Source organism: Equus asinus, chromosome 5 (genome assembly GCF_041296235.1).
Source record: "Equus asinus isolate D_3611 breed Donkey chromosome 5, EquAss-T2T_v2, whole genome shotgun sequence".
Lineage (NCBI taxonomy): Eukaryota > Metazoa > Chordata > Mammalia > Perissodactyla > Equidae > Equus > Equus asinus.
In genome coordinates this window covers 53,327,802-53,399,890 of record NC_091794.1, presented here as the reverse complement: position 1 = coordinate 53,399,890, position 72,089 = coordinate 53,327,802, and positions in this window count along the sequence as shown.

The window sequence follows — 72,089 nt, the reverse complement described above, 5'->3', positions numbered from 1 at the left end:
TGGCATAGTGTTTAAGTTAACGGGCTCTGCTTTGGTGGCCCAGGGTTTACGGGTTCGGATCCAGGGCACATACATACACACCGTTTGTCAAGCCACACTGTGGTGGTGTCCCTCATATAAAGTAGAGGAAGATTGGCACAGATGTTAGCTCAGGGCTAATCTTCCTCACACGCACACAAAAAGAATGCTAGTTTCTTTCTCTTTTCTAAGAATATTTTTTTAAGACAAATACAATAAAGAAATCATTTTGTTGATTTTTATTCTCATTGTCTTTATGGTTCACACTTCCCTGAGGCCACAAAAGTTCTTTGCTTTGGACAAATTTCCTTCTACTTTCTCCTGGATAAATGTAAGCAGTGATGCAAGGACTTAATTAACCAGAATAGGTGACTTAAAGAAACATTAGAGCAAGCTTTGCGATTTACATGGTCTGAATGTTGATACGAGAAAATGAACTCTTTCTTAGGCGGGACAAAAATAAAATTGACAGGTTCACTGTCATGGCTTACTAATTGAAAGTCATCATAGGACATTAAAAAAAAGAATTATCTGCTATAAACACAAATTTAGTGAAACAACTATTGGGGGAAAAAAGCCTCTACCAAAGGTTCCCTTGTCCTGGACCATGTGGTGTGATGTGCAATTCACAATTTTTCAAACTTACTCTTTTAACTACAAGGCATATATGCCACATTTTCAAATCTCTATTAATTTTAGGTTTGCATTAAAGTGCATATCACTAGGATGATGCATATCCAAATAAGGAACTATATGACACGCTTTTGAAAGCCTCTTTGTTTGGGAAAAGCCTTCCACATGCACACAAAAACACATACACATGTCCCAATTTGTAAGTTCCTTTTATGTTTTTTTTTTTTTGCTGAGGAAGAGTCACCCTGAGCTAACATCTGTGCCAATCTTCCTCTATTTTGTATGTGGGTTGTCCCCACAACATGGCTGCTGACAAGTGCTGTAGGTCTGCACCCGGGAACCGAACCCAGGCTGTAGGGAACCGAACGCGGGCTACCAAAGCAGAGTGCGCCAGATTTAACTACTAGGCCCCGGGGCTGGCCCTGAGAATTCGTTTTTAAAGCAATCACTTCAAGAAACTATCAGTCACAAGGTTATATCCAGGGTAGAAAAGCTGTCGTGAGTTCTGAGAGAGAGATTCTGTTAGCAATGTGCTTCTATTTTTAAAATAATAGACCACATAAATATATTTTAACAAATACTTTAAGTAGTATTATTTATGGATGAATGAAATATATCAAAGTATAGTTTTAAAACATTCAAAGTATGTTCTACTTATCTATTGCTGTGTAGAAAGTTATCACAAACAGATTAAAACAACACGCATTTATTGTCTCACTGTTTCTGTGGGTCAGAAGCCTAGGCACGGCATGGCTGGGTCCTCTGCCAGTTTGCTGTCCAGGAGTTGGCCTTGCAGGCTGTCAGCCTGAGTGCTACCATTTCTTGCTGGCTATCAGCTAATGGGTTCTCTCAGTCCTCTGCCATGTGACTGTCTTCCTAGGTATCTCAAAAGAAGTCAGCAGGCTTCTTCAAAGACAGGAATGGAGAGTCTGTCCACCAAAAATATGTTTCCTTCTTTTTACTTTAAACATGAAGAATATGGGGTTTGTGCCCCTAGCACATGACATAACTCCCAAGAATTACCTAAATCACTGGATCCATTTGGGAGATACCCAGAAGTTCCTGAGTGAGAATGTACAACAGTGATTCTGAAGGAGCGTGGAGATATCGGACACGGTGGTGGTCGTTGTAGTGGAGCATAATTATTATTATCATTATCTATTTTAAGTTTAAAAACACAGTAACTATATCTCTGATATTGTGGCAGACACTGCTGCTTTTTTTCTCCAAAGACATTTCTAATCACGCCTCTCATGACTTTCCTCTTTATTACCTCCGAGAGCCATGTACTGACTTTCACAATTTCCCTTGCAGCTAGTTGTGGCCAAATTACTCAGTTTTAGCACACAATAAATACACAGATAAGTTCTGGGATGGAGATGCTTTGGAGAAAGCTTCTGCTTTTTTGATTAAAACAAAGCCATGCCTGATATATCCCTTCTCTCTTTTTCAGCTTAAAGGCAAAAACCACCTTGTAACATTACTGAATATCTAAGCTAATCAGAGAAATATCAGTAATGATGCTGCTAAGGAGCTAAAAGAATGGCAATAACTTTATATATGTGCTTCCGGGTTTTCTGTTTCTTGCAGCTAAATGAAATCTTAACAAAATAGAGGAATTTATGATGCAAACCACAGAAAAAACATTAAGCAAAGATAACTTTGAAACAATCATGAATTAAAATAATTGGTAAAGACTTACCTTTAAATTATTAAAGGTCAGTATTTTTATATAATTTCTCGGTGGATGTCTTCTGTTAAGAATTTTCCAGAGCTTCCTAAACGTTACTGTGTATTTCAGTAACCTGGGGATCTTGGTAAACTGCACATTCCGATTCTGTAGTCCTGGCCCGGGGACTGATATTCTGCAGTTCTCACATGCTTCCAGGTAATGTCACTGCTAGAAGTCCCAGAATATACTGTGAGTAGCAGGTTCTATGGCCTTCATTTTTCCTGCTATCTGATTTCTATTCTTAACAAGAAAAAAGTACTATCCATCTCGTGGAGGACGAGGGCTTGGTCTGTTTAATTCATTGCTGTATCCTCACTGTGCACTATGTTTTCTTGCAAGTAATGAAAGCTGAACAAATGCTCCTTTAAGGGATAAATGCAGTTGTTCAATACAAAAATGAACTGTTGCCTTAGTGGATACAAAAGCTTGATGATAATGGGTTCAAGAAACAGTGGAAACCGAATAAGTAGAAAGTCTGTATGTGGAAAGCTTTTTGCAGATATTTAGGAGCAATATATGGAGTGATATTAGAGTCAAGGAAGGTTTTTATTAAGTTGAGAATTTATAGTATGTTTGGACTCTGATGGGAATGATCCCATATGGAATAAAACTGATGTTACAGGAGTAAAAGGGAAACTTGCTAACGCGTGTCAATGTCATGTTGGGGAGAATGCATAGGTTGCAGTAAACAGGCAGAAAAGTTTTCTTAGCAGCAGCCATGGTTCATCCATAGAAACTAGAGAGGAAAGGAGATATCTGCATACAGTTACAAATAATTTGTAGTGAGGGGAAAATGTTTAAATTGTCTCAGTTTCTTCAATTTTGTCTGTGATATAAAATACATGATCAGTAGTTTAGAAGAAAGAGAGGGACTGAGAAGATTTTTAATAAGAAGACTATGTAAAGAGTTAAAAGTTGAGATTAACAGGCAGAAAAGGATCTATGGGAAAAAATGCAATATACGATTTCTCTCACTATATTAAGATTATTGTCATTATTTAAATTTGCCTATGTCTTCTTCATCTTGTATAAAATCATTCTTTCCCCAAACCATTCTGTTTCATGTTATAACATTTATTTATTTTGTAATTTTTAATTTCATATTATATTAGTTTGGTAGGGCTGCCATGACAAATATCACAGACTTGGTGGTTTAAACAACAGAAACTTATTTTCTTACCATTCTGGAGGCTAGAAGTCTGAGATTATGGTTTGGTTTCTTCTGTGGCCTCTCTCCGTGACCTGCAGATGGCTGCCTTCTTCCTGTGTCTGCACATGGTCTTTGCTCTGTGTACACGTCTGTGTCCTAATCTTCTCTTAGAAAGGATACCAGGCATATGGGACTAGGACCCACGCTAATAACCTCATTTTAAGTCACTCTTACAAGATTCTATCTCAAACTTCAGTCACATTCTGAGGTATCAGGGGTTACAGCCTATATGAATTTTGGGGTGATACAATTGAACCTATAACACATATCCAAGGATTATAAGCCACTGTTTGGTGTTGTGTAAATTACAAAGATACAAATATACTAAAGAATCAGTGCATGAATAGTCTCTTTTCTCAAAAAGAGATCAATAGAACATATATAATCCTAGTGTAATATTATACTTCTTCAATAAATCTATAATTTATTCTTCTGGTGTTGTAAGAGAGTACAAATGAACATTGCCATTGTGAACGAATAAATAAATGTCTGTGCCCCAAAAATAAACGGTTAAACAAACAAAAAAGAACAATTTTATTAATGTGGCTTTTTAAATACAGTTTTTTCAGTGTATCTATATCAGCACAGTTCCTTACAGTGACGTCTCTGGTAATTGTACTCTTGCTTAAACTGTCAGCAAAAATGGATAATTGGAGGAAGTAATTGTGTATCAAGAGTTTCCATTTCACTCGCAATAAGTTTAAGCCTAGCAGTGGTCACTACAGCTGAATCCAAAACAAATGTGATAGGTGAATTTAAGAATACCTGTGTGTGACTTACCAAGCCTAACATCCATTGAAAGATTTTATGGTGTTTAATTTGTTCTGCATTGTATACTTATGATTCTAAAAGGTTTAAGATGAGCACTGGGAATGTCTCCATCTGGAAAGAATAAAGGAGTTGAATTGAGAACCACAATGATGGGAGTATTTAGTGTTTTTCAAACATAGCACATGTACACTAGTAGGGGCTTTCCTAAGTCCTCACTGGCATCTAGACAGGGAATAGATTTAAATTGCAAAAAGAAAAGTCAGACATTAAAAATGCTTATTGACTTTCATGGTTATAAAATTGAATAATAGCTTTTTCTACAAATTATTTATACAGAATAATTTCTATGTTCTTAGTATTTTCAATATAGATTTGCCAAAATACCAAACGAACTTGGTCTTTTATCTTTAAATACCTCCAGGTTCATTTATCAGCAACACTAATCAAAACTAATTCAGCTAAATGCTCTCAGTCTTGAAGATACCTTTGGTTTAATATATAGTTATTAAACTATAATTAATCAAAATAAACTGATTATATTCAAAGCACTATGCCTGACATTTAGGAAGTCAAGTTTTGCAAACTTGGAAGAAAAAAGTCTCAGGATAGGTGACCATGTTATTTATTGGATAGAGACACCTTCAAATGAGCTAGAAGCCTCAAAATGAACCTAAACAAAATATATGATGTATGTAAGTAGAGAAAAGGAAAAACACTAACACAGGAGGAGAAGTTACAAAATATATTCAAGATATAATTAGTAGATACTTTGAGCTACAGAATTTATATAAGAGAAAATGTGAGATGAAAGGTTGAGGAGTGAACAGCCTTTATTAATGTTCTAACTTCTCATCTGAAAATACGTCCATTTTTAATAGACATGTGAGGTTAGGAGAACTGATCAGTGTCCATGCTAATAACAGTAATAATAATAAAAAAGAGGGGCCGGCCCATTGGCGCTGTGGTTAAGTTTGCACATTCCGCTTTGGTGGCCTGGGGTTCACCAGTTCAGATCCCGGGTGCAGACTTGGCACTGCTTGGCAAGCCATGCTGTGGCAGGCGTCCCACATGTAAAGTAGAGGAAGATGGGCTTGGATGTTAGCTCAGGGCCAATCTTCCTCAAAAAAAGAGGAGGATTGGCAGTGGATGTTAGCTCAGGGCTAATCTTCCTCATATAATAATAATAATGATAAAGAAATACACTGCAAAATGTATACAAAATGAGATAATTTTAAATTTTAACTGTGTACTTCTGGTTGCCCGATATTTCTACTTCTCAGTTTTTACATTGGGGAAATACACAGCAAGTGGAAGGAACCGTATACAAGGATATCCAAGGTGGTAGTATTTGCAACAGCAAAAGTGCTGTATAAATACTTAATGCCCACCAGTAGAGATATAAATAAATAAGCTCTAATTAATCGACACTATGGAATACTATGCAAATCGGTGTACTACTGTGCCAATATCGCTATGATGTAGTGTTATATTTAAACAATCATAATAGACAAACCATTACCCAATATTGTATTACATATTGTGTTTCTTAGAGGATACATATATTCATTTAAATGAAAAGAAGAATGTAGGAAAGAGAGTCCAGAATTGAAAGTTAAAAGACATTGTCAACTTTAATCTCATTCTAATATTTTAAATTTTTACTGGTGAATACACACAAAATAATTTGTGTAGCTAAAAATTAACTAAAATTACATATTTTGAATTTAATAAAATTCACACCAATGGAAAGTAACCATTTGGATGGCAGGATAAACTAAGGTGAACCATCAGCTACAAACAAACATTGATTATCAAATTCGTCTGCATATGCATTGTTTAATAATTATTTATTAATCATTTACTATATACAATTCACTTTTTGATCGTTTATTTCTTTACTATTAGAGCATTTTAAGAATTTTTAAACCAGAGAGAATTTATCATAGTAACATTTAGGCTTAAAATCATACAGAAAATACTGGTTGGCTTAGATTTTGTTCTTAGTTTTTATATTTCTTTACTTTCTGACTTTCCATACCCTTTGTGTGGTTGACTTGATGAAAATTCCTGGAGTCCTTTTCTCCACCTGAAGTATCTTTCATGCCCTATTCAGTGGAAATGATCTGCCAAAAACATAGATAAAGAGATCCATCTTTAATCTTACAAGCTGTCTCCCTGCACAGGATCAGGAAAATGATTTTTCTTTTAACAGTTGTCAGCATGCTTGACATCTGTCACAAAGGCTTAGGCTCTATTTTTATTTTTCCTATTGAAATCATGCTCCAACACCTGCCCCTTTGATACTTTTAGACTGAGGCAGTGAAGAACTGAGAGCTTTCCAGCGAAAGAACTCACCATAGTTCCTTTCCTTTTTGTTTGGTTCAAAAATAAGATTAAAAATACAACATTTTCAGTAGGATAGATATGTGGAAATATCCAAATTAAATAAAAATATATCATTTTGCTACCAACAACATTTCCTTAAAAAATATAGCTGATCTTAACATATTCAGTCTTCTGAAAAAGTTTTAAATAACATATTCAAAATTATCTTCTATATTTATCTGAACACCATTAGTGACACTTAGCATAAAAAATGGATATATGTTTCTCAGTTGTTTCTGAGTAAAACCTAATGACTAATGCTATAGTAATCATATACACAGATGCAATAAAAGATCATAATATGTTTATGATTTTTAAAGTGGTCTTTGAACTATTTTTTAAAAATTCATTGTTTTATCTGACATGGCAAGAGGTATAAAGAACTGAGGGGTTTGCATGAGAAAAAGTAACACAGTATTGAAGGTCAAAGTGTATTAGCATCACCTTCTAGCCACAAAATTGCCAAAATAATAACGCTTGGAAAGGAATCATTATGTATAAGGCTGCCATTTTGTTCTACAAAGTAATAGGATAATACGTTGGAGAGTGGCGTCAGAAAAAATGATAGATTAGGCAGCTCTAAACTCTCATCTCTCACAGATATATTTTTTTTTAAAAAAGGCATAAACTTTCAGAACCAACTTTGTTAGAAGTGGAGAACAGTCAAACATTTACACCAAACAAGCAAATACTGAATCAGGAAAAAGGCAACTTGAAAAGAGTAGGAAAGCTGGGTGTTTTCACTTGCACTTGCTCCACCCCATTCCCAGGGCAGTAGCAGTCTTGAAATGACTACAGACTCTGTTTCCAGTATGGGACCCTGATCCCTGGTCTTGATGAAGCATAACAGATCTTATTTACAAATTACCGTATATGTCTGTACTAACATGTCTCAGTGATACCTGAAGGACTAATACAAGGCGTTCAACTTTGTTTTGCTTAACTTAGAACTCAGTCCAGAAGTGGCAGGCATTGCTCAAAAAATGCTAGCAGGCAAACTTACAACCTACACATATTTAGGGTTAAGATATACACTAGACCAGCTAAGTCTTGGAGGAAAAGTTGGGGAATATTCTTGGAGAAGTTAGGACATTCAAAAACACCTAGGTATACAAGGAAAATTTAGAGAGCCACATACATACGCAGAGCAATATGCCTGCTCAGAAAAGAACTGAGAAGACCATAAGCTTCTACTTTGGGTTTTTACCTAGGCTCAGCGCAAACCTGGATAAGTGGTGAAGGAACATGCCAGAAGAGAGATAATCTGCAAAGACTAGGAGAGAAGTTTGTTTGTCATTGTTTTATTGTATTTTTATTGCTGTCTTTGTGTTTTGTTGTTTTCTTTTTAGCTCTATCTTATCAAGAAAATATCTGTGAAAACACTAGCTAAACATGAGGTAGGGAACAGAGACTTTAGTGACCACACGTGAGAAAGACTACTGTCTTTGCAAAGATAGTTTGGAAAAGTCACTAAGAAAGTGGACTACCACAGGCTTCCAACATTACAAAAAGAAAGCTAAACCTTGAGAATGGGAGAACTTGATTTCCAGTATTACCACACTATAATATTTAAGAGTCCATTTTTCAACAAAAAAATCACGGCACATACAAAGAATCAGGGAAGTATAGCCCATTCACAGGTATAAAATAAACTTATAGAAATCATCCATGAGGAAGCCCAGACATCAGACTTACTAGGGAAAAAAACATAAAACAACTGTATTAATTATATTCAAAGGACTAAACGAAAACTAGGACAAAGAACTAAGAAAATCAGAAAAATGAAATATTAACAAAATGAGAATATCAAAAAAGGGATAGAAATCATAAAAAAGAACCAAACAGAATTTCTGGAGCTGAAGAGTACAAAAACTGAAATAAAAAAAGTTAGTAAATGTGATCAAAAGCATATTTGAGCAGGAAGAAGAAAGAATCAGTGAATTTGAAGATAGTACAATTAGATTTTCTGAGTCTGAGGAGTAGAAAGAAAAAAAAAGACTGAAGAAAATTAAATAGAGCCTAAGGGATAGGCTCAATAAGCCGATCGACATGTGCGTCATCAAAGCCCCAGAAGAAAAACAGAGAGAGAAGGAGACAGGGAAAATTTTTGAAGAAATATCTGCCAAACATGTCCCACATTTGATGAAATACAAAAATCTACAAATCTAAGATTAATGAGCTCCAAGTAGCTTGACTCAAAGTCAAGGAGACTTATATGTAGACAATCATAATCAAACTATCAAAAGCCATTACAAAGAGAGAATTTCAAAAGAAGAGGAAGAGAAGCAATGCATAATGTACAACAAAATTAAGAGCCAATCTCTCATCAGAAACCACGGAGGGCATGGTAAGATGTCAAGATGTTAATACCATCCACAGTGACATACAGATTGAGTCCATCCTGTTCAAAACTCAAACAGTATTTTTTGAAGAAATGTGCCTCAAATTCATATGAAAATTAAAGGGGCCGTAGCCAAAACAATCCTGAAAAAGAGAAAAAATTAGGAAACTTACACTTCCTGTTTTCAAAACTTCCTACAAAGCTACAGGAATTGAAACAGTGTGGTCCTGACCTAGGATAGGCGTTTGATCTGTTGTCCATCACTGGAGTCTGTCTTTTAAAAATGTCAAAATATATACGGACTCATACGCTACATAACTTTTTGAGTCCAGCTTCTTTCATTCACATAATGTCTTTGAAATTCATCAGAAGTATTGGATGTAAAATGTTTTGTTCTTTTTGTTTTCTGAGTAGTATTCTATCACGTGGATGTGCCACCTTTTGTTAATCCATTCACTCATTGAAGGATGCTTAGATAGTTTCCAGTTTTGACTCTTATGTACAGATGTGATATGAATATTTGCGTAAAGGTTTTTGTGTGAATATAGATTTTCATTTCTCTTGGGTAAATACACAGGAGAAGAGTATTTTCCAGAGTGGCTGTACCATTTTGTATTCTTATCAATGTGGAAGAGTTCCAATTGTTCCAAATCTTCACCAGCCCTTTGTATTTTAAGTTTTTTGTTTTTTTTTATTTTGTACTTCTCCATTCTAATATTATCTCATTGTGGGTTTTATTTGCATTTCTTTAATAGCTAATGATTCTAAACTTACTTTTCTACACTTATTTGCTGTCCTTCATTCCTCCTTGGTAAAGTATGCATTTTATTCTTTTGCCCACTTTTAAATTGCTGCTTATGTTCTTAATGCTGAGCTTTGACACTTTTTTATATATTGTTAGTATAAGTCCTTTGTTAGATGTGACTTGCAAATATTTTCCTTCAGTTTTCAGCCTTTTTGTTGTCTTAACATTGTATTTCACATAGCAAAACTTTTCTACTTTGATAAAGGTAAATTTATAAATTCTTCTTTTGTGCATCATGCTTTGGGTATCATGTATGTGAAACCTTTGCCTAGTCCAGGTCATGGAGATTTCCTCCTATATTTTCTCCTAAAAATTTTATAGGTTTTTTGGTTTTGTTTTATAATTGTATCTATGATGAATTTTGGATTAATCTTTGTATAAAGTATCACAGTTAGGTCAAGGTTCTTTTCTTTTACTTTTTTGTATATGATAATAACAAATTATTCCTACTCCATTTGTTGAAAAGATTATTACTTCTCAAATTAATTTATTTTGCACTTTTGTCAAAAAATCAAATGGCCATATTTGTCTGGGTCTATTTTCAGACTCTTTTATTCTGTTCTATTGATCTATTTGTCTTTCTCTTTGCAAATATCACACTTGTTTGCTTTGCTAGCTTTATAGTAAGTTTTAAAATCAGGTAATGTGTATGTTAGTTTCCTATTGTTGCTGTAATAAATTAGCACAAACTCAGGGGCTTAAAACAACATGAAGTTATTATCTTATAGTTCTAGAGTTCACAAGTCCAAAATCAGTTTCACTGAGCTAAAATCAGGTATTGGCCGGCTTATTCTTTCCGGAGGTTCTTGGGGTTCTGTTTTCTTGCCTTTTCCATCTTCTAGAGGCTTCTCACCTGCCTCAACTTGTGGCCCCATTGCAGCAAAGCCATCACACTGACATCTACTTCTGCAGTCGCATATCTTTCCCTCACTCTGACCCTCCTGTGTCTTTTTTATAATGATCCTTGGGCCTATCCAGATAAATCAAAATGATATTCCCATTCTCAAAATCCTTAACTTAGTCACAACTACAAAGTCCATTTTGATATGCAAGATAATATATTAACAGATTTAGGGAATTAGAATGTGGATATATTTGCGAGAGCATTTTTCTGCATGGTTCATGGTCAGAGAACCTATTTTATAAGATTTTGAGTCTTTCCAATTTTTAAGGTTTATTTTATGACCCACAATATAATCTACCTTGAATATTCTATGTGCACTTGAAATGGGAAGTATTTTTTTAAAGTACCCTACTGTCTTGAATGCAAGTCATAGCTATTATGACATAATTCTCTAATTCTTAAAAATCTGTATAATGGGTATTGTTTTAGATTCTTTTCCTGAAAACATTCACTCCATCCCCTTATCATACCTCCATGGGAGACATAGACTTCCTTACCTCATTAATGTTGGACTTGGACATATGTCTTACTTTGACCTCATGATGAGTGGAGTGAATTTCCCCACTTTTTGATTTTTGATTTGACCATACGACTTGCTTTGGCCAACTGATTTTAACAGATGCCATATCAACACAAATTTGAGCTGTGCTCATTCATTTGGGCTATATATTTTATACTTCTGCATTGAAATGAAAGAACATGTCTCAGATTGTCTCTGGTCCAGAAGAATAGGGGACAGTTGGAGCAGACCTGAACTCAACTTTCTGATTGTGGACCAGTCTACTCTAAATCATTCAAAACCCTGACTATCTAATCAGTCTACACAAAATCAAGATATTAGTGTACATGGCTGTATGCTACTGCATTTGTGGCTGATTTCTAACGCAGCATTATTGGGGTGATAACTGACCAATTCTATGATCAAATGGAAATTTTATTAATACATATAATGCCTAAAAGGAAGATCCTTTATAATAAAATGCTTATTTCAATACATAAATGCACAGGCATAAATGTACAATAACAACATATGCAGAGAGATACAGATGTGTTGGCAACTCCAGTGAAAAAATCTTGGTAAAATTTTAAAACAAGAACCACTATTAATGGTATCAAGTAACTTTCCCTCAGTGCTTACATTCTGAAAAGAAGATCAGTGTATTTGAACTTATGCAAAAATATTTCCCATTTATATGTGAAACAGCATTAAGTCTTAGGCTCAGATACATTATAAACAAGTTTATCATCCATACAGTGTCTTTTTGGCCATTGGAAAGCCCCATGGCATAGTACTTACTGTGTAAGACAGTCTTAATGCATACAAAGACATTTAGCATCATTGTTCCCTAGTTATTCGGTATGAGAACACCTCATCAGCATTATGACAAGCAAAAACACTTGTACAAGTCTTCCTAGTGGGCTGTAAAAACCACAAATGCAAATTACTGATTTAAACGTATAGTAAACATGAGACTCACTCAGTCACTTGAAGTGAATCTGGGTATACCTACATGAAGAAATATTTAAAACTGTATAGAAAGGAGTATTGTCATGATATAGTATAGGGGAGAATTCAAATTTCAAAATATTTGCAAAATATATTACAAAGGTTCCCCAAAATGAGCACAGGAAGTAGAGTACTCTCAGAACATCAGGTCTACTCCCAGCTACTGCAAGTATAAAAGGAGAATGCATCAATGGATTTAGCACTTAAATAGGAGAATGATACCTAAGGAAAATAGGGATTAGCTGGAAATTATCTTACTTAGCAGTGCAGCTGCATAAACCTAGAAAACCCTCCTGTTACATTTACACGTATCTCAAAGGGGAAGCTTAGTAAAAAAGCAACTGTGTTCCCTGACACACATTTCAATTCTAGATTCATTTTGAAAATTATATCATAAATCCAAATAACTATCTGAGCAAATGCTCTGATGTTAATTAACATACACTTAATGGATATATCCCAACCCTCAGTAGTGTTGACAGAGCCACTTTTCCGTGCAGTTGGAACAAATTGGGTAATAGAATTTCACTGTGGTCTGTGACTTCAGATACATATGAGGTGGGGGAAGGAAGGCATTTCAGAAAATAAAAACGGAAAAGGAAGAAAACTATGAAAATACTTCTTAATTCAGGTTAATTATTTAGACTGCTGAAATAATTCCTGGTTGAATAGACAATCATGCCTATGGATCATTATTCCAAGTATTGAGAGGTCCCATTTAAATTTGATTTGTCCAGGCGAGAGAGCCAAGAATAATAGCCTGTAGGATACAGTAGAGAGTGACAGATAATTTTAAGCATATTTATTAACAATCTTTTCCTCCATCTTAAAGAACTTTTTTTTTTTACAAATTAATGTCTCTAAAATTAGATTTCTTCTTATAAATTATGGTTTCTTATAATAGATAAAATACAGTAGTATGTCAATCTTTTCTAATTTAACTAGTCTATTTTAGGTACTCCCTTAAGTAAGAATCTGTTCTTCTGGAATGTTCTCTCACTCCCTAAAAGGACATACTCAGGACGTTCACGAAATTGCAGTGGAAGGGGTGTGGACACCTGGGACCCACATATAAAAGATCCACTGCTTTCCTCTTTGCCCTTTGGTTTCCACATTAGTGCCTTTCTCAGGTTTCTATATAGATTGCTGGCATCTGCTACTGAAAACTCAAGTGTTGAACCCAGGATCTGTTCATTTGGCTAATTCAAGGCTCACTGTCTGTCCTTCTATATTGCCTTGTTCTTGTCTCACAGTGCTATAGACATCCTTGTCTTTTAGCCACATTCCATACAATCTCTGGTCCAGTTAGTGCCCTACAAGACCCCTGCAGTCTCGTACCACTCCCTCTGCCATAGAGACTCTGCTGCCTGGTGCTGGATCTCAGCTTTGCTAGCTTTCATTCGGCGAGGCTTTGGGGATCATATGCATAACTTCCATGCTACACTGACAACTAAGAGAGCTCCAGGAAGGCTAATTCATTCCTTTAAGCTGATCTGCTCTGTGCTGACAGTATAGTTCTCTGTTCCATCTATGCTACATTGATATAGGTCCACTCTGTGCAGCTGTCTCCTCTCATAGTTACAAACTGAGAGTTAGTACAAAACTGTGCCCCTTCTTTTTTTACTTCTCCCATAAATATATTTGACAGCAGCATTCTGGTTCCAAGAAACAAAGCAGCAAAAGGAATCTTAATGAAAACATATCTTTTAATCACTTCTGGGTAATAGGAAATTTACCAGCAAGATTCAGGAAGATTTGAAGATTACTTTAGCCTTTTACCTCTGTTTCAGAGATAGATATATCCTACTGTCAGAGGTCAATGCCATACAAAATTAAATCAAGTAATTAATATTTTTATTCTAAGTCCTTTCTCATCAAGAGACTTTTTGACAATTTTCTTTTCTGTAAAGTAACCTACTCAAAATATCCTACTCAAGCATAGTCAAAGAACTAATTTCTTAGGTTCTATATTTATAATTTAGCTTAAAAATATGTAATATACTATATGGTCTGTATATTTCAGGCTTTTGTGGGTTTTCTTTTTTAGCATGAATTAACATTCTCCAAGACTCTCTGAGACACTAACAAGTAAGAATTTATGAAACTACAAGTCTGGGATCAAAACTGAGACTATAATGAATTCACAGAGGTAATATGGCTCTTCAAGGATATATCTTCTGAGGATACAGATTCCTACAATTACCATCTCCCTGTTTACTTGCAAAATTTAATTGGTCTTTCGCATCCAAATTCTCACAAATATTTCTTATCTCTACCACATTATAGCTTGCCGCAAATCTCCAGTCTAAATTGTTCCTAAATGGATTTGAGCAAATGAGAATTTAGGCTAAAGATTAAAAGTGTTTTACCATATTGGACCAATTGTTAATAAACAAGACAAACAAGTGCTCAAAGCATGCTGTTGTCCACAATAAGTAATACAATTTTCATATTTTCAAAGTATTAAGAATGATTTTTAAAAGTAGGTTACTGTAAGATAGTTTATGTTACTGTAAAAGTTTATTTTATAAAATTTAACCACAAAGAGACATCAATATAAACTAAACGGTGTGACCCAAATATTAGCTTGACACTTTGAGATTTAGCTAAACTTAAGTATTTTATCCAATGACCTGTAGGAAGTTCAAAGTCACTCCACAGTTATGGAATTTTCAAGAAAACTCACGATTATTTTTACTTAAACATCTAAGTTTCAATCTTTGGCTTCAACAGAATGTTATTGTGACCTGGAGTTTATCTCATTCTGCTATTCTCTTTACTCCACAGCAACTCAAATTTTCTCTTTTTTAAATTCCTGTTGGGTGATCATGGTGGTGGAAAACTTATAAGGCATGTGTGGGAAACAAGATTTACTGTAAGATTATGCAAACAGAAGGAATGTATATTGCAGAAAAACAAGCTATGAAAAATTGAATATTATCCATCAATGCTTGTAAAAATTGCTTAATTACCTTGCTCCTTCACCAATGGAAATTTCTCATTGGCCATTGCTATGGACTAAATATTTATGTCCCCCCAAATTCATATGTTTAAACCCTATCCACAATGTAATGGTGTTTGGAGGTAGTGCCTTTGAGGGGTAATCAGGGTTAGATTAAGTCATGAAGGTGGGATCTTCATGATGGGATTAGTGCCCTTATAACAGGATAAAGAGATAGGACATATCTCTCTGTCTCTGTCTCTCTCTCTCTGTAACCTCCGGCTCCATTGGAGGGGACAGCAAGAAGGTAAACTGTCCACAAACCAAGAAAAAGGCTCTCACCAGAAACCAAATCTGCCAGCACGTTAATCTTTTGAGAAATAAATGATTTTTTGTTTAAACCACCCAGTCTATGATATTTTGTTATAGCAGCCTGGACTAAGACAGTCATCTTTTTCTCTAGGCTCCAGTATTCTGGCATATTTCATAGACTTTGTATGCTCTCCTCCACTCCTACTATGCTTCCTGCATCAGTTTTTTTCCATAACCATCTGGTAAATAAAGTTTTGTATCACATGCCAAAAATGTAATTATACAAAAATTATCAACGTACAAGTTTTTGATTTCTAAATTTATCTTGATGGTATTGGTCTTTGGCCAATTCAGTAGTACTGTAGGGCATAATTGGTCTATCTCAGAACTGTATTATAAAATAAACAAACAAAAACTAGCAGAAAAGTAGAACATTTCATTACATAGTTGATGAATTTAAACATCCTGGAAAAAGTGATTATTTTCTAATTTACATGTTTGACAGTTGCCCTTTTCTATGCGCATACTGGATCAGTTGAAAGCCAGAATTACAGAAGGATAATAGAAATGATTAAATTATTAACTAGATTAACTTAATAACCAGGCATTAAATGTGAATGTATGAAGTAGCTTCATTCTTAAAGGAGAAAAAATACAGTCTTAAACTCATAAATATAAACACTAAAATTAAGCAAATTATGTGAATTAATTTTGTCTTTCCTCTTTCAATAGAATATTTTCATCCGAAAAAAATCTTGATTTTTTTCCTAAGGTGAAGAGAAATATAAAAAAAGTAGAGAAAACATGCGTTTATATACCACATAGGAAGTTGTATAAGCTAATACATATGTTCACATACATATCCTTCAAATGAAATTAAACGCCTTCAAGAAATTACATTTAGGGTATTTACAAAATGAAGATTAAGTTTGAGCTCTCCTCTCCCCCAAATATATCATTCTCTTTGATCAGCGGATTAAACCCTCTGACCCAATTGGATATTGGCTGCTCCATTTCTCCATCAGTATCTACACTGCCCATGATAGATGCATCCTCTTACAAAGAGAGAAGAATTACCCTTCAGGCAAATGTCTTCAAGTGGCTATTATTCCCTTCCAGGAACTTATTTCCATGCTTTGAAAAAATTTGTATGTTTATTATTGAATTTCAAGAAACAATTCTTATTTCAAAAATACAAGTTTTACAAACATTTGCCAAATAAAAATATATTTCCTTTACATTTATATGCATATTTCCTATTTTTTAAGACAGTAAGTCTGTCATTTAATATTTTATTCATTTATTTGACTAATGAAAGGTGGTTTCCCAAAGGATTGTCAGGTAAATTGGCTATACATTTTTTTGTCTTTTATACATGCCCACATTTCATGCCTGTATCATGACAGTTGTGTTAGTTAGTTCTGATTATTAGTATGATCTACGAGTAGCAAAATAGCTATAAAAGAACTGTTTTTCTTTGGAAAACAATTTTTAAGTTTTATTTGAATAGCTGCCAGCTCATTAATTGCTTTAAATACATTGTCAGAGAAAGCATGGGTTTTGGGAATTTCAATTGCAGGAAAGTAAGCTATTAATTTCTTAATAATATTTGTCAGTTTGCTTATAAAGAGCAGCACTAACTTCTAAGGAAGAGAATGAATTAGCAACAGGCCCTCTTCCCTTTCCACTTCTCTTTTAACTGTGGGGTGAGGAGTATCATGCAGGTAGTGTTAAAGAGTCCTTCAACTGCTCACCTCTCTTTCTAGAAACCCTTTAAAAGTCTGCAGAGTACAACTGATAGGCAGATGCCCATGAGGAGGGCGGAGCAGCAACCCTGCCTCTTCTAACTTTTTTATTCTAGTCATGAAGGTTAAGAGGTAAAGAGGCCCAGCTTTCTCAGAAGCTGTGTCTGCATAGTGAAATGAAACAGAAATTTTTACTGAACCAAAGTGGGCTTGCCTCCTGGGGAGTTAAAATCAGCACCACCAGAAGTAGTCGTCACACACAGTAGAGCTTATTTGCCATAAACAGGAGGCCACATGGCATCATTTCCAAAGTGCTGGCTCCCAGAACAAAGGGAAGCAGGCACCTTTTATTTCTGGTGGGGAATGAATATTCATAATGGAGAGGTGGGTATTTGCTTGTGCAGGCTCACTTGGCATCTCTGGGCTCATCTGCCCCAGCCTTGCTCTTGAGGTGGGGTTCCGTCTGGTTCAGGGTGGGTGATGAATGCATCTCTTAATATGACAACAACAACAAAAACTATTTGGAGAAACAATTAAGTGCTCCTGAATCCTCTCTTGAGTTCCTCAGGGTGATTAGTCAGTGACAAAATCTTTTGTGAACTCGCTTTAGGTAAATTGCCCACTAGGACTATTCCTGTCCTACATTTTTTTGTTATTCCTTTTTGAATGATTTAAGGCCTTTTAAGACGCAAACTATTGGTGGACTCAGACCTTTGTTTCTTAGTTTTAAATGTGCTTTATGATAATTTGATTCAGAGAATTGTTCTAAAATACGAATTGTTGTGAGAATCCCCAGGCAATAGTACTCACAGGGGTTTCCACTTGCAGCTTTGTTTCATCAGAATTTTAAAAAATTCTTAGGTTCATTTAGGATTGGGATTTTGAATATTCAAGCCATAAAGTAGTGGGAAAGAGAGTGGCCTACCCATTCTCTCTCAGGCAGTTTTAAGGTTACCCTTAACTTTCTTGAGAGCAAGCACAATGTTTTTTTTGTTTCTTGCCTCTTGTTCATTCTTCTTTTCCTTTTCCATTCTCACTTTTTTTCCATCCCTCCAAATCAAATTTTGGAACAGATGGTAGGACAGGGGACAAAGTTATAAAACCAAAAAATCATAAAAGTGGAAATGACATCAGAAACTTGATTTTTCAGAACACAGCTTTCTGTGCCAGCAGATACCTACTTTCATCTAAAATACTATGAAGAAATTGCTTTGTCTTATACAGTGAATTTTATCTGATAAGGCTTCATCATAGCATATTCATATCACTTATTTTGACTGAATTTGAAAATAATATTATTGATTATGAATTGGGAAAAAAATAAGACATTAAAACATCACAAAATTAAGAAAAAAATTTTAAGAACAATAGATGCTTCAAAGCAAACTATTTCAATATTCCTTTGAGGTATAGGGCAGAGCTAAGAATACAAAGCACCTCATTTTCCCCACAATATTTTAAATCCAGTTTTAAAGTCCAGGGAGTTTGATTACAAATACCTGTGCCCAAATTCATGGAAATTATTGTAGCACTGCTTGTTCTACTGTTTACTTTATAATGTATTTACCATATAAATATTCTTAAAAGAGTATATGAGATTTTTACTTGCTTTTCTATATTTTTAAACTGATTTTAATTATCAATCCAAAATCACACTCAAAATTTCATTGTTAATATTTACCGTTTTTCTTTGACACACAGTTTGGGTTTTCTGAGTGTACAAATAAAGTTTTCTGTTTAACTTCTGCATGCTTTTATGATTCAGATTACTAATATACAAAGTAAGGGGCTTCCATTTTTTTGTCGATAACTAAATTGTCAACTGTAGCTAAAATAAATCATGTACCTATCAGTTATAGACAACATGAGTGAATAAAACTTGCAATTTTTTCATAGTGAAATATATGTCTATTTAACCATGATTGTTTTTCACCATTATCTCCAGATTTCTCATGTGAATTTTTTTTTTGATAAATGTATACTAAATTCAAGGTTATTTATTACTTAAATGCACTTGCCTATCATTTAGCTCTGGAAAGACCTTTTTTTTTTTCTGACAACTCAAATATACTTAGCATCCAATGTACTGATTGTCAAACAATCTAATTACTATGTATATATAAGTTTCAATAACAAGATAATATTTTCTATAGAGGAACTAGTATTTTCTACATCCAATTTCCAAGTAACAACTTTAATATTTTAACTGATAAAGATTGCAAATACAATGTTTTTGTGAATCATTTATACATGAATTTCTGGGTCATCTTCTGCTTGTCAATTAATCAGGATAGCAGCTACTCAAGTACGGTTACTTTTGCTATCAAAAATATGTATTCTTTATCCATATCCAAATCTTCAGTAACTTCTACTTTTATCTTTCCCCTTTCCCAAGCAACCCATATTCACATCCTTTATTGGAACTGTGTGATGTTTTTGGCTTTACTCCTCTTCCTTTAATTCCCCTGGTTGTTGCCCTAGTCCAGGCATAGAGCATCTCTGCCTTGGCTTATGGCAGTAGCCTAGTTGTCTCTATTGGGAGACAATTCTCTATCGGTCCCTCACATTTCTGCCTATCTTGGGAGCAGAGGCGTGGAAACTGACTAGCTTTGTTCCAGACTGTCTTTTCAAAGATGTTTGTATAGCAAACGGCCTTGAAATATAGAGACAGTGTGTCCTTCCAGATCAAAGAGCAGGTTTGCTTATGGTGTAGCATAAAAAAGATATGTCTCCCTGTGGAGCGAAAGTCAAGAACACTTATTGGCCTATACAAAAGATCACTCCATGAAGCTCTCCCTGTTCTCCCGTTACCAAGATAGAAGGAAACGTTTCCTTCCATGCTTTCCCGATATTGAGTTTAAAACTCCTTCAAGCAAATTCTAACTTGAATTATCTCATTGCAAACATACCTATTGCTTCTAGCACATTTTGAATTCCTTCTAGAACTTAACAAATGTTTGAACTAAATCTAGCTAACCTCTCCTTTATGAACTTCCGAGTTTTAAATGGTCTTAGATATCAATGTGTTGAGGTGATGAAAGAGTCCCTCACTGAGGCTGTTGTCCTCCCATGAGATCAATGGCCATCTCCCTGGCCTAGCTAGAAGATATTTGACCAAGAAGTATTTATCCTACCACACAGATAAAAAAGGATTAATAAGAGACAGTACTCATATGTTTGCACCTTTCCCACCTCCATCAATCTGTGACCCTGCCTTTGAAAAGGAAACAAAAAGATTGAAATAGGTGGGGTAGAGATGAAATAACCGTCAAGGTTCTGGGGCTGGTCACAGATACTGCTCAAGTCTCATCCTCTTTGCATCTTTGTTTTTGGTTTTATTCAGTGATGATGTTAGACTAGATTTGGAATAGATATGTCATTTACTTTTCCTTTTTTTTCCATCCTGAATTTGTTTGCTGCTGCTTCTTTTTGATAAAAAAGAAACAAGGAACTTCAATATATGTTAATAAAAAGAAACCTCTTTATTTTGGTTAAAGTGGTAACAAATGCTCAAAATTCCTGTTCTTTCTATTTTTTTTTTCCCTCTGCTCTTTCAAAGCAATCCTTGTGGCATCTCCATTAAATCCTAGTCTTCGTTGAAAATGATTTGAAGTTCAAATCCATGAATTTCTTTTTAGCTTTAAAAGACTTATACAAATGTCAAAAGAAAGTATTTGGGCTTTCAATAAAATCCAGTTTTGTTTTTACGTTCTTTTTGTAATAAATATAAAATTCCTCTTCATTTGTATTTTTTTAAAAATTTTGTATTAGTTATCCAAATTGTCATAGCAAAAATATCTGAAACTATTTGCTAGAGCTCTGAATGTGTATGTATATGTAGGCCTAAGTATGTGTGCGTATGTACGTGTGTGTATATATCACACATACTTTATATATTATACGTTACATATAATATGTGTATTATATATTATATTTTAATATTTTATAACTTTTATTTTATATGTGTATACAAATACTAACTCCTTGGTAATCAGTTACATACTAGGTGACTCAGAAAGACATTCTTTCTCTCAAATCTCTAACACACTAATGTAGAAGCAATTATTTAAGAATTTAAAAGCAACTTGCACATAGTGACAAATTTAAAATGATTTCCTTCTGAAACTGCCAGTTTAAGACACTTTCTGTAGTGTGAAAAAAAAAACAATGTTGCAAGATTTGAAGTGTTTTGGCCTTTTCTAATTCTTGAAAATAGCCTTTAGATTTCCATTTGACTTTTAAGAAGTTACCAAGATGATCTTTTCCCTGAAAACTTTGTCTGCTAAAAGGTCAAGAAAACGATGGAGATCACTTACGAAGTTGTATAGGTGAGGTACTTCATTTTAAGAGCCGTTATTAGGAAAATGATCTATCTAAGATGATACATATTCTTCAACTTGTAGAAACTGATGAGATGTTTTCAGACTTATTTGAATATTCTCTCTGTTTTTGCAAGAATAATAAAATTGCCATTGAAATTGGGGCTTAGAAAGTTCAAAAACAAATAATTTATTTACTGTCAAAGTTTTAAATTCATAGTTTAAATTATCAAATATTTAAATTGTGACTCATCAATAATTTTAAACCTTACTGGTGAGCTTGAGACTGTGATCCCTCCGATTCTCATCATAGAGCACACAAGTGCGTATGTTGCAATATCAGTTTCATGGAAACTGGCTCTGTAGCTCGCCTCCTCTGTCCTTCTCTCCAGCACATCAGAACCAGGTTCAGCTGTGCATGCAGATTGCTAAGATATTTGGAAATCTGTGCTAATTTTTCATTTCTTTGCATAAACTCTAGACAGAGAAACTAAAACTAGTTTTCTTTGAGGGATCCCATCCACAATCTTCTTTCTCCAACTTGGTTAGACTAGAGGTACTGATCTTCTTTTAGTCACAGCTTAAGCATTACTTTTTCCAAAATGGCATGTATGACCCCCAAATTATGCTTAAACAATTTCATAGCATACTATGTCTTTTTTGGTATGTATTACAAACTTTCATTTAATTGTGCAATGGCAATTTCTCATGCTACATTTTTACTTCTTGAGGCCATAGATTATTTTTTTTTCCCACTGTATCCCTAAGGCCTAGTTCAAAAGCCTAGAACATAATAGGTGCTGAAAACGGTTTGTTGGCTGAGCAAACGGCCTATGCTTTTCTTTGTTGGCCGGGACATGATCTTCAGGCTCCCTTAGGCTGCCTTCTTTCTGCAACTCCCTAAACACTTGCTGTGTCATTTTTCTCTCTGCTTCTCTTGATGCTTCAATCTACTCTTGTTTTCTGAGTTCTCATGTTCTATTCAGACTATTACATGATGGAATTTATCAATGCTCTCCCTCTTTTGGCCCATCTTTTCTTCTTACTCCATATTTTTATTCTTAGATGACTCACTCTTCATTTTACTACAATCACTGTCCACAGGTCCCAACTTCTCACTATACAAGTACAACTGTCTATATATGCATTCTCATGCATGTCTTGCAAGGAATTCAAACTACTAAAGGTCAAAACTGATGTTATGATGTCTATGATGAAATCTATTCATCGTGTTCTGTAGCTTATTAAATGGTAATTCCATTCATTTAATTTTATAAATTAGAAAAGTAATCTCATACATTTTGTCAATTTACAGTCCTTTTGACTTTATCCTTTAATATCTTTCGAATCTATCCATTTTTTTGTCACTCCTCCAGATTTCAAACTAGAATGGACCATCACACTATCCTTATAACCATTTCCTGCCATATCCATTCTTAATGTAAAAAATGGGATTTAGAAGAATGAACTTGTATATTGCAATGTTAAAGAGAAATGGTTTGTTAACAGTTCAAGATAAAAGGATCAAGCAAGCGATATTCGAGAATAGAATGCTCCAAATAATCAACAATGTTCATTGAAAGCATACTAGTAAAAGGACAATAGACTTTTTTAGGGCAAAAGATTAAGAAAGTAAGGTCATTAAAGAATAGTGAGTATAATTAAGTATTAATTGGAGTCAAATATACCAAGAGTCATTTGCTTCACGCCCTGAGATGGGGAGGGGAGGGTGGAAAGTTACTATGAGAGTTTTATCATCCATACGTGATTCAAATTCAAGAAGGTAAACTCATCACAGAAAACTTTATTTTGTGTCTATTAAAGTCTCATATAAATAATTAGATAAATATAAAATAACATAAATCTACAATAGTAGAGTGTTACTATTAAAAATATCATTAAAAAATTTAGGAATATAAACAGTGGATCTGAGTAGATAAGTGGATGAAATAAAACAAGAGGCTACCTTCCAGAGTGTAGGCAAGAGAAGACTGACGTGAAGTTGGGAGCTCATCTTTTCAGAGTCCTGGAGAGGCTGGAGTCAGGAGATGCAAAGAGAATTGAAAAGTAAAGAAGCACGTTGGGTGATCTGTACAGAAACAACTCTATCTTCGCTTTACCCTACTCCTTCCTTAGCACTGCTGTCTTCCTTTTGGTCTCCTGGCAAAATCTCTGAGGAAACTGAACAAACTACTTCAGGGGCTCGAGGAGTTTTGTGTGAGCACCTCTGAGTAAAACTCTCCCTGTTTTCACATTTTGGGGGGCTCTGTTTGCTCCTTGACCACCTCCCCATGGCCCCTAAAGTGAAACCTGCTTGGAAAAATACAAATGGGTATTAAACTTCTAGCTAGTTACCCATTCAAGAACTATTGAGGAATATAACAGCAAAGGGATCTCCAGCCTGCTGTGATTTTAATCAGCCTATTGTTTCCATTTTCAGTATAAATGCCCAAACAAGCATCAACAGATACATAAAAGATACAAAATTTAAGAAAAACACCAAAATGAACAGTGACAATAATTGAGGAGAATTTTTATAAAAGTAATTAGTACTCTTAGATAATTTTTTAAAAGATAAAATCCATTAACAAAATAAGGATATTTTGAGGAAAGAACAAAGAGAATAGAATAAGCACTATTTGTCATTAGTAACATTATTTTTAATATAAAGCACTAACTAGAATGGTTAGAAGGTTGAATTCAAGAGTCTAGAATATAGCCAACAAGCAAAGAAATGGGAAATACAAGAGAAAAATAAGTGCTACAGGGGCAGTTACCTAATAGTTCAGCAAAGAAAAACAAAGCAAACAGATAACATGGGAGAGGGAAGTTAGTAATGAAATAGTTAACAAAAATGAATTATTTTGAATTAAAGAAGGAAACAAATTTTAAAATTCAAACAATTCATTGAGTAGAATGCATTAACAAAAATAAAATTACCTGTGGCATTGCAGAACACCAAGGATAAAATAGACAACTGTAAAAGTTTTTAGAAGATGAAAAATAAACTTAACTAGACAAAGAAGGAGGATATACTACAGAAGAGTGACACTTCATAATGGCAGCAGTCATCTCATAAACAAATTCGTTTTTACCTAGAATTCTAAAATGTAAATTATCTCTTAAGGGTGAGATGATATATATATATATATCAGATATATCAAATATATATAGCACATATATATATACATATTTGAAAATTTGTAAAGAAAGGAGCAAACAAAAGATGCAACCAAGAAAAAAGAAAATATGAGATGTGGAAAACAGAAGATCTAATACAAGATCATAGTGTCGGAAAATGCAATGCCGAGCTTAACTGGAATTTTGAAGCAAGTCTTTTTAACACCTGATCTGTATTGGGGCAGAAAGAAAGAAGTGTCCAAAAGGAGGAACACTTTGGTGAGAATATGGACCTTATGATTCAGAGAATAAGATCGATGATGTGGATAAACTTGAGGACACGACCAACACAATCTTCTATTATCAGCAATAAAAATGCTTAACAAAAACATTTAAAAAAAAAATAGAAAGGGGCCAGCAGGTGGTGCAGAGGTTAAGTACACACGTTCAGCTTCAGTGGCCAGGGCTTCGCTGGTTCGGATCCCGGGTGTGGACATGGCACCGCTTGGCAAGCCATGCTGTGGGGGCATCCCACATATAAAGTAGAGGAAGATGGGCACAGATGTTAGCTCAGGGCCAGTCTTCCTCAGCAAAAAGAGGAGGATTGGCAGCAGATGTTAGCTCAGGGCTAATCTTCCTCAAAAAAACAAAAGACAGAAACAAGATTAAAAAGTGTACAAAAGAATTGTGAAGAAATACAAGGAAAATTAAAATGTAGCATAGTTTTGCGCAATTGACAGAATGTAAAAGAGCCTAATCCATGTAACACTGAAATCCTCTTTGGCTTTTAATCAGGATAATGACATAGGTGTTGGGAACATTTACATAGTAATAATCATACAGTTATTTTCCTTTTTATAATGAAGCTACAGGAAATCATCATTCGGTATTTTTAATTATGGCTACTATGAGGGCGTTCAGTAACAGAGTAATGACAGAAACTTAAAAGACAAAGCTATTTATGTCTATGAAAGTATTTCTTTTAAAAGGTGAAAATCAAAAGAATATGAATATCTGTATATACAGAGGCAGTTACACGAAACCAGACAGTGAACATACTCCCGTTAGAGTCCATGGCTCCAGGAACTCCGTAAGGGACCACAGATACAATAGTGCCTTCTGGTCCCACCAAGTACTTTGGAAAGCTCTGTTTTGCCAACCTCAGGTGATCTTTTTCTATCTGCCTCACCCATCCTGACTGTTTTGCAGATGCTGAGCTTGTCTGCTTAAATGTCGGGTAACTAACGTAAACAAAACTCTGCAGATTGGTGAATGCCTAGATTGAGACCAACTGAATGAAAAATTCATTCCTGGGCATACCTAGCTTTATCATAGAATCAATCTTGAAAACTGAATGTATATACTATTAATATTATCAATGTGAAAATGATAATGTAGTTAACTGAAACCTGAAGTAGAAATGGTGAGTAAAAGTCAGAAGGGATGTCTAGGATGTTAATAACCACATATCATAGATGAGGGGGTCAAGAGACAATGTCTGAAGTTAATAAAATAGGATATGGAAATTGAAATATATTATGAAGTGTTAAAAAAGTGTTAAAAATAACATGGCAATATAACTGTCAAAAATATGGAGGGAGTGAAAGTTATATGAGAGAAATCTGCACCTATTCTATTGTTGCATTAATAAATAATATCTATAGTTAACAAAATCAAGAGACATACAGAAACACATTCTCTGGAGCTATGCAAGGATCCTCATTGGGAACAGAAGAATAAGTTTAGGAATGTGGGGCAGTTGATCTCTTTTTTAACTTTAGGTTCTTCTGGGTAGATTTTTTTTACCATATTATATCACTTAGTTACTTTTTCAATAATGCTGTATAACAAAGACTCACAAAATCAGTGGCATAGAAACAATAAGGACGTATTTCTGACTAACATAGCTGCCGTTTAGCTGGTACAATTCTACCCCGGGCTCTGGATCTGCTAGTTTGCTAGGCTGCATGTGTCTCATTCTGGAGGCCAAATTTCAGTCAGCTGTTACCCATGGTGTTCTTATTGAGATGGCAGAAGCTCAAGGGAACAATGACAGTCGTATAAGTACAAGTACACAGCCAACCTCTACAAACATCATGCCCACTAACATTCCATTGGCCCAAACACAACAAATGGCCTAGGCTGTGAAGTACTCTCCACTGTAAGACTTTGGCAAGAATGTGTACAAGTAATTCTTATATAGGAGAGTGAAGAATCAGGACCAAAAAATTCAAGAAAATCCGGAGGAGGAAGAGCCAAGATGGTGCCGTGAGTAGTCCTCTTTGTCTCTCGCCCATCGAGTCTACAATTATTTGGACACTTATCGCTTGACAAAGGATATCCAGACAGCATCTCAGGACGTCTGAGACACCCACGCGACTATACATCGGAAGGCGGATGGACTTTCCTCCGGGAGGATGTGGAAATAGGTGAAAACTCTCCGACCCCGACGGGCAGCCTAGTACCCGCAAGCGGCTTTCTTCCAACGGACGCCCCCAGAGGATCCACACACATCTAGGGCAGGAGCGAGAACACAACAGAGGAGCGACGGTGGAAACAGGTGACCAGAACCCTACCTAAACCCCCTGCAATTACTCCTAAACGCAGAGGGAAACTTTGGAGTTGCACACCTGAGCCTGCGGGGAGAGTCTCTCCCCGCCATTGGCGGGGAGACCCAGCCTGGTGCTCGGGGCGCCCGGAGGGTCCCAGAGAGAGACACGGAGGGCACGGAGATCTCCCAGCTGCCGTTGCCCGCCCCGTGGGACTAGGGATTGCCGGAGATCTCGGAGAGGACCGGGGCTGGGGGAACTTTCAAAGGCCGGTTCTGCGACCCGGAGGGGAAGCGCCGGAACTCCGCCCGGGCAGCAGACAAAACTCTCTGTCTGCCGTTAGCAGAGGGGCCACGCTGAGCATTCACGGCTCCGGGAGAGGCCCGGAGAGAATCCCAGAGGGTGGGGCGACCCCCAGCTGCCGTTGCCCGCCCCGTGGGGCTAGGGATTGCCAGAGATCTCAGAGAGGACCGGGGCGGGGGGAACTTTCAAAGGCCGGTCCTGCGACCCGGAGGGGAAGCGCCGGAGCTCCGCCAGGCAGCAGACAAAACTCTCTGTCTGCCATTAGCAGAGGGGACACGCCCAGCATTCAGGGCTCCCGGCAGAGGCCCGGAGAGAAGCCCAGAGGGCGGGGCGACCCCCAGCTGCCGTTGCCCGCCCCGTGGGACTAGGGATTGCCGGAGATCTCGGAGAGGACCGGGGCTGGGGGAACTTTCAAAGGCCGGTCCTGCGACCCGGAGGGGAAGCACCGGAGCTCCGCCCGGGCAGCAGACAAAACTCTCTGTCTGCCGTTAGCAGAGGGGCCACGCTGAGCATTCACGGCTCCGGGAGAGGCCCGGAGAGAATCCCAGAGGGCGGGGCGACCCCCAGCTGCCGTTGCCCACCCCGTGAGGCTAGGGATTGCCGGAGATCTCAGAGAGGACTGGGGCTGGAGAGAGTTCCAGAGACCCAGCTTAGTAGCCCAGGGGGAAACCCTACAGGCTCACAGCAGCCTTAGGGAAAGCCTCTGCACAGCACCAGTAGAAGGCACCCAGCCGCCAGCCACAAGGCTGGAAGACCCCAGGGCAAAAGCAGCATAGCTAGGTGTACTAACCACAGACTGTAGAAGATGCCAATAGCTCTCCTGCGACCCATAGAGGACAAGTGAGATTTGGTGGGTGCCGACAGCAACGGAGCGACAAATATAAGTGATCCCACCCCTGGCCGCTGGAAAGGCCCATAACACCGTTGCAGACCCCAAGGAGAGAGCACATCTAGGTGGGCTCCAACAGTAGGCATCTGCAGCCTGAAGCCCCCCTGTGACGGCCCCCACGGCAGAGGAGGGAATCCAAAGGGCCACTGTGGCTACGAAGAGGGGCCCAGGCCCAGTTAGCAACTACGGACAGGGTTCCTGGTTGGTGAAATATAAACAGCTGCTCCTCCCACCGCAGCAGCTGAAACAAGTGAAAGGAGCAACTAAACTCTATCTCCATGTGGAGGCACAAATCAACAACATCAAGCAATATGAAAAAATACATTAAATCTCCAGAACAGAAAGAAAGCAACAAATACACAGAAAACAATCCCAAAGAAAATGAGATATATAACCTAAATGACGATGACTTCAAAACAGCCATCATTAAGATTCTCAATGAGTTAAGAGAGAATTCTGACCGACAACTCAACGAGTTCAGGAGCTATGTCACAAAAGAGTTTGATACGATAAAGAAGAACCAAACAGAAATATTGGAAATGAAGAACACAATAGAGGAGATTAAGAAAAATCTAGATGCTCTGAACAGTAGGGCCGATAATATGGAGGAAAGAATTAGCAATTTGGAAGATGGCAATATAGAATTGTTGCAGGCAAAGGAGGAGAGAGAAGCAAGACTTAAAAGAAATGAAGAAACTCTCCGAGAATTATCAGACACAATTAGGAGATGCAACGTAAGGATTATAGGTATACCAGAGGGAGAAGAGAAGGAGAAAGGGGCAGAAAACCTATTCAAAGAAATAATGGCTGAGAACTTCCCAAATCTGGTGAGGGAGATGGATCTTCAGGTGACAGAAGCCAATAGATCTCCAAACTTTATCAATGCAAGAAGACCAACTCCACGGCATATAGTAGTGAAGCTAGCAAAAGTCAATGACAAGGAGAAAATATTAAGGACAGCCAGGCAAAAGAAACTAACCTACAAAGGAACCCCCATCAGGCTATCAGCAGATTTCTCAGCAGAAACTTTACAGGCTAGAAGAGAGTGGAATGATATATTCAAAAATCTGAAGGACAAAAATCTACAGCCGAGAATTCTCTACCCAGTGAAAATATCCTTCAAATACGATGGAGAAATAAAAACTTTCCCAGATAAACAAAAATTAAGGGAGTTCATTGCCACAAAACCTCCTCTTCAGGAAATCCTCAGGAAAACCCTCATTCCTGAAAAATCCAAAAAAGGAAAGGGGCTACAAAACCAAGAGCAGAGGAGATAAGTAGAAGGACAACAACAGAGAGTAGCAGCTCTACATCAGAACAGATTAAACCATGGAACGAGAAACAAAGGAAACTGAAGAAAACCGGAAAACAAGACACAAAATGGGAGTGGTGGGCCCCCACGTCTCAATAATCACTCTAAATGTAAATGGATTGAACTCCCCAATCAAAAGACACAGAGTGGCAGGATGGATCAAAGAACAAGATCCAACAATATGCTGCCTCCAGGAAACACACCTCAGCCCCAAAGACAAACACAGACTCAGAGTGAAGGGATGGAGAACAATACTCCAAGCTAATAATGAACAAAAGAAAGCAGGTGTCGCTATACTATTATCAGACAAGGTAGATTTCAAAGCAAAACAGATAAAGAAAGATAAAGAGGGACAGTATATAATGATAAAAGGGACTCTCCACCAAGAAGACATAACACTTATAAATATATACGCACCCAACACAGGAGCACCAAAATTTGTAAAGCAACTCTTAATAGAACTAAAAGAAGACATCAACAACAATACAATAATAGTAGGGGACCTCAACACACCATTAACACCAATGGACAGAACATCCAGACAGAAAATCAACAAGGAAATAATAGAATTAAATGAAAAATTAGACCAGATGGACTTAATAGATATATATAGAACACTTCATCCAAAAACAGCAGGTTACACATTCTTCTCAAGTGCACATGGAACATTCTCAAGGATTGACCATATTTTGGGAACCAAAGCAAACATCAAGAAATACAAGAGAGTTGAAATAATATCAAGCATCTTTTCTGATCATAACGCTATTAAACTAGAAATCAACTACAAGAAAAAAGCAGAGAAAGGTGCAAAAATGTGGAGACTAAACAACACGCTTCTCAACAAACAATGGATCATTGAAGAAATTAAAGAAGAAATCAAATATTATCTGGAGACAAATGAAAATGAGAACACGACATACCAAATCATTTGGGATGCAGCAAAAGCAGTCCTAAGAGGGAAATTCATCGCAATACAGGCTCACCTCACTAAACAAGAAAAAGCTCACGTAAGCAACCTCAAACGACACCTAACAGAACTAGAAAAAGAAGAACAAACAAAGCCCAGAGTCAGTAGAAGGAGGGAAATAATAAAAATAAGAGCAGAAATAAACGATATTGAAACAAAAAAGACAATAGAAAGGATCAATGAAACAAAGAGTTGGTTCTTCGAAAGAATTAACAAAATTGACAAACCCCTACCCAGACTCACCAAGAAAAGAAGAGAGAAAGCGCAAATTAATAAAATCAGGAATGACAGAGGAGAAATCACAACAGATACCAATGAAATACAAGAGATCATAAGAGAATACTATGAAAAACTATATGCCAACAAATTGAACAACCTGGAAGAAATGGACAAATTCCTAGACTCCTACAATCTCCCCAAACTGAATCAGGAAGAAATGGAGAATCTGAATAGACCAATCACAAGTAAGGAAATAGAAACGGTAATCAAAAACCTCCCCAAAAACAAGAGTCCAGGACCAGACGGCTTCTCTGGAGAATTCTACCAAACATTCAAAGAAGACTTAATACCTATACTCCTCAAACTGTTCCAGAAAATTGAGAAAGATGGAGAACTCCCTAACACATTCTATGAAGCCAACATCACTCTGATCCCCAAACCTGACAAGGACAACACAAAGAAGGAGAACTACAGGCCGATATCACTGATGAACATAGATGCAAAAATCCTCAACAAAATTTTGGCAAACCGATTACAGCAATACATCAAAAGATTATACACCATGATCAAGTGGGATTTATACCAGGGACACAGGGATGGTTCAACATCCGCAAGTCAATCAACGTGATACACTACATCAACAAAATGAAAAACAAAAACCACATGATCATCTCAATAGACGCAGAGAAAGCATTCGACAAGATCCAACACCAATTTATGATAAAAACCCTCAGTAAAATGGGTATAGAAGGAAAGTACCTCAACATAATAAAGGCCATATATGATAGACCCACAGCCAACATCATACTCAATGGACAAAAGCTGAAAGCCATCCCTCTGAGGACAGGAACAAGACAAGGGTGCCCACTTTCACCACTCCTATTCAACATAGTACTGGAGGTGCTGGCCAGAGCAATTCGGCAGGAAAAAAAAATAAAAGGAATCCAAATAGGTAACGAAGAATTAAAACTCTCGTTGTTTGCAGACGACATGATCTTATACATAGAAAACCCCAAAGAATCCACAGAAAAACTATTAGAAATAATCAACAACTACAGCAAAGTAGCAGGGTATAAAATTAACGTGCATAAATCAGTAGCATTTCTATACACTAACAATAAACTAACAGAAAAAGAACTCAAGAACTCTATCCCATTCACAATCGCAATGAAAAGAATAAAATACCTTGGGATAAACTTAACCAAGGAAGTGAAGGATCTATACAATGAAAACTACAAGACTTTCTTGAAAGAAATTGACAATGACATAAAGAGATGGAAAGACATTCCTTGCACATGGATTGGAAGAATAAACATAGTTAAAATGTCCATACTACCTAAAGCAATATACAGATTCAATGCTATCCCAATCAGAATCCCAAGAACATTCTTCACAGAAATTGAACAAACAATCCTAAAATTCATATGGGGGAACAAAAGACCACGAATTGCTAAAGCAATCCTGAGCAAGAAAAACAAAGCCGGCGGAATCACAATCCCCGATTTCAAAACATACTACAAAGCTACGGTGATCAAAACAGCATGGTACTGGTACAAAAACAGGTCCACAGATCAATGGAACAGAATTGAAAGCCCAGAGATAAAACCACACATCTATGGACAGCTAATCTTCGACAAAGGAGCAGAGGGCCTACAATGGAGAAAAGAAAGTCTCTTCAACAAATGGTGCTGGGAAAACTGGACAGCCACATGCAAAAGATTGAAAATCGACCATTCTTTTTCACCACACACCAAAATAAACTCAAAATGGATCAAAGACCTAAAGATTAGGCCTGAGACAGTAAGTCTTTTGGAAAAGAATATAGGCAGTACACTCTTTGACATCAGTTTCAAAAGAATCTTTTCGGACACTGTAACTCCTCAGTTGAGGGAAACAATAGAAAGAATAAACAAATGGGACTTCATCAGACTAAAGAGCTTCTTCAAGGCAAGGGAAAACAGAATTGAAACAAAAAAACAGCTCACTAATTGGGAAAAAATATTTACAAGCCACTTATCCGACAAAGGGTTAATCTCCATAATATACAAAGAACTCACACTGCTTAACAACAAAAAAACAAACAACCCGATCAAAAAATGGGCAGAGGACATGAACAGACATTACTCAAAAGAAGATATGAATATGGCCAATAGACACATGAAAAGATGTTCATCATCGCTAATCATCAGGGAAATGCAAATCAAAACTACACTAAGATATCACCTTACCCCCGTTAGATTGGCAAAAACATCCAAAACCAAGAACGACAAATGTTGGAGAGGTTGTGGAGAAAGAGGAACCCTCATACACTGTTGGTGGGAATGCAAACTGGTACAGCCACTATGGAAAACAGTATGGAGATTTCTCAAAAAGTTAAAAATAGAAATACCCTATGACCCAGCCATCCCATTACTGGGTATCTATCCTAAGAACCTGATATCAGATATCTCAAGAGTCCGTTGCACCCCTATGTTCATCGCAGCATTATTTACAATAGCCAAGACGTGGAACCAGCCTACATGCCCAGAAACTGATGATTGGATAAAGAAGATGTGGTATATATACACAATGGAATACTACTCAGCCATAAAAAAAGACGAAATTGGCCCATTCACAACAATGTGGATGGACCTCGAGGGCATTATGTTAAGCGAAATAAGTCAGTCAGAGAAAGACGAACTCTATATGACTCCACTCATAGGTGGAAATTAGTATATTGATAAGGAGATCTGATCGGTGGTTACCAGGGAAAAGGGGGGGTGGGGGGAGGGCACGGAGGGGGAAGTGGTGTACCCACAACATGACTAACAAAAATGTACAACTGAAATTTCACAAGCTTGTAATCCATCATAACATTAATAAAAATAAATAAATAAATAAATAAATTCAGTTTACCAGACATGTACATAAATTACTTTGAAGCAAAATAATACATTTTACGTTTTAAATAAATATAAAAAAATACAACTTGTCATGTCACTATTCTGACCAAAACCTTTCAATGCCTTCTCTTTTCATCTGAATAAAAAACTCCAAAAAGATTAATGCATCCTGAAAGACATTCCATGATATGGCTTTTATATATCAAATCTCATACAATCTCTGACTATACAGTTATTCAATTTTATCAGTACCATACCTGTATGTACTTATGAAGATGGCCCAGTAATTTGGTGATTTACATCTTATTAATTTATATTTGCATAAAACCCAGTTATCAGTTTTTATCTTTTTACGGGAGAATAACTGTGCCGCTGACCATTCAGGGGATTTATAGTCATGTTTCAAAGAAGAGACTGAAGATTCAAGAGTAAAGAGAGAGATTAAAAGAGATACAAGAATATTTATGAAGAATAGATTGAGAAAAGTAGAGAATTAAAAATTGAGTAGTTGCCCATACCTACAACGTGAATGAATACAAAGAGCCTATTTGAAGCAAAAGAATTTTATTAGGGATTTACCAAATTTAAAGTGTTATTGGAATGAGATTAGGCAACCAATAAAACAAATGAAGAGAGAGAAAAATAATCAGATAACAGCAGTATCTTGAAGATAATTACAATATAAAGACCATATAGTGTTTCTTGTTTAGGAAGATGGATATAATATGTGTTCATCCACATTCCCTTAGAAACACACCATTAAAACGATGGCAATTTAAGAAAAAGGTAAAAATTTCAAGAATGAAAAGAACTGAAATGGTTCATCATTGAATGAAATATTTCAAAAGCATTTTGTAACATGAAAGGCACATAAAAGACCATGATGAGTGAAATTGAGACACAGGTAAGAAAGTCAAAATCTACGCATAAAGCAGGAGCTCATTTGCTCTGCAGAATCTGCAGGAATTTAAGTACTAAGAAACTCCATGTCTGACAGATGGTAGGAGTAAGACGGAAGTCTGAAATTGCAATTAAAGATCTATAAATGGAACATCCCACCCACAACCACACACACATAAGCACATCATAAGATGAATGCCCATTCATTGAGGTTCATTTCTACAGAGGTAGAATAAACTCTCTGAGAAGAAATTGTGCAGATAATGTGGACATTAGTTTCTCAGGGCACAGACCTCCTGATTTACCTATTTATGGGCTCCAATTCAAACATTTACTTTGCCAATTTATAGAAAAACATATCAGATACTGAGTTACAGTTAACTGAATTGGTTTCACTATAAATTATGATAAGACAATCAAAAATCACAAGACACCTTGGGAAAGCTTGCAACATGAAGGGGAAAAAACAGAATAAACACATAGAATACATTACTTCTTAGAAACTATGAGTTATTCAAAGAACATGGAGGAACAACAAAACAAATGCAAAAAAATCTCTAATTATCACCTTAGACTTTTTGTTTGTTTGTTTTGATTTGCATCTGCTAAACAAGTTTGTAATAAAAGGAAATTCTAGTACGAGAAAGGGTCGTGAGAAATTTTAAAAAAGTTTTCAATAAATAGTGTTAAACCAACTGAACATTTACGTGAAAAAAAAAAGAATCTAGACACAGATCTTATATCCTTCACAAAAATTAACTCCACGTGGATCACAGATCTAAATGTAAAATGTAAACTACAAAAGTCCTAGAAAATAACATAAGACAAAATCTAGATGACTTTGAATATGGCAATGAAACAAATAATTGATAAGCTGGACTTCATTAAAATTTAAAACTTCTCTTCTGTGACAATGTCCAGAGAATTAGAAGACAAGCCACAGAGTCACAGAAAGTTTATAAAAGGTATGTCTATGAAAAATGCTGTTGGAATTTTGGTAGGTTTTTCCATTAAATCTACAGATGACTTTGGGTAGTATGAACATTTTAATAATATTCACTGTTCTGATCCATGAACATGAGATAACTTTCCATTTGTTTGTGCGTTCTTCAATTTCTTTCATCAAAGTCCTGTTGCATTCTCCGTACGGATCTTTCACTTTGTTAAATTTATTCCTAAGTAATTTGTTTTTGATGCTATTGTGAATGGGATAGTTTTCCTTTTTTCTTTTTCCGATATTTTGTTGTTTGCATGTAGAAAATTAACTGATTTCTGCATGTTGACTTTATATCTTACAACTTTACTGAATGCATTAATTAGTTTCAACAGTTTTTGGTTGAGTCTTTAGGATTTTCTATCTATCAGATGATATCATCTGGAAATAATGACAACTTTCCAATGTTGATGTCTTTTAGTTCTTTGAATTGCCTAATTGTTCCAGCTAGGACTTCAGTACTATGTTGTGTAGGAGGGCTGAGACTGGGCACCTTTGTCTTGTTGCTGATTGTAGAGGAAAAGTTTTCAACCTTTCACCACTGAGTATGATGTTAGCTGTGGGTTTTTTATATACAGGCATTATTTTTTTGAGGTATGTTCCTTCTATACTCAATTTCTGAGGGATTTTATCATGAAAGGATGTTGTATTTTGTCAAATACTGTTCTGCATTTTTTGAGATGATATGATTTTTATCTTTCATTCCATTAATGTGGTGTATCACATTTATTGAGATGATATGATTTTTATCTTTCATTCCATTAATGTGGTGTATCACATTTATTGATTTGCATGTGTTGAACCATCTTTCCTTCCCAGGGATAAATCTTACTTGGTCATGTTATACGATCTTATTCATGTGTTTTTGAATTCATTGTGCTAACATTGTTTTCAGAATCTTTGTATCTATATTTATCAGGAATATTGGCCTATAGTTTTTTTTTTTTTCTTGTCACACAAATAGAAAAAATAATCCTAAAATTTGTATGGAGCCAAAAAAGACTCCACATAACTAAAGCAATCCCAAGAAAGAAGAACAAATCCGGAGTCATCGTGCTTCCTGACTGCAAACTATACTACAAAATGGCAGTAATTAAAACACTATGGGAATGGCATAAAAATATATACATAGGCCAGTGGAATAGAACAGAGTCCAGAAATAAGCCTTCCCCAATATATGATCAACTGGTGTTTGACAAAGGAGCCAAGAACATTCAATGGGAAAATAATAATTTCTTCAACAAATGGTATTGGGACAACTGTATAAACACAGGCAGGAGAAGAAAATCGGACCCTTATCTCACACAACTCACAAAAATTAACTTGAAAGGGATTAAAGACTTCAAGATAAGACCTGATACAATAAAACTTCTAGAGGAAAACATAGGGAAGAAGCTCCTTCATATTGGTCTTGGCAATGATTTGTTGGATGTGGCACCAAAAGCACAACAAACAAAAGCAAAAATCATCAAGTAGGACTTCACCAAACTAAAATGCTTCTGCACAGCAAAGGAAACAATTAATAAAATGAAGAGGCAACCTACAGAATGGGAGAAAATAGTTTCAAATCATATGTCTGATAAGAGGTTAATATAAAAAATATATAAGGAACTCATACAACTCATAATAAAAAAATGTCCAGTTAAAAAATGAGCTGAGGAACTGAATAGACAGTTTTCCAAAGAAGACATCCAAATGACCAACAGGTACATGAAAAGATTCAATATCTCTAATCATCAGGGAAACGCAATCAAAACCACAGGGAGATATGGCTTCAGACCTGTTAGAGTGGCTATCATCAAAAAGACAAGAGACAACATGTTGGAGAATATGTGGAGAAAAGGGAACATTTATGCACTGTTTATTGGAATGTAAATTAGTTCAGTCACTATGGAAAACAATATGGAGATTCCTCAAACATTAAAAATAGAACTATCATATGATCCAGCAACCCCACTTCTGGGTATATATCCAAAGGAAATGAAAACCGTATATCAAAAAACATATCTGCACTCCCACATTTATTGCAGCATTATTCACAATAGCTAAGACATGGAAACGACCTATGTGTCCATCAACGGATGAATGGATAAAGAAGATGTAGTATATATACAATGGAATACTATTCAGCCTGGAGAAAGAAGGAAATCCTTGTATTTGCAATAGTATGTGTTGCCCGCAGCCACAAAGGGCAAAGAATGACAGGTACCGCCAAGGCTACTTGGTTGTTTAAGCAATTAGAGTTTATTGATAAAGGGGAACAGAAGGAGGAGTGGGGAAGCAAAGATCAACAAATCGGTACTTATAACATCCACACCACAATCAGCCAGGGAAGTCCCAATAGTTTGTACGGCAGGCGAGAATGCCAATTGTCTGAGTCTAAGGCAAAGCGTCCTTTCCTCAGTGAGACTCCCAATTGTTCTATGCTTGGGACTCCCTTTTATCCTAAACTTATCTGGGTTCTGACTCAGGGTTTAGGACATGTGATACTTTAAGTTATTTTCTCTTGTTCTCACAGATGGCATGTTTCTATAGTTCAGTCAGGTCCTGGTTGGGGTGGCTAGCCCAGACAAGGAATGTTACGCAGGACATTTTCTTATTAACTTGTGCCTTGGGGCCAGGGCCAAAGTGGCCATCTCTGGCCCCAAGCCCAGACACATTCTTTCATGTAGGCCCCAGATCCTAGTGTCCCCGGAAGGCTGGGAGGTCAATGAACTCTGAAGAGTATGGATGGACCTTGAGGGAATTATGCTAAGTAAGATAAGTCAGAAAGAAAAAAACATAATGCATGCTATCACTTATATGTGGAATCCAGAAAAGCCAAACTCACAGAAACATAGAGCAGAATGGTGGCTACCAGAGCTTGGGGTTTGGGGGAATTCTGGAAATGCTGTTAAAGGGCACAAACTTATAGCTAGTACATAAGTAAGTTCTCTAGATGCAATGCACAGCATAGTGATTACAGTCAACAGTATTGCATTATTAACTTCAAAGTTGCTAAGAGACCAGATCCTAATTGTTTTCACCACAAGAAAAAGATGACAATTATGTGACTTGATAGAGATGTTAGCTAATACTATGGTGGTAATCACACTGCAATATATAAATGTATCAAATCAACACATTGTACCCCTAAAGTTACACAATGTTATGTATCAATTATATCTCAAATAAAAAGATACATCAGATAAAGGACTGTTATTTACAATAGACAAAGAACTCTTAAAACTCAACAATAAGAACACAACTTGATTAAAAAATGAACCAAAGACCTTAACAGACACCTTACCAAAGAAGATATATAGATGGTAAATAAGCAGATGGAAAGATGCTCCACATCATACGCCATCAGGCAAATGCTAATTAAAACAACAGTGAGATACCATTACAGGCCTATTAGAATGGTCACAGTTTACAACACTAGCATCACTAAATGCTGGTGGAGGATGTGGAGCAACAGGCACTTCTCATTCATTGCTGGTGGGAATGCAAAAATGTACAGCCACTTTGGAAGACCGTTTGGTGGTTTCTTACAAAACTGAACATGCTCTTACCATATGACCCAGCAAGTGTAGAACTTGGTATTTACCCAAAGGACTTCAACACTTATCTCCACATAAAAACCTGCACATGGATGTTCACAGAAGCTTTATCCACAACTGCCAAAACTTGGAAGCAGCCAAGATGTCCTTCAATAAGCAAATGGGTAAACAAACTGTGGCACATCCAGCCAACAGAATACTATTCATTGCTAAAATTAAATGAATATCAACCCATGAAAAAGCATGGGATTAACTTAAATCCATATTACTAAGTGAAAGAAGCAAATGTTTTAGGTATATATAAAATGTATTGTATAATTAAGAGTTCAAGACAAAAAGAATAATTTTGCAATACATAAAATGTCAAATCATTATGTTGTACACCTGAAACTAATATAATGTTATATGACAATTACATCTCAAGAAAAATACAGACAAGAAAAATAAAAGCTTCTCCCTTTTCTAGTTTTTATACATATACCACTTAAAATTTAAACAAATTATAAAAATATATTAAAAATATTTCAGGAAAGAGGGCATGTTGGTAAGAAATCCACACTTGATTGTTATGTAAATAAACACATTTTCATGTACCTATATTAGTAGTATATACTCTTTGTTATTAAACTTGAAAATTTTGTCCTCAGTTGAGCTAATATTGATTATTGTTTTGAGAGAAAACTTGGCTCAACTGAATTAATGATAAAGTAGCTACGTGGTTGTCAACTTGGTTGAGACCGAATGATTGACTTTATGTGGAACTCAAACCCTCTAAAATGTCTTACCTTGAATAATCTTCTCTACAGCCTTGAATAATCCACACATGAATAACAGTAAAAGAGAATTTAAAAAAATCATAAAGCATTTAGACATAGTGGGAAAAATAAATAAGTCATCTGATCTGAATAAAATATTTTATTTCATGAACAATTATACTGTAAGTGAATTATGTTTTTTTTTTTTCTGAGTAAGATTAGCCATGAGCTAACCTCCACTGCCAATCCTCCTCCTTTTTTTTTTTGCTGAGGAAGATCAACCCTGACATAAAATCCATGCCCATCTTCCTCTTATATGTGGGACACCTGCCATAGCATGGCTTGATAAGCGGTACGTAGGCCCATGCCTGGGATCTGAACTGCCAAACATGGGGACGTCAAAGCGGAGTTGGCACACTTAACTGCTACACCACTGGACTGGCCCCATATAAGTGAATTATGTTTTAAAAATTTGTCAAATATAGTCTAAATGTTGTTATATTTATTTATTTTCTTGAGTTCTGTGTCAAAACAGGTAGCTTAATCTTATTAAATTCATTTTGTTGTGAAAGTTAAAAAGTTTGATACATTTTAATATTAAACCACTCAGTTTTAGAAATAAAGTACTTTTCCCCAGTCTTCAGAAACAATTACTTTTCATAAGTCGACACAGTTTTTGATTGAGTCTGTCAGAAAAAGCTGTATAATTCTCTTGCTGTAATAAATGGTATATTCAGGTTCTAATTTCCATAAAAATAGATTTTAGAAAATAACTATTCTGGGATTTATTAGATTTTCCAGCAAAGCATTGTAATTATCTCATACGTCAACCATACCCAGGGCTTATTACAATTGCCAGTTGTAATCATTTGCTGATTTTGTTGATGTTCAAAGAATACCGAAGCTATATTTGCAGTTCACCTTAAAATGATGAGTTCAGACCCCTAAGGTTAAATTTTTTGAAAATATTCGTATAGAGAATGTAATGATTTTCTATCAGAGTTTACACAACAAAATGAAAGTTTAATTGATTCTTTTTTCCTTTTGGTCCTAGAAGGGCATTTAGTATCTATCACTTCGGATGCGAAATTCCAAACCCCTCTCCTGTTTTGCTTCACACCGTCTGATTTTTCTGGGTGTGCACTTAGATGGTATGCAAATTATCTGAACTGCTATTTGATGCAGATCTCGTACCAATGAGAAAGCTAGGATCTAGGGACAAATATAGGATGACTTCTTGTAATGATAAAGTATTTAATAAATAAAGTAATTAATAGAAAGGATCCCAAATATAACGTTTCATGCACCCCTCTCACCAACTTATAAGAATCAAAAACATAAGCTACCATATGATCACTCTGCATATCGAATATTCAGGTGTGATATGCTCTATTCAAGTGGTATGTAAAGTTATACATTTGTGAACGGTGAAATAGATACATTTTGCATTAACCATCTTCCTTTGATTAGTATACTGATTTATTTGTAATACTTTTCATAATTGTACTTATATTCTCAGTGAAATCATGCGATATGTTTCTGGATACATTGTACCACTTGATGATAACTTATATTCAACATTCCAGCATTCAAATGAAATAGACATTTCTTTACAATTCTCAGTTGATTTTCTTCTAATTTTCCTTGTTATACAGAGTAATTCTGCATTACATGATAGCAGATCTTACTTTCTATATGAATTCAATTCTACTTTGTCAAGTTTTCTGGCATATTGACAACAAAATAACACAATCCTTTTCAAATTATTTTAAATCAGATTAAAAAAATTTATGCATCTGTCTAGAGGAAATACTTTGTCTTCAATGCATTAGTTTAAAAAATTTAGTACAATCTTGATTTCTCTTTATATGGTGAAGCTTGTTTACTGTCTTATTTTTCTGGATTTAGATTCTTGTAAAGGATGTGAAGATGTCCCTACAAGGTTTTTATGAGTGCATGAGTCTAAAGATTGAAAATATACATTTCATTGTTAAATTCTTTGAAAATCACAATAAAAAGACTATCCTCTTGATGAGGTTTTATAGATTATTGAATAGAAGGCAGATACCCAAAATCTGATATGTGTCTTGATGAGAGGATATTACGGAAATTATATTCTTATTAAAAAAGATGAAAAATTTTCAGAAAATCTCAGAGGTAATTATCCAGGCAGCTTTTGGCATGTGATTGATAGCTTTTGAAACACATTAGTACCCCTTGAGCAGAAGCAGAGTTAAAAGCATAAGTCTAGACATGAAGTCATCATTCTTCATTATCACTTTCTATGGAAAGAAAAAGTGATATCTTGATGATTAAAATATAGGTACTTATTGATAGAGATTTCCACGGAAAACTTATTTATTCTTGCTTGAATCCATTGTGATTCCTGAATCTGAGTCTTCACGGCTTTAGCCCAACCTGGAAAATCATGTGTTCTTATCTCTTCAAAAAGTAATTATTTTCAATTCTCTCTACTCATGACTTCCAGAATGCTGTTAAATTGGTGTTGGCCCATCTTTGAGCTTTGGAAGCCTATTTATCTTGTCTTACTTCCAGGATCAACATGAATAAGTTGTTTTGTCTTCTTTCACAGGATCCAGGACTATAGTACCTTTGCCAAGATGAAAAAGGCCTGAGACTGGCAATTATGGCAAATTAGCTGTGGAAACACGTGTGCTATTTGGAATAGTGTTTGAATCAGTTGGGAGTTTTGCTTGCAGGTAACCAGAAAACTCACTTCCAACTGACTATTGAAAGAAAGGGCATTTATTTCACAAGTACGTAACTTCATAGGTTACATGTTCTATAGGGGCCCTTGCCATTTGCTTCTGTTCTTTCCCTTTTTCCTTTCCATTTTCAGATACAGCTCATTCTTCAAACTTACGTGTCATCAGGTCTCGCCCTGTGTACATCTCTTGATTTAACTCACTTACGTGACATGGTGAAAAATGGCTGCTAGCAGGTATGCCTACATCCTCCTGGGTCCAAAAAAATGGAGAGAGTTTTTGTTTTGTTTTGTCTTTTCCTCTGACAAGCTGTTACACATGTCCAGGATTGATTCTGATTGAAACATCTTAACGGTTATGTCTCAACAGATATGAATCAAGCTGGGCAGAGTGATCAAACGGCATGGTTTGGATAAGCACATGTCACACTGTGGCTATAGAGTATCTGTGCTCTGTGACCAGGGCAGGGTCACATGAACTAAACTTGGAGTTACATGTATAGCATCATCTAAAATACCTGCTAAGTACACCACCTAAAATAAAATTCCCAAAATGGGAAAGATGTAGTTCCTAAAATACATTTCAGGCACCCTGACAATTAGAAAAAAGAATGGTTGTTAGGTGAGCAAAATCACCAAATATTCCCCTTGGTAAGATATTGAGACAACTGACCAGAAATCAAATTTCACAAGTACTTAGAAAGTGTTAGAAAAAAAGGATATGCATGATATATGTTAATAGAATTCAAAATTACCTAAAAGTGAAGTTAATATGTTTATTATATGTTAAATTAGCATCGTGATAGGTTCTATTAATGTTTGCTAAACATCCAATTTTTCTTCTGGTTGTGCTCTCTGTGTAGCAGGATTATGTATTTGTGCCCTGGAGATCTTGAGGTTGACTTGGCTTGGCCAATGAAATGTGAGTAGAAGTGCAATATTCCACTTCTTGGTAGAAGCTTTAAAGCCAGTGCGTGATTTCGCATGTCATTTTGCTCTCATTCACAATGACTTGAAATGCACCCAGATAGAGGCTGGGTACTAGAATAAAGATGTAGTGGAGTAAGATGCTTGATAAGGATAGACATGGTTTTTTGAGTAAAAATTGAACATTTGTTGATATAAGCTGCTAAAGATTGAGTTTATTTGTTATTGTAGTATGCCAGTGCAAATCCTGACTAATACAATCTCTTTTTATCTGAAAAATGTTTATCAAGAATTCTTATGGTCAAAATAAATACAAAGATAAAGTTATTAACCTACCATAGAGTATTTTAAGGTTCTCTTTTATCAGTTTTGTAGGATAGCAAATTAACACAATTTAATTGTAGATTGAAAACAATGACAGAAAAAAATGAACATCAGCTGTGTCCCCAGTATCAAATTATCTGAGGATACTATTGTGGAGAATAGTCTCTGAGGAGAAGCATTATCCTGAAACCAAAAATAGTATTACATTTCTTTCTTCAGTTACACACATTTGTGTTATGCAAACCTCCACCCTGCTTGACTACAGAAGATTATTTTATTCCATTAACTTTGAGAAACCTCTACACATTTGGTCCATAAGATATTTGGTCCTGTCCAATACACCCATGAGCAGATTTAGTCCATGCCAAATGATTTTGTACAGGACCAAATATCAAGGACCTTTTGGCATAGACTCAATATCTCCACGGATGTTTTGGACACGGTCAAATATGATGAGATATCAAAGACCTGTTGGCATGGACCAAACATCTGATGTCATTTTGGACAGGACCAGATGGTCCTGCAAATATCAAGGACATTTTGGTGTGGACCCAATGTCTTATGGACATTTTGGACAGGACCAAATGTCTGCTAATCACAAATTTAGTATTTTCTAAGTTATTTCATCTTTAATCTAATTCAGTTTCAGGTTTCCACTCACCATCTCATCTTCCAAAGGATGGCAAAGTTATTAGAGCTATGTGAATTCTGTATATCAGTAAGGAAGGAGTGTCTTATCCAAAGCCATCCTTGGTCTTCTCACCATCCCTGGTCATTGATCCATGAGCTCTTTTTCTTATCTTGTTACATGTGTTGGTCCCCTTTTTAGCCATTCTTCACACTTCTGGAAACACTTACATGCTCTATCATACTCTTGTCTGCAAAGAGGAGACTCAGGGCATCATCTTGGCACAACAAACTCCCGTGACATCTTTGTATTTTCCCCACACTTCAACAGGAAAAAAAAGCAAAGCAGTCTGCTAGACCTCGAATCCTTTTTATATATCTAGGACTCCCATAGCATGTGCTTTCTCCTCCACCGGGGCTTCTAACATTTACAAGGACGAACAGCAAACCAATGTTTCTTCTATTGCTCTTTTTTTGGGATGTGCTTCATCAAACTGAGTAGCATTTACATAAACATAGAGGGTGAAGTAATCGTCTCCCATCTGTTCTTTACCAATCTATCCTCGTGGCTTAGCTGGGTCTGTATCTTACACAGCTTAGACATTCAACTCAACAGTTTCTTTTTTAATAACACACATACTAAAGAGTTTAGAACAGAGTATGCTGATGTCTTCAAATTCCTTAGAAAGAAATGCACAAAAGATGAGTAGAGTTATGTATAAATGGATAGATTTGTGGTAAAGCAAATAGAGTAAAGCATTAGTGGTAAAATCTAGGAAGAGCGTATGCAGGTGCTTACTATAAACTATTTTCAATATTGCTGTAAATATAAAAATTTTCATATAAATTTTGGAGAAATTTCTCAAAATCATCATCTCTTTCATGAGTTTCAAGAGTCCATTTTGGCATGTAAATCACAAAGACTTTGGTGTCTGACTTCTGAGTACTGCATTCCTGAGGCAATGCATGCCTTTGACTTCTTAAGCAAAAGTCACAAGGTTATAAGAAAATGTGTGAAAAGTAACAGAGTAGAATCTTGGTTAATATTCTAAAATTGCATTGAGATACATGTATGAATTTGTATATGCATATGTCATATAGATTACATCTGATTTTTTTTTTTTTTTTTTTTTTTTTTATTAATGTTATGATGGATTACAGGCTTGTGAAATTTCAGTTGTACATTTTTGTTAGTCATGTTGTGGGTACACCACTACCCCCTCCGTGCCCTCCCCCCACCCCCCCTTTTCCCTGGTAACCACCGATCAGATCTCCTTCTCAATATACTAATTTCCACCTATGAGTGGAGTCATATAGAGTTCGTCTTTCTCTGACTGACTTATTTCGCTTAACATAATGCCCTCGAGGTCCATCCACATTGTTGTGAATGGGCCAATTTCGTCTTTTTTTATGGCTGAGTAGTATTCCATTGTGTATATATACCACATCTTCTTTATCCAATCATCAGTTTCTGGGCATGTAGGCTGGTTCCACGTCTTGGCTATTGTAAATAATGCTGCGATGAACATAGGGGTGCAACGGACTCTTGAGATATCTGATATCAGGTTCTTAGGATAGATACCCAGTAATGGGATGGCTGGGTCATAGGGTATTTCTATTTTTAACTTTTTGAGAAATCTCCATACTGTTTTCCATAGTGGCTGTACCAGTTTGCATTCCCACCAACAGTGTATGAGGGTTCCTCTTTCTCCACAACCTCTCCAACATTTGTCGTTCTTGGTTTTGGATGTTTTTGCCAATCTAACGGGGGTAAGGTGATATCTTAGTGTAGTTTTGATTTGCATTTCCCTGATGATTAGCGATGATGAACATCTTTTCATGTGTCTATTGGCCATATTCATATCTTCTTTTGAGTAATGTCTGTTCATGTCCTCTGCCCATTTTTTGATCGGGTTGTTTGTTTTTTTGTTGTTAAGCAGTGTGAGTTCTTTGTATATTATGGAGATTAACCCTTTGTCGGATAAGTGGCTTGTAAATATTTTTTCCCAATTAGTGAGCTGTTTTTTTGTTTCAATTCTGTTTTCCCTTGCCTTGAAGAAGCTCTTTAGTCTGATGAAGTCCCATTTGTTTATTCTTTCTATTGTTTCCCTCAACTGAGGAGTTACAGTGTCCGAAAAGATTCTTTTGAAACTGATGTCAAAGAGTGTACTGCCTATATTCTTTTCCAAAAGACTTACTGTCTCAGGCCTAATCTTTAGGTCTTTGATCCATTTTGAGTTTATTTTGGTGTGTGGTGAAAAAGAATGGTCGATTTTCAATCTTTTGCATGTGGCTGTCCAGTTTTCCCAGCACCATTTGTTGAAGAGACTTTCTTTTCTCCATTGTAGGCCCTCTGCTCCTTTGTCGAAGATTAGCTGTCCATAGATGTGTGGTTTTATCTCTGGGCTTTCAATTCTGTTCCATTGATCTGTGGACCTGTTTTTGTACCAGTACCATGCTGTTTTGATCACCGTAGCTTTGTAGTATGTTTTGAAATCGGGGATTGTGATTCCGCCGGCTTTGTTTTTCTTGCTCAGGATTGCTTTAGCAATTCGTGGTCTTTTGTTCCCCCATATGAATTTTAGGATTGTTTGTTCAATTTCTGTGAAGAATGTTCTTGGGATTCTGATTGGGATAGCATTGAATCTGTATATTGCTTTAGGTAGTATGGACATTTTAACTATGTTTATTCTTCCAATCCATGTGCAAGGAATGTCTTTCCATCTCTTTATGTCATTGTCAATTTCTTTCAAGAAAGTCTTGTAGTTTTCATTGTATAGATCCTTCACTTCCTTGGTTAAGTTTATCCCAAGGTATTTTATTCTTTTCGTTGCGATTGTGAATGGGATAGAGTTCTTGAGTTCTTTTTCTGTTAGTTTATTGTTAGTGTATAGAAATGCTACTGATTTATGCACGTTAATTTTATACCCTGCTACTTTGCTGTAGTTGTTGATTATTTTGAACAGCTTAAATTCCTGTTTTCTTGTTTTTGCACCATGGTCTCTATCATGGAAATCTGCCCATGTTTTGAAATTCATTAGAGTATATGGCACTTTTTGCTGCGGAACATTTTGTGGTTTAAATATTTCAAAACTTATTTTAATACTCCTGTTTTTGTTTTTTTATATGTAAGTTATTTCCAAATTTGCTTTCACAAATAATAATAAAAAAGATAATTAAAATGATAGTTATGAGAACATCCTCAACTTATTAAGGGTAGAAACCCAAAAGGTGGAATTATTGAGCAAAATAATAAGTATGTGTTTAAGATTTTCATTATTTACTGCAATACTGCTCTCCAAACAGTTGCATCCACATGCTCTCACAAAGGATATGCATATCTGTCTCAGCACATTTCTTCAACAATGTAAATGACATATTTTCCTCTCTGTCAAATTCATGGGCAAAACGATTCACTATAAAAATTAATTTCCTTGATTTTTAGTAAAGTTAAGCAATGTATCATACACATTTATTTGTTTCTATAGTTTACAGATTTTTCTATTCGTGTCCTTTGCCCATTTTTTAACTCAACAATTGTTCAATTAATCTGTAAGAACAATTTGTGTACTATTTTCTAGATTTTGATCATCTATAATATATTATAAATATACTTTCTAAATCCGCTGTTTGCCTTTTAATTCTCTTTGTGTTATTTTGAGGGATATAGGATCCATTAATTTATATCTATGCAATTCTACCAAATTTACATTTATATCTTTTCTTAGAATTTACGTTGAGCAAGATCTTTTGTCTGGTTATGTCAATTAAATATTCTACTGTAATATCTAGTTCTTTTACAGCTTCATCTATTATATTTAACATTAGTATATATTTAGAAATTATACCAAAGACATGTATATCTGTCTATCTATCTGTCAAACATAGCTAATCAATTTTCACAATTCCTTTGGCAAAAACCCTCGTTACTATTCTACATCACAAATCCACTCTGGAATAATCCTTCCTTAGCTCTTTTGTGAAACCTAATCACATACCAGATATTCAAATTCACTTCAAATATCTCTTGGAAGTTATTACTGATATGTCAGCATTGGAATATACATATAATGGAGATCTCCTCTGGTGTAATTCCACAGTATCTTGACACAATCCCTATTATAAAACTGATTGATGACTGTACTATCTCCTGATAATCTGATTTTTCCTAGGTTTATATTAGATACATAAAAGAAATTTCAAAAACTATAGATTTGTATTTTCTTTTTCGTTTTTTTAAAGATTGGCACCTGAGCTAACAACTGTTGCCAATCTTTTTTTTTTACTTTCTGCTTTTTCTCCCCAAATCCCCCCAGTACATAGTTGTATATTTTAGCTGTGGGTCCTTCTAGTTGTGGCACATGGGATGGCGCCTCAATGTGGCCTGACAATTGGTGCCATGTTTGTGCCCAGGATCCAAACCAGTGAAACCCTTTGTCACCGTAGCGGAGCGCATGAACTTAACCACTCGGCCACAGGGCCGCCCCCTAGATTTGTATTTTCAATGACATTTTGAAGTCAAGGACTGAGATCTGGAAATCCTAATTATTCTTCTTTCAACTTCCTATCAGAGCTACATAAATATATCAGTCAGAATTTATTTATTGTTCACACTATATATTTTTTTTATATCAGCAGAAGGTTCTTTTCAATGTTATTTTCACACAAGGACCCAGAGTGAAAGAACCATTGCAGACTATCTGAAACATCACCAGTAAGCCATACCCACGTGGACGCAGAGAGTGTGGAAACACACAGAGTCAAATGTTTGCTTTTCTTGGCTTGTTCCTGAAATCCAATTTCACTAGTTGAAACACATAACGTAGGCTCACCCAAGATCAGAATAGAGGGCATATGCAACCTTACCATTAGCACCAAAGATTAGAGGCACTAATCAAGGTGAACAGCTCCATAACCCTAAGGTGAACAGTTAACATATGAGAGAGGAAAGGGAGACTACACGAAGTCAACATGAAGACTTGCCCATTGCTGGAACCCATATCAATGTTAGATCTCAGATATTAAAATTAAATAAAGTAGATTTAAACAATCTAGACAAATGTGTTACCATAAAGACTGAAATACATTTCTTAAAAACAAAAGATGCCAGATACAGATGATCTGATAAGTGAGTACTTTTATATAACTTGAGGAGTGTCTGCCTTTTTTTAAGTTTAAAGTATGTAATTCCGTAGCTTGGAAATTTCTCTAGACATTTCAAATACATTATGCTGAAGAAGCATAAACCGTTAGCAAAATCTAACAAGTATACCACAAAAAGGAAAGATTGCACAAAAGTTCTCATCAAAATGTTAGCACATTTAATCCAACCACAGGGTTAAAAAAATAATATAACTTGATCAAGTTAGGCATTGTTGGGGCCTAGGACAGGCCACCCTAAAATATTCCAAAATGGCAGCTTGATTATTTTGAATTAAAGTTACTTGAGAAGCAGCCAATGCAAAAAACGGCATTTTGGCCCTCCTCTCTGTTTCCCCTGAAAGCAGGAAATGAATCTCCTGTGTGAAAGGTGCTCTTCCTGCATCCTGATCAACAGAGCTGGGGATTCAGGGCCGAGAAGCCTCATCGATGAACCTTGCTGATCTACTACCTCAAGCCTTAACTGCGTTTAAATACCTCTCTTATTATACACCTCAAACGTTAGTTTCTTTCCCATGGTGTTCCTCACAAATTATTGTTTCTCTGTGTAAAAGATATATTCTGCCTGCTTTGTTCACTCTCCAAGGCTTCTCTGTCTATGATCTCCAATATGTACATATTAAACTGGGTTTTTCTCCTGTTAATCTGGGCTTGTGTCAATTTTATTAGTCCAGCCATAAGGACACAAGAAAGGTAGGACGGGGGAGTTTCCCTCCCACTGACACCATATCAATGAAGGCAAGTGTGGTTTATTAATAGTGAAATGTAATATTAAAAGGCAGCGTTCTTTCTTTATCTCAGAATTTCACCTAAATACACTCTTGACAATAGGTGTTACATATCATCTAATATAAATGGAAAGTTAAATTGCTGTCAGACATCCTCCTGGGTTTACCAAGAGGTAGCCAATTTGATACTTAAACTGTTTCTCCTACTATGTACCTAAAAGTTATTTGCCAAGGGTTCCATAGGAAGTGGCAAAGAAGGGATTTTAATTCAATCCTAATCAATATCAATACTCATGATACATAACACTACCAAATGGTGTTTCCTATAAGACAGTGTTTCAGGTAAGTGCTTTAATTGAAAATATATTACCAAAATCACTAGTTTTCATAAATGTCATATACAAATATTTAAAATAATAAATATTAAAAAAGACACAAATCATAGCATTAACAGGAGTATCCAAACACCATTACAATTCTCTCTATGAAGTATTTAAATGGAGAAAAAAAAAGCTTAACTAGACAACATGAAACCAGAATTTAAAAATAGTTTCCCTCCTGTGTTTTTGCACAAGCAAGTCCTGAGGACGTGAACTGTCTTGTGCCCTCTATTACATGTGTTTAATAGGCGTGCCAGCCAGTCAAGCACATAGGAGAAAACACTAGGAAAGTGATAGACTATTGTGTTCCTGAATAAGATGACATAATATTATAAAGATGCTAATTTCCTATAAAACGCTATACAAATTTAAATTCATTCCATTTAAAGCTCTGATGATAAGACTAAAACTTTACAAAATTATTCTGACATCATCTGGAAGAGTAAATGGTTGATAACAGCTAAGGAAAACTTTAAAAGAAAAATAATTGGAGGGAATTGATTCACCAGATATTAAAATCTTTTATGCTAAAGTAAAATAAAGCAGTGTTTTACTGGCCCAAATGTATTAAAGCTGGTAGAACAAAGTGAAGAGCAAGAAATCAAACTTACTGTTTCTTCGTTACATACCTATTGAGCTGCTAGGAAAAGGCTGAGCTCTGTGGATGCACACTGGGAACAAGATGAGGTCTCTTTTGTAAGTACTACTAGTAAATTTTTTCCAAAATATTTTATGTGCTGCAGTATCTTGAACATGTTCTATTTTTTCAAATACAAAGAATGTTCCCCACTGGTCTCTTGTACTTACTGCCATTTAAAACGTTTTTGTTGACCTAACTGGGATTACAGTGGATATATTCTCCCTGAGTACTCTGAATACCATTACTATCTACTCATAGCTAGTGAACATTCATTTCAAATAATAATTTAGAGGGATGGTCTATTTGTTCATGTACCCATCTACTTTTGACACATCTGCAGTTGTAAGGAAAGACCCCGGGACCCTACTCCACACAAAGACAAGAGCTATTTGCTCTGAAGTAGTCACGGTATTTATCCTGCCCCAAAGAGTGAAGGCATAACTCTAATACCAAGAGTATTCCAATCATTTATTCTTCTAGACTTTTCCCTATGTCCTGCCAGTTTCAGATGTCCAGACTTAACATAGCATCTTATATTTACTTCTGTTGCTAGATATGTTACTTTGCTTAATTTTTTTTCTATTTTTGAAAGTAAAGAATATAGTATTAATGTAGAAAAACGAATAGACTATTCTGATTCTGTTAATACTAAGACCATTTTCAGACAACAGAGTTTTTATTTCTCCCCCTGTCCAATGAGATTTCTATCCCTCTGTGGTAGAATAGATAGAAATATTATACCATCTTTGACCTTTCTGTGGTCTTCCGTTTTGACTCATGGCAACTAAGAAGGTTGTTTAGAGGTCATTGCACCTGCTGCTTGCCAGCTTATTGATCAGTATTACTAGTTTACAAACGTTGAAATTTTACGTCTCTTTTTGTGGATCTATCAGTAATTCTGAAAAAAATTTCAGAAGGGGAAAAAAGGAATTAAGTAACATTGGCCTTCTAGAATCATTGTCTTTTAAATCTAATTTGGATGAACAGGTTGTTCAATAACATCATATCAGCACCCATGGGGTGGAATGAAACATCCATAAGATTGAAGGAAGAAAAGTATATTCCTCTTAAATGTTATACAATGTGGTTTCCATTTATTTTTATTGGAAGGCTTAGTTTTCATCATCAGATCTAATAACTATGATCTAATGTATCATATTTGACCATACAGTATTGATATGACATTAAAAATTTGGTTCTCAATTATTTCTCCAATTGAATGCTGTAGATTTGTTCTGTTAAGTGGGTTGGAGAACATTTAAACTGTGAGTTTTATTTCTGCATTAAATTTAAATGAATTTTATTTTCTTTTGAAATTTTGAGATTTATTAGTGCTTGTGTACATTTAATGTAAAACACAAAAACACCTTGATTATTGACATCCCCAAAGAAAAAATTAATATTGTATTTTGAGTCTAAAGCTGTCTAGCCCTAATCCCTTTTTCTCTAACAACTTTAAGTATTTTAGAATCATAATTAATGTTTCATACTATAAGAGATCTTGTGTGTGTTTGTGATATATCTGAATACATGTCTATACTCTAATAAAAATATGTATACTACACACAAATTTTCTTCATATTTATTAATAACACTGATGTGTTTAGTCTCAAATTTGTCCTATTATTCTATTCTGTATTTACTATTATGTATAATGTTGTTTACTGTATTTCTCTCTGTATGTATTTTGTTCTCTTTGTTCTTTCTGCATTCCTTTGTTTTTATAGGGATGATGTTATTTTTGCTTTATGTTTATCTTTTTGTAATGCTTTTGCCCTTTTTGTCACCTGGATTTCTTTATTTTTTTAAGTGCGGTAATATTGGTTCATAAATTTCAGGTCTGCATCATTATATTTTGTTTTCTGTGTAAACTACATCATGTTCAACACTCAAAGACTAATTACTGTCCATCACTGTAGACACATTTGCCCTATCACCCTTTTTTGCCCTTCTCCTTACGCCCTTCACCTCTGGTATTCATCAATCTAATCTCTTTATCTATGTGTTTGTTCTTATTTTTATTTTCCACATGAGTTAAATCATACAGTATTTGGCTTTCTCTGTCTGACTTATTTTGCTTAGCATAATACACTTAAGGTCCATTCATGTTGTTGCAAATGGCAAGATTTAATCTTTTTTTTGACCGAGCAGTATTCCATTGTATAGATATACCACATGCTCTTTATCCACTCATCCACTGATGAGCACTTAGTGTCTGTCCAAGTCTTGGCTGTTGTGAATAATGCTGTGACCAACAGGGGTGCAAATGATTTCATGTTCTTTAGATAAATATCCAGGAATGGAATAGCTGGATCACATTCTTAATTTTTTGAGGGATCTCTATACTCTTTTCCAGTATATCTAGCTTACCTCAATTCCTAATTGTGGCTATAGAGAATTAAAAGGTAAACTTTGAATCCTACCTGTCTCCAATGTAGCAATCAATAAGTTTACTTTACTCGACCTTTTCTCTCTATTTCTTCTTCCATTTTCAAGCTATAACTCTTCTATTATATTAGAAAACATAATACTCACATGTCATTATCTACCCCCATCCTCATCATAGTATTAGTCTTAAATAGTCAACTAAATATATAAAACATTAATGGTCAATCTATTTGCCAGATTACCTTATCATTTCTTAGTTTAGTAAAGTTCATATTCTAGTAGATATCTCAAAAAGAACTAATGATTACATTATTCTCTAAATTCTTAAACATTTCAATCTTTTCTGATAGCTATTATGCTTGAGAGATAGCTCAGCTCATATAAAATCTTTGACTCACACGTTCTTGAATTTCTTTAAAAGGGTGCCCTACTGTTGTATGATTTCCATATTGCTACCAAGATGTTGCATGTCCAACTGACTGTTTTTCATTTGTAAGTGATTTTCTTTTCTTCACTCTTCAAGGATCTTTTAAAAAGTTTTGTGTCTCAAAAATTTATTTGTTATATTAGAGTATATGCAAAGTTGGTCGGCTTAAGTTAATGTTTCCAAGCAAATGATTGATTCTTTAAATATGGAGATTTAATTTCCTTTTAATCCTGGAAGCTTTCTTGGGTTAGGATCTATTGTTTCATTCTCCTCTCCTTCTTTTCCCCCAACTTCCCTCCTTTCCCATTCTCTTCCTTCTCTTCTTCCTCCTTCTCCTTCTTTTTCTTCTCCCTATAATAAAATAGTTAGATCTTCTTTGTCCATTTATTGTCAAATCTTTACTTTCTTTTTATTATTTTATCTTTTTAGTCCTGGCAGTTTTCATTCCGCTCTTCAGGGTCCTCAGTACAAGTTCAGTCAAATTTCTCCTCCCATCAGGAACTTGAAATTAGTCTTCAGTTTTTAGAGAATTCATCTTAATTTTTAAAATTTTATGTCTGAGAGCTGTCAACATTCATTTCACCCCTTCTGTGTCTTATGCCATCTCTATATTATTGTTTAGCTTTATGATCCAGTTTTGGCTTATATCCAATTGCTTAAAAATATTTAGCTTCTATAGAATATTATATTATTTTTGTTACTTGGTGGTTAGTAGTTTGGAGAATATTTTCAACTGCAGAATTTTTTTGATTCTGATTTCTCCTTTCTTTTTAAAATAGTCTTTTTCTTAGAAGTTACCTGTTATATCAGTTAATTTTGAAAGATCCTGTATTTTCTTGCAGGAGTAGTAACAGTTGTTTCAAAGTAGGCAAGAGTGATGGTTTGGGGTAGCTGACTAGGTTTCTTAGTTCATAGCAGACTTTTCTATTGCTATAGAGAAGGGTAATTTCTTAAACAGATAACGTCTTTATTGAAGGGGAAGTGAGGGGTTGGAGGTTCTTTTTATGTTACGCTGTTTCTGTAGGATCCACAATTTTTGTCACATGCTTCTCTTTTTTTGTCATTACCAAGCCTTCAAGAGACATCTCCTTTCGACTTGCTTCCCTCTCCTCTAAATTTGTGCTGTCTCAAGACTCTCACCTCTGGTCTCATGCTCTTTCAAGCCCATTCCTGTTCAATTCCCCAGTGCAGGGGTGGAACCTGCACACTCTGGGCTTTATTTCTCCTCAATTCACTTTTCGGGAGGTTTTTATTTATTTTAATTCTTTCACAGTTGATGATGTATTTTACTGCCAACTTAACCTCTTTGATAGATATCTTTTTTATTCCTCCTCCATGTTCCTGAAATACTTAAACTGATTGTCGTAGAGTAGTAAATGAGATTTTAAAACTTTTGATGCTTTTAATTTTAGATTAAATAATGCACACTGTTCACAGCAGGGATAACTTTTCTTTAGATAAAGATTTTTGGTACCATGCATAAACGGGGTCTTCTTAATTTATAGTAGATGATGTACCCTCTCAAATAAGTAGGCTCAAATTGTTGTTCTAGCTTCAGAATTGTTTATTTTTATATATTTTATTCTACCCATTTAGAGATGTATAATCAATTGAGGGTAATTTAACAGATAAAATATAGTAATTTTGGATAGTATAAAATAAATCATGAGATTCTTCACTATCCCAAATTCTTCTGTTTTGAACCATGAGATCTGGATCTATGCTTAAACTCACGAGGAATTAGTACATTATGGGTCATTTCATGATGACTTCTTATTCAAACGTTTCTACTTATTTGCCTATATCATACAAAGTAAATAAATCCCAGGATTACTACTCAGTTGTATACCATTGTGTATTGCTATGAAATATCAAGTTAATATGAGCAAAGTTAAGACAGGTCTAATGGCAGCAATTGTATACAAATCTAGTAAACTACTTTCTATCTGTCTTCATTTTACTAATTTACTTAGCAGCACTATATTCTTTAATAGAATTTAATATCCCAGAACATGAATTTCCTTAGGCAAATATAAGGGTAATGGATGGCATAAAATGTGCTGGATAAGTGGAACAACTTATCACCTACTACCTAAAGTAATGTGATGAAGCTGGAGGGCTAGTGAAACTGATGACAACCTCCTTCTTCTCATATCTTTACCAACTTGTATATATGCTTTGGAACATTCTTTTGCTTTCCTTGTTTTCATTTTGCTTTTTGTAAATACTTTAGGTTTTATCTATGTTGAAAACACTGCTGTGACAGATTTCGGTACTGTGATGCACCTCTCTATTAAAATAGCTTTCTATATCTGAACAGCTAAACACAACTGCTTACAAGTTTTAGAAGTTTGGGAGGCGATACGCTGTTTTGAAATATTTCGTACAAAGAAACACTTTGACAGCTCTCATTCGTCTTTTTTTCATACTATATAGATTAGGACAGATGTTACACATAAATTAAAATGTAACAACTGAAGAATGGGTTAAATTAAAATTCATTATTGAATATCAGACCTCTAAATGGCATATTTTAATGTGAACTACTTATTTTTTAATCTTTTGGGGCTTGGTACATAGGATATCTTTATAGAAACTTGTAGTTTTCCTAGAAGTGTGTGAAAAGGTAACTCTATATGGTCTTTAAAACATTAAATTCTTTCTGATATTATTTTCAGAAGATTTGAGAGGTGCTCAAGCAAAAACACTATAGAGCCATATCCTTCTGAAGACTGTAGTAAAACATTTGATAATGGATGGATGGAGTAGTCATAAATACTAAAACAGCAGCAAGATTTCCAACTGTATCAGTAATATCTCTTCCACTGGGATTATCTTTCTAGTCTGGAGGTTCACATTTCCCTCTTTGCTATTTTCCTGGGAAGGCTCAGATGTTTTTAGTTATGTGATTTTGCTAAACATATTGAAAGTAATGGAAGCATCATGAACATAGAGTATCTCGGGCACTTCTTCAAAAGTAATTCATCAATATCTATTGAGTTCTTGCTATGTGTTATACATTTGGTTGGTACAGATTCATATGTGGCCCTAATTTACAAAGAAACACTATGAAACAGATGTACAAACATTTAGAGGGGCAATATAATGTAATGGTTAAGAGGACAGACTTTTAAACCAAATTGCCTGAGTTCAAATCCTGGATCTACCATTTGCCAGCTGGTGTAAAACCGGGTAATTTACTTCACTTTTCTGCATCTGCATTTCCCCACTGAGAAAATAGGGATAACACTATCTACCTAATAAAAATTGTGGATTAAGTCATTTAGCTTATGGAAAGAGAAAGTACTGAGTTCATTGTCATAAAATAAGAAGTCCTGGGCCAGCCTGGTGGCACAGTGGTTAAGTGCACATGTTCCGCTTCAGTGGCCCAGGGTTTGCCAGTTCAGATCCCGGGTGCGGTCATGGCACCACTTGGCAAGCCATGCTGTGGTAGCCGTCCCACATGTAAAGCAGAGGAAGATGGGCATGGATGTTAGCTCAGGGCCAGTCTTCCTCAGCAAAAAGAGGAGGATTGGCAGCAGTTAGCTGAGGGCTAATCTTCCTCAAAAAAGAAAAAAGTCCTCAATAAATGTTAGTAATTGTTACTTAGAACTATGAGTCTGAAACTGTGGCCTGTGCAGCTCTTAGGTCCTCAGTGCATTTTCAGGGGATCTGCATGTTAATGCTGTTTCATTATCATATCAAACAGGACTTTCCCTTTTCAGTGCTTTGATATTTTCAAGGATGGTGAAAAAGCAATGTAGACTTTTGGTGTCTTGGTCCAAATAAAGGCAGGGGCACAAAATTTAACTAGTAGTCATAACATTCTTCTTTACCATGCACACAAAGGGAAAAGAAAAATCAGTTTCACTTAGGAATGTGCTGAAGAAGCAGTAAACTTATTATTGTTGTTAAATCTCGACTATTGAGTATATGGATTTTTAAATTGGAAATATACATAAGTTCTTCTGCTGCAAACTAAAGTATGATGAGTGATTTGACAAAAATAATTTGTGCAGTTGTTTGAGTTGCAAGCTAAACTAGCTGCATTTTTTCCAAGGGAAAACCATATTCATTTGAAAGAATGGCTATCAGACATTGGGTATTCAAGAGGCATGTTCTTGATAATAAACAAAGCTTGTCATTTCAAGGAAGAAAAATAGCAGTATTTGTTGCCAGTGATAAACTTTGGGTCTTCAAGAGAAAATTAAAGTTTCGGAAAACGTGTATCTAACACCTTGAACTGGAGAACTGTCTGATACGTAAACACTCTCCTGATGAGATTGCTAGCAATATCAACATATGGCATTTTTTTACATTACATAATAAAAGATGTCAGCATTTGAAAGATATGCATAACAGTGAGCAGTGTTTTCAAAATAACTTTCGATTAATGCTACAAAATCATACATTAAATGAGTCATTCCAAATGCAGTCTAGATCAATGGATTTTAATGTAACTGAACAAAAAAGTTCACTGATAATGTTCCACAATCCACATTGCAACTAGCTTTTAGAAGCTAGCAACTGCCAAGCTTTGGAATAGTGTCAAAGAATAATATCCACTATTATCTAAAAAAATCATTAAAATATATCTATTTCTAATAAGATATTTGAGTGAGGCTGGATTTTCTCTGTATATATCAACAAAAAATATATGATGCACATATTGAATAAAGAAGATATGAAAATATAACTGTCTTCTATTAAGCCAAACATTAAAAAGTTTGCAAATAAGGAAAATAATGCCACTTTTCTCAAAAGTACTTTGTTTTTCAAAAATTTAGTTTTTTTAATGCAATTTCTACCAATATTTAATAGATTTATTACTGTTATTTTTATATAAATTCATAAATATTTAAAAATAACTTTCATTTCTAATATATAAATATTAATACATATAGTCAAGAATGCACTGGAATTGGGTCATACTGGCACAGGAAAGGAAATTGTTTAATATTCTGGAATTTCGAGAGGCTGTTGTCAAAGTATTGGCAGCTAAAAATCAGAGAAGATAGAAAGATTTACTTGATGCAAATCACAAACGTTACAAATCTGAGCCTTTTTTTTCAGATATCTGGTTTACCAGCCACCTTTGACACAAGTCACATAAACAAAAGCTCTGTGGAGTCCTTCATAATCTTTCAGAATACAAAGTGTTCTTGAGACTAGAACGTTTGAGAATGGCTTCAAATATAATATGATACTTATTATATTTACAATTAATCACAATTTCTAAAACTAAATATAATTCAAATTCTTTGACAAATACTAATAGTTATGGGATGACTAAGGAAGAGTATTTTAACTATAGACAGTATCGAGAAGGGAACTAATATTTGTTGAACATTTAACAAGAGCCAAGACATCATGCAATATGATTTTCCGCAATGTACTTTGCATATGAAGTAACCACAGTTGTAAAGGAGTATATGAGAAATATTGGGAATTCAGATATAAAGTGTAAGTTTCTGGGAAGCTTCCTTTGTGGCACTAAAACTTAGAGGACTTTGGAAGATGAGAAGGATATTTATGTGGGGTTAGAGTAGAGATACTGAAATATACCCAGAAATTAATCACTTCTCGGCTTTTGATGGTATCACCTTAGTTCCATTTTATTATCCCTCATTTGGATTATTGATATTTCCTTTTAACTGGTATCTTTGAATCATTTGTGTCTTCTCAATGGATTTTTAACAAAAGTAGCTAGAGTGAATTTTTGAAAATGTTATCTAGATTGTGTAATCTTCTCAGAATTTTCCAATGGCACCCCATCATATTCAGAGTCAGTCTAAATCTTGGTAGGACCCTCCCTGCCCGACACAATCTGGCTCTGAGGTAACTGACCGCTTTTGTCACTACTCTTCCACCTGCCCAGGCACACACAATCTCCTGCTCTTATTTGAAGAAACTAGACATGATGCCTCATCAAGGCCCCTGAATATGGTGTTATTCCAGCCTTGGACTTCCTTTACATAGATAGCCTCACGGCCTTTACCACACCATACCATACCACAAGACATCTTTACTCTTATCGCTTCCTCAGCCAGTCTCACCCTGACTACTCTATCTAAATTGTAACCCTTGCCTGAGCCATCCTTCTCTTTCTTCCCTGTTTTATTTTTTCTATATTTAATTTCATATCTTCTAACAAAAATATTTCATTCCTTTTGTTTATGTTCTGTCTCCATCACTAGATGAGGTGATTTTCAAAGGGAAAGATTTTGTCTTATTTTAATTATTTCTATATCTTCACAATAGTAAAAATGCCCAACATGTAAGTGGTGTTTACAAAATATATTTTGAATGAATGAATAAACAGGCAAGGATATAACACCAAAGTCTTAATCTAATATAGTGTTTAGGGGGCATCCAACAATACAAGGTTAGTAGAACTTAAGAATATATGTGTGCAGAGGGATAGGGATGGGCAGACAGAGGATGAAGCAGACAAGGTAAAATCACAAAGGGTTATTCCTACCATATCTAAGATATGAAATAAGGACAGTTTGAATCATGGGAGTGTGAAGGGATGAAAATTAAATCTTTTTTATTACTTTATTTTATTTTTTTTAAAGATTGGCACCTGAGCTAACAACTGTTGCCAATCTTCTTTTTTTGTTGTTCTGCTTTTTCTCCCCAAATCGCCCCAGTGCATAGTTGTATATTTTAGTTGTGGGTCCCTCTAGTTTTGGTATGTGGGATGCCACCTCACTGTGGCCTGATGAGCGGTGCCATGTCCGTGCCCAGGATCTGAACCAGTGAAACCCTGGGCCACTGAAGCAGAGCACGTGAACTTAACCATTTGGCCACCGGGCCGGCTCCAAAATTAAAATTTTTAATATTAAGAAGGAGGAGAAAGAGAAAGAGGAGAAAAGTAAAGCAGAAGAAAAGTGAGGAGAGAAGAGGAGAAGAAGGGAGAGCTAGAGGTCAGGAGGGCAGAGGGCTGTCTAACTAAATTGAGTGATGATGAGGGCATAGATGGAAGTTGAAGATGTAAGATGGATAGAATTGGTTCAGTTTCCATTAAAGCAGAAGGAAGATAAGTCTGAGAATGGAACCCTTGGAAAATACGTTTAATAGATAACTAAAATAGTAAGAGCAGGGGTGGGGGGAAGACACAAAGAGCGGTGGTGGCATTGTCAGGGAAGCAGATATTGGAGGCAGTGGTCCACCTGGTCCATTTAGTTTGGCATCCAGGAAGTCACGCATACCCTTGAGAGCGGAGTTCATTAGTGTGTCAGAGAGAGAAATACCTAATGGGAATGACTTGTGCAAGACTGCTCACAGGTTATTTCCCAAGATCTTCATTTTGTTGACATCTTGCTTCTTGTCATTTGTCTAAGGGTTTTCTCTATCTAGAAATCCTTTAGGTGTGTGCATAATAGCAATAATTGAAGCCAGGATCTCCCAACAATACTCATTATGTTATATTAACCTCAACTTCTGGGCAACCTAGTTGTAGCAGACATTACTGACATAAGTAAGTTGATGACGGTAAATGAAGTAGAAGCAGCAAGACTGGACTTTATTGCAAGAGGTATAGAGGCCATGGGAAGGATAAATAAGGAATGATATTTTGAAAGAAACAGTAAACGCTTTTTTAAAGGCAAGTGTGTTTTAAATTATATGTGTAGTAAGTGTGATATATAAATTTGTATGATTGTGATATATTGATCAGATACCTTATTCAAAAGAAGAGAGGACACAGTATAGTGTCTCCTTGGCAAATCCTTTAAATGTAATTGTGTTACTTAAGAAAGAATTTCATTCAACTGTGAAAAAATGATATTATTTGCTACATATATTTCATCTACAACATCTCCTCACCATAAAGCTGGTTATAGGCATTAGAGTTAGTGAGGGAAGTCAAGGACAACTTTATTGAACACATTTCACAAACAATCCATTAGACTGACAAGAGAAGATGCTTCTCATTACCTCATAAGAGCACTTTGATATTACTTTAGTGCTGTGCTAATGAAAAATGGGAAACGCAGCATAAGCCTATATTCCCAAATAAGAAAACCTAAGTACTGATGACCAATTGATTGAAAAAGAAATGAGCACTCCACCTTTTGTCCATGCCCTGAATTTCACAGTCTGTTATTCTTCCTCCCTGCCCCCAAATAATAGGCGTGTGAAAATATAACAAAATGAAATCTTTGACAACAGGCTGACAAACTAATAACCACTCTAATTCCAACATTAATTTTCCTCATTTGACACTACTTGCAACCTGCCAAAAGAGCTATGAAGTTGAAAGATTGATGGAAGAAAAGAGTTTGGAGAAGCATTCATCTATATCACTAGGTAACTGCACAGAAAAAACCTAAAGATTTGTTGTCTTTAATTCAAAATCCTACTAAATTAATTTAAAAATCATTTTCCATTGTCCTTTTTATTTTGTTTTATGAGCTATAGTAAAGGGCAGTGACTTTGATCTGTATAAGAAAGAAGTGGATGCCACCAACACAATTCTTCTCATGGAAAAATCTATGTGACCCTGCACAATAACTGTCTCAACAGTGACTAATGTTTACCACAGGCCAGTAGTTCCTCCCCCATTTTACTTTTGGTATAAGTCCCAGGGTCTCAGAATAAACTAAGGGAATGGGATAAAATATATCAAAAGGATACATATTATGGATTTCTCACTAACCTTTGCAAGTGGAAAGCTAGAGCCAAGTGTGATTTAAATTGAATAAATAAACGCCACAAATTTTGCAACTCAAAAATCATATAGTGGGGCCAGCCCAGTGGCACAGAAATTAAGTTCCCACATTCCACTTTGGCAGCCCAGGGTTGGCCAGTTCGGGTCCTGGGTGCAGACTTACGAACCGCTTGTCAGCCATGCTGTGGCAGGCATCCCACATATAAAGTTAGAGGACGACGGGCGTGAATGCTAACTCAGGGCCAGTCTTCCTCAGCAAAAATGGGAGGATTGGCAGCAGATGTTAGGTCAGGGCCAATCTTCCTCAAAAAAAAAAAAAATCATAGAGAAATTTATGCCTGTATCATTAAAATTCCCTATAGTCATCTAGTACTTGTTATTCTGATTATAGGTTACCAGGAATAATTTTTTGTAGATAAAGTCTTGTAATAAATTTAACCAGAAGTGAAAAGTTAGACAAGACCGAGAATGATAAATTAGAAAAGCTAAGAATCTATTTTATTTCAAATGTTTCTTTTAAAGCTATTGAGCAAATCATTTTTAAAAAATCCACAAAATGTCTATTAATAATATGACTTGGTACAATAAAAAATATAGCAAATAGTTTGAGGATTTTTCATTAATGAAGAAATGGAGCAAAGAGATTTTTTCCTTTACCCATTAATCTTTGCTGATACAAGAAAGCAAATAAATTCACAATCTTTGTGTTCCAGCTCTATGCAAATTCAAATATTCAGGCTTTAATTAACAATGCTAAAAAATATCACATCAAACTGAAATAGAGGTGATTATTTTGCATGATTTAGGGTGGAAATGTAAAGAAAAATAATCTTATTATTTAAACCTCTAATTATGTTATTTGGAGTGATATTTTGCATCATTGTTATGAGGAAAAGATTACAACATTTTAGAGTAGAAACTGAAGAGGCCCTTCGTAGATCCATTATTTAGCATGTAGGTTTAACTTCATTGAACAAAGGTCCCAAATAGCATCATCATAAGCAGTATGGATTATTTCTATCTGATAGGGTAGCCTAGAGCCAGCCCTGCTGGTCTGGGGGTCTGGTGGTCTCACCACCACAGCCAGATTTGTTTCCCAGTCAGGGAACCACATCAGCTGTCTGTTGTGATGCTGTGGGGACTGCACATTGCTGTGATGCTGAAAGCTATGCCAGCAGTATTTCAAATACCATCAGGGTGACTCATGATGGACAGGTTTCAACGGAGTTTCCAGGTTAATACAGACTAGGAAGAAGAATCTAGTTACCCACTCCTGAAAAAACTGGCCACGAAAATCCTATGAATAGCAGCGGACCATTGTCTAATCTAGTGCGGGAAGGTGAGACGATGGTGCCAAAAGACTGGGCAGGGTTCTGCTCTGCTGTGCTGAAGGTTACTAGGAGTTGAAATCAACTCAATGGAACTAACAACAAAAATGATCATGTAGACTCTGGAAGTATGATATTTTTACATACTACACAAAGTTGACTAGGAATTCAGGCTCCTTCCATATGGTGGCATTATCATCCCCAAAGTGGTTACTTTGTCCACATGGTCTAAAATAGCTCCACCACCAGAACATGGTCCAGAAACCTGAAGAATGGGTAAAGAAGGAAAGACATGCTCTTTTCCTTTAAGGAGACAACCTAGTAGTTTCAAACAGCACATCTGCTCTCAACCTATTGGCCCAAATATGACACAGACCTACATACCTGCATATCATGCTGGGAAACGTATTCTTTATTCTGGGCAGACACGTGTCCAGATAAAATTTACAATACTATGTCTATAAAATGCAAGTGGAGAACGAGTGCTGGAGAACAATAGTTATCTCTGTTACATTGTCTCTGCATCATGTTCCCTTTCACTTTTCAGTTTTTATCCTTATGTAAATAATCCTCTGGAATGAATTCATTTGTATAGGAGAACTGAATTCATAGCAAGGACTTTTCACATTTTTAAGCAGGTGAATAAAAAGCACTTTGCTTTCTTGAAAGTGAAGTGTATAGACGTTAAATAGGGAAAGAACTAATTAAGAGAAAATCAAGGATACTCTTTAAAATTAGGAATTAATTTAACTATGAACTCTATAATATTATGCTAGATTAGTCCACAGTGGAGATTAAAGTTAAGTAGTTTGAACACATTGATTACTCTCTGCCACTTTCCACAAAAGGCTTAAATGTGAGTTACTTAAGCTTTGCAGCACAATAAATTAGACAGACAGACAGATGATATAACACCCGGATGATGAGACATTAAAGTCAACATTCTGGACAGACTAGAGAGCCAGTTGATACACAAAACTTATATTGTAGTATTCTTTATAATTTTAAAATGAGAGTTTTGATTAGGATTTGGATTTTTTTTTTCCGTAAAAGTTACAAAGTCAAGCTAGAAACAAGATCAGTAATGTGATTTATATTGTCCATAAAATAAGGGCAGATTGCTTTTCTAAGTAGAAGTTATGATATAAATCTATTTTAAAGTTCTTCAAGATGACTTTTGTGTTTGTGTGTGTGTGATATAGTAGAAAATATTTTCAACAACATTCATGATGGGGCAACATGAATAGTTGACAAACCCTAGAATTTAAATTTCAAAGTGGTGAATTCACACATTTAGCCACTGGCCAGCTGTGTAATTGAGGCGAGCTGCTCACCCATCCAAAGGCTGAGATTCTCAATTTTGCAATAATTATACCTACCAGGTCATTGTGGCAATTTAACAAGATATTTTATATAAAAGACTTAAGGCAATTCTCTCTCTAATTGGTATAGCTAATGACTTATACAATTTAAAATATAAAATTGCCTAAATAAAAACATTTCATTATCAGAAGTTGTGGAACAAGAATAAAACAAGCATGTGGAGTGCTTAAGGTGGAACCAGTAATTTTTAATCTATAATAATATATACAGGCTGTACCTAGCACATTAGTTTACCAGATGCTGACAGGTACACTTCACGTAAAGTAACTAAATTCTGCGGGGTAAAAAAATCTTGAGGTGATATTGTCATTTTTTCATTATTAATTTCACTCTAAATATAATCACCCCTCTCAATGAACATCAACAAAATAAATAACGCTTCTTGACCACCCACCCTTCAACATTTTCATTTTCTATAATCACTTCCTATTTTCTCCAAAGTTTGCTTTACCTAAAATTAGCCCTATTATTTTCACTTTTCACTCAGTATCATCTCTTATGCTTTTGACACATCTATCATTTTCCACTCTATTATTACTTATCATGTAGCTTTCAATCCTTTTTTCTTTTTATAAACCGCTTATTTTGAAATAATTATAGATTGACAGGAAATGTTGCAAAGATAGTAGAGAGATGTTCCATGTACACTTTGCCCAGTTTTCCTTTATTATGACATTTTATGTAACTGCAGTACGATATCAAAACCAGGAAATCGTCATTGGTACAGTGTGTGTTTATAGTCCTTGGCATTTTATCACACGTACAGATTTTTATAACCACCACCACAGTCAAGATACAGAACTGTTCCATCATACCCACCCCCCTTCCCCTACCATCCTTAATCTCTGCAACTACTAATCTGTTCTCCATCTCTAAAATTTTGTCACTTTGAAAATGTTATGACTTTGATTTTGGCTTTTTTCACTCAGCATATGCCCTTAAGATCCATCCAAATTATGGCATATGTCAGGAGTTCATTTCTTTTTATTGCTGCATGTAGTAGGATTATGATTTTTAGTTTTTAATCCAATCTGCCTATATTTGTCTTGTAATTGACTTTTTTAGAGCCTCTCATTTTATTTTTCTCTGTTTTCTATATACTTCTGTTTTTATTTTCTGTTCTCTTTTTCTTGCCTTCCTGTGGACTATTTGACATTTCTAGAATTTCATTTTGAATTATTGCTACTGTATTTTTGGTGTATCTCCTTGCATGGGCTTTCAAGTAACTGTCTATGTATTATTATACATGCGTAATTTAAAGTCTGCTTGTGTCAACATTTTATCAGTTCAAGTGAAGTAGAGAAATCTTACCCATTTTATCTTACTTCACCTTTCCCTATTTACAATATAATTATCTTAAACATTTCCTTTTAATAACTTAGAACCACATAAGGCAGTGTTACAATTTTTGTTTCAAAATCAAATACAACATAGAAAACTCAAGAAGGGAAAGAAAATCTATTATACTTACCTGTATTTCTACTCTTTCCTTTATACTTTCTTCTTGACCTTAGAAGATTCTTTCTTTTTTCATTTTCTTTCTGTTTAGAAAACTTCCTCTAGCTATTATTTTTGGTCAGTCTGCTAGCAACAAATTCTCTTCTTTTCCTTTTATCTGAAAATGTCTTGGTTTTTCCCATCTTTCCTAAAAGATATCTTTACTGGTTATAGGATTTGGGGTTGACAATTCTTGTTTAGCATTGGAAAAATGTGTCACTTTCTACTGTCCTCCATGGTTTCTGATGAAGAATTTACTATCATATAAGTTTTTTTTCTTCTATAAGTAAGATGTCATTTCTCTCTCCTTTTCAAGGTATTTTTCTTTGTCTTTAGTTTTCCTAAGTTTGATTTCGATAGGTCTTAATTAGACTTCTTTGGGAAGATCCTCTTTTGGAGCTCACTCAATTTCTTGAGTCTGTAAATTTGTACATTTCATTAAATTTGGGAAATTTTGGTCATGATTTCCTTGAGTTATATATTTTACAGCCCCACTACCATTTTACTTTATTTCCAGGACATTGAGGACATGAATTTTAGATCTTTTTTAAAAGTCTCACTTTTCTTTGAGGCTGTATTCATAATTTCTCATTCTGTTTTATCTCAGTTGTTTAAATTGTGTAATTTCTGTTGTGCACTCTTCATATTCACAGATTGTTTCTTCTGTCTTCTCTATTCTTCTGTTTAGCATCTATTGATTTTTAAATGTCAATTATTCTATTTTTCTGTTATAAATTTCCATTTGGTTCTTTATATCTTCTCTTTCTTTGCTGAGACTTTCTATTTTTTCATTTCTTTCAAGTGTGTTCATAATGGCTCATTGAAGCATCTGTGTCATCGTGATCTTAGCATCTGTGGATCATCTTTTCTTATGCAGGTTGGGTTTTTCCTGGTTCTTATGATCAGTAATTTTCAGTTGAATACTGGATATTGTGGGTATTATGTTGTAAGACTCTGTATGTTAGTTAAATATGCCATTTTATCAGTTCTTCTTTGACATCATGCTGGCATGTAAAGGGGGTGCAGTTGCATTACTCACTGATGAGGAAGAAACTCCAAGTTCCTTCCTTGAGCTTGTTACTGCAGGTTGAGGCTCCCAACTTGGCCTCCAGTGATACCACTCTGGCTTAAAAGGCTAGGAGTGCCCCTTTACTGCTTCCCATGTCATCTCCATTGAGGTGATATCAGCGTCATGGCAGAGTGAACCTCCCCAGGTCTCTCTCCCCTCCAACATACAACAAAAAGAGGCAACCATTCTCCAACAGAAAACATCTTAACGACACAAAAAATTCAGAGAGACATGCAACCACATGATGAGGGCAGAGAAGCTGGAGCCCCCCTTGCAGGAGCTGGAACAGGGTAAGAGAGAATTCGCTCCCTTCCCTAAAGACTGGGATCACAACCAAAGGAGGGTTCATAAGGGAAGGAATTGGGCAGAGGTCGCTCATTCACAGGATCACCAAGGACTCCCTAATGCCTTTGCAGCCTAGATGGAAGCCCTCTAACGGAGTGAAAGCTTTCCTGGGGTCTGACCTCATCAAGCCAACACCCCAGGAGACCATATAGGGAGAGCTGATTGAGAAAGTCCGAAGTGTATGCAGGAGGAAGTGCCCCTCCCCCCACACACCCCGCTCCATGCTGCTTCAATGCCTGGGATCTCAGCTGAAGGTGGATGGCTCAGAATATGTGGCTCTCGACCCCCACCCAATGGCGATAGGGGCTAACTGCAACTGAAAACTATCAGAATGCATAAGACCTGACCTTCCAACATCAGACACTACAGCAAATCTCCAGACCAGAGAGAAAACGACAAGTACGCAGAATTCACTCCTGAGGACACATAAATATGTAATCTAAATGACAATGAATTCAAAATAGCTATCATCAAAAAACTCAATGACGTAAAAGAGAATGTACAGAAACAATTCAATGAGTTCACGAGTTGCTTCACAAAAGAGATTGAAACTATAAAGAAGAATCAATCAGAAGTATTGGAGATGAAAGACACAATGGAAGAGGTAAAACAACATACAGATTCCCTGAATGCTCAGGTGGACTTCATAGAGGAACACATCAGCATAATCGAGGATAGACATGCTGAAATGCTCCAGACAGAGGAGGAGAGAGAACTAAGACTAAAAGGAAATGAAGAAAATCTCCAAGAAATATCCGACTCAATGAGGGAATGCAACATAAGAATTATAGGTATTCAAGAAGCAGAAGAGAAGTACAATGGAGCAGAAAGCACGTTCAAGGAAATAGTAGGAGAGAACTTCCAAAACCTAGGAAAAGAGAGGGAAATCTGTGTGGAAGAGGCTTCCATACCTCCTAGATTTGTCACGTAGAAAGACCTACTGCAAGGCATATACTAGTAAAACTGTCAAAAATGAATGAGAAAGAAAGAATACTAAGGGCAACAAGGCAGAAGAAAATAACCTACAAAGGCACCCCTATCAAGCTTTCAGTGGATTTCTCTTCAGAAACTGTACAAGCTAGGAGAAATGGAATGACATATTAAAATCTTTAAAAGACAAAAATCTTCAGCCAAGAATGCTCTATCCAATGAAAATATCCTTCAGATTTGAGGGAGAAATTAAAACTTTCCCAGACAAACAAAAGCTAAGAGACTTCATAGCCATGAGACCCTCCCTACAATAAATCCTCAGGAAGACCTTAATACCTGAAAAAAAAAGGGGGGGAGAAAGGGGACACAGAACACACAGTAAGGAGAAAAATAGGTAGACAGAACCAGAGTAAGATAGCAAATATTCAACTATAGCATTAAGCTACAGGGAAGGAAAACACCAAAAACAAACATAATCCTGTCATTTTATCCACAAACTTACAACACAAGATGGAATAAGATATGGGAAAAACAATTTAGGAGGGTAGGAGGAAAGGGACTGAATTGGTTTAGACTAAGGAATTAAAAGGCCAACAGAAAATGGACTATCTTCTACACAAGATTCTGAATACAAATCTCAGAGTAACCACTAATCAAAAATGCAGAACAGGGACACAAAGAATAAATAAGGAGAAAACAAAGAAACCCATTATCAATAAACTATATAATTCAATGGATAGACCAAAACACACAGGACAAAAAACAAAGGAAATGCAGGAAAACCAGAAAACAAGTGGTAGAATGACTGCATTAAGCTCTCATACATCAACAATCACCCTAAACGTAAATGGATTGAATTCTCCAATAAAAAGACAAAGAGTGATGAGATGGATTAAAAACCAAGATCCAACAATTTGCTGACTCCAGGAAGCACATCTCAGATCCAATGACTAACACAGGTTCAGAGTGAAAGAGTAGAAGATCGTACTCCAAACTAATGGCAAATGAAAGAAAGCAGGTGTCATGATACTTATAACAGACAAAGTAGACTTCAAGATAAGTAAAGAGAGACAAAGAGGGTGGTGTATAATGTTCAAAGGGACACTCCATCAAGAAGAAATAATGCTTATAATTATCTATGTACCCAACACAGGAGCACCAAAGTTTATAAAACAACTATTAACAAAACTAAAGGAAGATGTTAACAATAACAAAATAATAGTAGGGGATCTCAACACTCCTCTCACATCAATGGATACATCATCCAGACAGAAAATCCACAAGGAAACGTGGAATTAAATGAAAAGCTAAACCAATTGGACTTAATAGACATATATAGAACACTCCATCCAGAAACAGCAGAATACACATTCTGCTCAAGTGCGCACAGAACATTCTCAAAGATAGACCATATGTTGGGAAACAAGATAAGCCTCAATGTATTTAAGAAAATTGAAACAATAACAAGCATCTTTTCCAATCATAATCCTATAAAGCTAGAAATTAATTACAAGAAAAAAGCTGAGAAAGGGACAATGATGTGGAGACTAAACAAGATGCTATGAAAGCAATGGATCATTGATGAAATTAAAGGAGAAATCAAAAAATATCTGGAGACAAATGAAAATGATAATCTACTATACCAACTCATATGGGATGCAGCAAAAGCCATATTAAGAGGAAAATTCATTGCAATACAGGCACACCTTAACAAACAAGAAAAATCCCAAATATCAATCTCAAATTACCCCTCACTGAATTATAAAAAGAAGAGCAAACAAAGCTCTAAGTAAGCATAAGGAGAGAAATAATCAAAATCCGAGCAGAAATAAATGATATTGAAACAAATAAGGCAGTAGAGAGGATCAATGAAACAAAGAGCCAGTTCTTTGAGAAGATAAATAAAATTGACAAACCCCTAGCCAGACTTACAAAGAAAAAAAGAGAGAAAGCTCAGATAAACAAAATCAGAAATGAAAGAGGAGAAATAAAAACAGACATCACAGAAATACAGCAGATTATAAGAGAATACTATGAAAAACTATATGCCAACAAAATGGATAATCTAGAAGAAATGGATTAATTCTTAGACTCTGACAACCTCCTAAAGCTGAATCAAGAAGAAACAGACAATCTGAATAGGCCAATCACAAGGAAAGAGATTGAAACTGTAATCAACAGCATCCCAAAGCATAAAACCCCAGGACCGGACAGCTTCCTTGGGGAATTCTACAAAAATTTCAGAGAGGATTTAATACCTATCCTTCTCAAGCTATTCCACGTTATCTCCATTGACATGCTGAGGGTATCCTCATTGCTTCTGGGCAGTGTTGAAAGCCTGAAGTCTCCACCAGACCTTTTCTGACACTACACAGCAGGTAATGTTACTGCCAGGTGAGAGTGAAACTTTGGGCTCCCAGCATAGTCTTCAAGGACACTGAAAGTGGACAGTTGCTTATTGCCAGTAAGCAAGAATGAACAT